The sequence below is a fragment of the Protobothrops mucrosquamatus genome, unplaced genomic scaffold, assembly GCF_001527695.2.
Source record: "Protobothrops mucrosquamatus isolate PMUCROS unplaced genomic scaffold, P.Mucros_1.0 scaffold3882, whole genome shotgun sequence".
Lineage (NCBI taxonomy): Eukaryota > Metazoa > Chordata > Lepidosauria > Squamata > Viperidae > Protobothrops > Protobothrops mucrosquamatus.
Window position 1 is genome coordinate 17,295 of NW_015389831.1, and position 64,280 is coordinate 81,574.

Sequence of the window (64,280 nt, forward strand, 5' to 3'; positions counted from 1 at the left end):
TAAGAAAGAAAACCTGATAAATAATAGCAGCAATGATTAAATCTCCTGACTGATAATATTTGTGGACAATTGGGAGAGGACTACTAAGTTTGCAGGTGCAGGGAGGAGAAATGCACATCACACTTGGAAAAAAAAGTAAAACCAATGTTCTGAATATAACCAATTCACTATAATATATAATCATTGTAGACATCAAACAATAGCTCCTATGTTACCATTCAACTGAAAAGCTGACCATTCCTTAGTATTATCTAACGTTAAGATAATGAATTTTATCTAAAGTTAAGAAAATAAAGAGTCGCAGATGAAATGCAAGTCCTTCTTCCCCCCCCCCCTACATGCACTTCTGATTTTCGAAGCAGATATTAATAGAATGCAATGTTTTAATCTGTTGTTATAGTTTTTACCATGTCTGCTGGAATTCCCTTAAGATTTGGAGAAGAAGGGACAATAACTATTCTTAGTTAGAGTAATCAGTAACATTCTTTGCAGCAGTAGTTTGAAAAATATCAGAAGGAAACATGTTTGACATATCTCAATAGACACTGCTGCACAGTGATGAATCTTGAAAGACGTGAAGTCGAAAATAGGGTGAAGAGTTCATAACAGAACATAAATTAAAATACCATTAGAGGGAAAAAAGAACGGAAATACACCTGTTGTGATGGGTTTTTACTTACAAAAAAGAAGTTAAATTGAAAAGATTATAAAAATAAAAGTCTAAAAAGGGCTGACACTTTCTGACCGAGGGGGCACAGAAAGGATGGCATTTGTAGAAGGGGGGCTACATCGGCTTGACATTGGTGGAGGAGATGAGATTTAGACCATGCACTTAAAGCAGGGCAACCCCCACTGTGCTTGGGTGGTTCTCCCCAAGAAGTTCCAGCACCGTTTTGAACCCTGCATTCTCAGGGCCCACTGTGGTTTGTTACCAAGGCCATGTTGGTGGAGCTGGCTCCCCCTGAATGGAGAAAGTGGGTGTCCCATCAGGCGTGATGCTCCCGGTTCCTCTGCTCACCGTGATGGGAAAATAGTCTCAGAATTTTCACCAGACAGCTCAGGAAGAGCAGCGCTCACTGTGAGATGGCATCTCCCAGTCCAGGTAGAGGGACGAGGCGTAGCTGCACTGCTGTGGAGGGAGGGGGCACCTCCCTGATGGCGGTTCTGGACTGGCTGGGCTTAGACCAGTGATGGCGAACATTTAGAGACCACGTGTGCTGGGGCGGTGGCATGTGCCTACAGAGAGGGCTCTGCATGCCGCCTCTGGCACACGTTCCATAGGTTTGCCACCACTGGTCTAGAGCTATTTTTATCATGCCAATCGCCTGCACCAGCAACCAGCTCGAATGCCCTGGGTGGTCTTCTTCATCCTCGCTGAGGTGGAGGGACCTTTCCATCTCCTCCTTCTAGCCTGGTTGGTGGCTGCCTCATCAGAGTGTTACCTTTCTTGCTTTTTTCTCCTAGTCATCCTTCTTCCCAACACCCATCTACCACTGAGGTTTGTGGCTGTGCACCTCCACTACCTCTTCTTCTGATGAGTAGGAAGACTCAGACCTGGATAGCTTGCAGGGTTCCGCCTGGCAGGGGGGGCTCCCCCGTTGCAGTGGATTCTTCCTTCCCTGCTCCATTGTCTGACATGGTCTTGCGAAGTCCCCCAATAAGGGCTTTCCTTCCGGGCTGACTATTACTGCAGATCCTGTCTAATGTCAGGGCCCACTTCAATACCTCATCCCAAGAAAGTAGAACTTGTGGAAGTGGTTTTTTCCAAAAGGAGCTTTTATTTGGAGAAGCTGATAGTAGGCATAATAGACGGGATCTGAGGGTTTCCCACCAGATCGATAGGTAAAAAGTATCCCTAGCATAATCCCACCCCATAGTTCATCCGGTCAATTCAAACAGGCCAACCCCAAGGTGTTAAGTTCGTTGTGGGAAAAAGGAGATAACTGTCTCCGGGCTGCAGCGATGTTTAGGTGGCCTCTTTGCATCTTCCCTTGCGAACACGGAGATAAAGCAGTTGCTGGAGGTACATTCCATTCTCCTCTTCCTTTTCTCTCCTCCTAGCTGATAACAGGGGAGAGAAAGTTCACAAGAGGAAAGAAAGCAGAAACAGCAAAGTGTTACATTGTAGCGATAGAGGAAAAACAAGGCAATAACCTCAAGTGCTTCCCCCCTCCCCTCCAGGAGAATGGTAGAACCCAGGGAGAGAAGAGAATGCAATTCGGGTTTAGAAGGAAAAGAAAAGGCCCTTTAAAATATGGGTTCTGACACGCATAACAAGCATCGGGGCATGGTGACTTCTGGTGTGGTGTTGGTTCATGATAATGCTCACCCACACGCCACTAGATGCACCCAAGAACTTTTGAAGCAGCCCTGTTGGGATGTTTCTGATCACACACCCCCATAGCCCAGATTTGGTGCCAAGCGACTACTAAGGAATTTCAATCTTGGATGACGTTATGACAAGTGCCTCAGTTTGAATGGTAATTATGTCAAAAAATAATGTAATGTGTTAGCTTTCTAACATGTATAATAAAGATTCTGTATCTGCAAGCGTCTGTCATTGAAAACCATATGGAGGTTTATTTCCAAATTTCCCTCGTATATTAGAATACATTTTATATTTCAAAAAGAGAGTTTCTCCAGACTATTTTAATGAGTTGAAGAAAGCCATTTAAATTCTTGATTGCATGCGATGATATTATTCTACCTGGATTAGCATAACTAGCTAGATAGCAAGATGGATAATAAAGTCTCCAGCAAAATTTTCCTATTTTATCTTTTTTTGGGGGGGGGGGCATTTTATTCAAAGTTTTAAATGTAATATAGAAACTAACAAAGTAATACAGAATATAAAGAAGAAGAAAAAAGGAATGAGGAATGAGGAAAAAAATAAAAGTGAAAAAATATGATAAAAATAGGAAGAAGCTCCTAATTTATTTTTTCAGCAATATAAGAATTATTACAAAATTATCTCTCACTCTAGGATTATCCATTTTTTCCCCAATCATTGAAATTACAGACTATAATTGCATTTTTCTTCTTTCATGAAAAACATATCAGAGGTTTCCAGTCAGGTATAACTGTAGATATTGTATTTTCTGTAATGAATGTATGTAACTTAACCATCTCTTGAAATTCCAACTTCTTCACCAACCAGAGGAGGTCATTAAATGATTTATTCTGAAGTCTCGAAATCATGAAATTTGTATATTCCCTTTTCTAAAGAAATCATTCTATTTATCATAAAGTTAATATACCTCTAAAATATTCTAGAAATACATCCTGTGTACTAAAGTAGTATAGCACTAGAACAAAAGAAATATTTTGGATATATAATCTTAAGTCATTTCTCTGATCCCAGTAAAGGAGAATATTCATAGTTCTGGGTTAAAATGAGGGGTCTTTAGTGCTCTCTGAACTTGAAACCACAATGATTATGTTACCTAGTTTGGGTAATGAAATGTCTGCAAGAGAACAACCAAACTCAAGAAGGACTAAGGACCCACACAGAGATGCATGCACACTTCTTTGACTTTACTAGCTTGTGTTCGTGTCAAAAGAAAAAATACCCACTCATCTTTTGGGCAATCCAAAGGACCTGAAGACCTCATTCTGAGAACTGACCTGGAGATTTAAAGTGGATGTATCATTCTGGACTAAAATAAGATCCCACCTCCTCCCCATGTGAATCTTGCTCCCTTCCTTCTCATCCTTTCAATCTGAAATCAATTTTATTGTCAATATTTATTGTTTTAATGCTTCATCTTGTTTTTATGATTACAAGCCATCTAAAGATGGGCAGTGTACAGGTTTAATAAATAAATAATAATACAGGTAGTCCTTGACTTACAGCCACAACTGAGCTCAAAATTTCTGTTGCTAAGTGAGACAGTTTGTTCCATTTTACGACTTTTCCCACCACAGTTGTTAAGTGAATCACTGCAGTTGTTGAGTGAATATGGTTTCCCCATGACTCACAAAAGGTGATCACATGACTCTGGGACACTGCAACTGTCATAAATATGAGTTAGTTGCCAGGCATCTGAATTTTGATCACATGGCCATGGGTATGCTGTAATGGTTGTAAATGTGATAATAAAACCTCTGAGAAAGTAATCCTACAGTCTATTCTGCTAAGTTCCTTCCCCAAGCTCTGGAAATCGTTCTGCACAGAGAGTACATCTTTTTGGTACAGATCGTTAGTGCCAAGAGGTACCATAGCCTCCACATCACAGTCCTTGCTGCCATTCTTGATTATTTTAGAAATAAATAGATAATCTATCTTGAATACTATAATATTTATTCAAGCTCTAGAAGGACATTATTCAGAAATGTAGAAAATAGAGTCAATTGGAAATGGGGTTTTGGAATGAGGTTGAGCCTGTTCTGATGGACTTATGCTTTCTCAACTAAAAGAAGGGCATTTTTGGAATGTTCCTTCTGCTATCTCCACTTCTCAAGATCCTGCAGCATTCAGGAAAACTAAACACCATGGTGTGTACCGTACGGTCGATATTAATAAGGTCATCGTCTAATTCCTGTGGTACACATAATGAAGGGAACGAAATGGAGTGAGTAATCGCATGATATTAAGAACCGTGGGACTTTATATGTAACTGTGAATTTACAAACACTTGGGTAAAATCAAAAGTTATGAAGACGTATTTAATTATTTATTTCATTGATCTCTTCTCCACACATATCCTAAAAATAGATAAAGAGAACACAGTTGAATAATGAGCCAAAATTTTATTCTTGTTCATTTATTTATTGAGGAGTGCTGATCCATAAAGTGGCTAAAGGTCAGAAAATGACTGAATAGCTGACTATGATGATCACAAGCATGGATACACATGGATACAGATGAATGCAACAAGGAATTGGATGTCTACAATTATTGCCTTAACCACCAAGCTAAACCTTATCACCCACCAAGCATTATCAATTCTCCTTTTATGCACTAATCTCTGTAGGGCAGAATTAGATGTGATCCAAGGCTCAGGAATAATAGTGACATCAAAATTGAAGAAATCACCAATGGTGGGACAGTAGTCTTCATGAATAAGACTACTTTCTCAGGGCGGCTGAGAAGATCTTCAACATCATCAACTTCAAACACCTCTCCACAAGTTCCAGAACCACATATCTCCTAGGCTTTTATGACTAACGGAGAACAAGGACACTGAGTGCCCTTGTTTCTGGCCTAGAACCTCCTCTGCTACAGCAAAGTGGCTCTCAGAATTTTAGAAATGTGGAAAGGGATGTTAATTTAAATTTTTCTGTACCTTAAAATGATTAAGGGGAATATTAGGAGACCTTTAAGTGGCAAAAAAGGCACTTATATTATCCCTTAGGTTTTTTATTATTATTATTATTAACGGCATCTTGAAACACCCAGAAAGTTGACAAATGTTTGGGTTCATATGTACCAGGGATGCTTTTTAGTGATATAAAATAAATCATTTTCTTTCTTTTTGGCAGGGATGTTGTGAAACCCATGGGCTTCAGGATTTAAATCCATTCATTTTTACCTTAATGCAAATATCACTAAAATATTTTTTAACAACTTCTTGATTAGCTATTCCTTAATCTTCTGATTAGGGCTCATAAAAATAATTTAACATTTCAAAGAAAAGATGCAGAGCAGTTATTTAGGTGGTTAAATGAACTTCTCAGTGCAGTTGGTTTGTATGTCACACTGATATGACAATAGAGGGAAGAATGCAGAATCTCAAGCTGGGGGGGAATCTATATGCTAAAAGTAACAAATTCAGTATTATTCAAAAGATCTAGTGTTAAAATCAGTTTCATTTTTTCATTAATTGAAAAAGATGATGCCAAAAACAGTTTATCACAAGAGACATTTGACTTGGTTAGGTTGCCCAATGAAGAGCAAAATGCAATGGAAAGACAGGAGGAGAGAAATGAGAAGGCTATAGGTGAGGTTCCTGTTATTATCTTTAATAATAGATGTGTCCTGATATTTAATGAAGATCTACAGCACCACAGCTGAGATGACAGAAAAGGAGACTGCGATCACTGCCAAAGAAATCCCCAAAGGTTCTTGATAAGTTAAGTAAACTATACTTTTTGGAAGGCAACCATCCTTATCCTTGTTTGGATATTGATCCTCTGGACATGGGAAACAGTCATCTAAGTCTGAAAAAGAGACCATTCATAGAAACATTATTGTTTTAAAGCATCTTCATTTCATTTTTAGTATGCCCTCATTTTATAATATTCTGTAGACTTACTGAGCTCCCAGTTTGATTATGGAATCTCTTTATATGGTGCTGCCCTTGAAGACTATTTCAAATCCATAAGTGATCTGCAATGCAGTAGCCCATGCACTTAACTCACCTAGTTCTACTACTCTTGCATGAGCTATGCTGGGTCCTAGTGGCTTACCATACACAATTGAAGTTGCTGGTCATCAACATTAAATCTCTGGATGTTATTATGGAAAGTTATAGGTGAGACCAGCTCTCTTCAATGGTATCTGTCTTTCTCAATAAGTCCTATAGGTGGGCATGCTCTACAGGAGTGTCAAACTGCCAGCCCAAGGGCCATATGCGTCATGCTGAAACTGCACCCACCCCATTGCCAGCAATGGAAAAAAAGTCACGATACATCACGACACGTCATGTGATGTTGTGAGTTTGACACCCCTGCTCTAGATCTTTTTTAAAAAAATATCTGGGAGTCCAGATTTATATCTGGGCTGTAGTGTCCAGACTTTTCCAATACTCTCCAACCTGAATTATGAGGTATCCCTAAACCTTTATTCTCGTAGCAGACTGGAAAAATCTTGTGGTGCCCCCAAAGTGTTGGACTAGGGTGGGGGCTGACTCAGGAGGATGATTTGTCTGGCAGCTGGTAACAAGAGTCAGTTTTTAAATTAATATTTCTATTTTTAAAGATTGTGGGAAGCCTTTTAGGCTTATTATATGAGATAGGCAACTGTATAAATCTCAGAGTCAATCCGTCGATAAATTGATTGTTTTTCAAGATTTTCAATAATATTTATTAAAAATTCAGCCCATGTGTATATTTATTATATAATGGATACATTTAATATATTCCTTTGCTTACCCAAATGGTCAGCTATCTTCCCTTCTGGACATGGTTTGCAGTCATAGCAGCAGGATAATTTTCCTTCCACATTTATCTTGCTATGGCCAAGAGGACACACCTTGTTACAGATGGAAAGTCTATTCAGAAATAAAATCAAACAAATAATTTATTTGGGGGGATTGTTCTTTTCATTAATTGTACACACAAACTCTTCATATCAAATCCAAATATTAGTCTTGCATTGTCCACTTTTCTTCCAGATGTAAACTCCCCATTATATCTTCAACTGCTTCTTATTTCATACCTATTACATTAATCAATTGTTCATTCCCTGTATTCTAAAATCAGTTTGGGGCAATGTAGCAGAAGCTAACTCTGGATCCCTTAGAGTGTGCTCTGCTTGAGGTCCCATTTTTTTGTTCATATCAAATCAAATCATATCTCAATAGAAATTGCTGCTATGTGATATATCTTTGGAAGTAAGATGTGAACTCAAAAGTAGGGAAGTAAGACTTCATAAAAATAAAATAAAATACCAATAGAGGGGGGAAAAGAATGGAAATACACCTGTTGTGCTCATTTTGCTCACCAATTTTGCGTACTACTTAATACTTGGTTCAATGCTTAATATTTTTATTTTTTTAAAGAAAGTCTTACATTAGTCTGTTTTTAATGCTTTAATAATTGATTAAATTGTATATTGCCCAGAGCTCCTCTCTGAAGGAGATGGGAAGTGTAAAATAGTGAAAACAAACAAACAAATAAATAGCAGAATGTACCTTGAATACTGTAATATTTATTCAAGCTCTGGAACAACATTATCATCTGGGAATCTGGAAAATAGAGTCAATTGGAAATGGGGCTTTGGAATGGGGGTTGAGCTTGTTCTGGTGGACCTATGCTTCCTCAATTAACTGATGGGCATTTTGGGAATATTCCTTCTGCTATCTCCACTTCTGAAGATGCTACAGTAGTCAGGTGAACATTTGTGGTACCACACAATTTGAAAAATATCAGAAGGAAACAGGTTGATCATATCCTAATAGACATTGCTGCCCTTTGGAACTAAGAGATGAAGTAGAAAATAGGGGAATAAGAGTTCATAAACACAAAAGAAAATAAACACCATTAGAGGGGAAAAGAAAGAATGCAAATACACGGAAGAATGGAAAGCTCTAGAAGGACATCTTCAGAGAAGGTAGAAAATCTGCTCAATTGGAAATGGGCGTTAGAATGGAGGTTGAGCCTGTTAGGGTGGACTTATGCTTCTTCAGCTAACAAAATATTCATTCTTCTATCTCTGGTTCTCAAGATCCTGCAGCAATCATGAGAACATTTGTGGTACCACATATGGCACACCAGCTATGACTATTCTGGTTGTAGATTGATGAGGCCATGTGTATTACGACCCTTGCTTTACCTCACTCTGAAATATACATTGACACTTAAATTTTTGTGAACCCATTTTAGTTTTCAATATTTCTGCATAAATCAATAAGTAAAGTGTGATCTGTTCTCCACGTAGAACAGTTTTAAAAATAAATAAAGAAAACCAGGTTGAACAAATGAATCAAAAAATTATTGTTGTTCATTTATTTATTGAGGAAGCTGATACATAGAGGAGCCAAGGGTCAGATGTGACTGAATGGCTGACTATAACGATGAAATACCCAGATGAATGCAACAAGGAATTGGATGTCTACAATTATTGCCTTCACCATCCAGCTAAAGCCAAAATAATCAATGCGCCCTTTGTGCATTAATATCAGTAGGGAAGAATTATATGTTATCCAAGGCTCAAGAATAATAGTGACGTCAAGTAAAGAAGTCACCAATGGTAGGACAGTAGTTATCATGAATAAGACTACTTTCTCAGGGAGGCTGAGAAGAAGATCTTGAACATCATTAAGATCAAACACCTCTCCCCAGGTTTCAAATCAACATACTTAGGTTTTCATGACTAATGAAAGACAAGAACTCTCAGTCACCTTGTTTCTGAACTAGCACCTTGCCTGCTACACCAAAGTGACTCTCAGACTTTCAGAATTGTGGAAAGGGATGTTAATTTGAATTTTTCTGTACCTTAAAAATGATTAAGGGGAATATTGGAGACCTTGAAGTGGCAAATTAGGCATTCATGTTATCCCTTAGATTAACAGCATCTTGAAACACCCAGAAAGTTGACAAATGTTTGGCTTCACATGTACCAGGGATGATTTTAGTGTAATGAGTGATACAAAGTAGGCATTTTCTTTCTTTTTGGCGGGGATATTTTCAAGCTCATAGGCTTCAGGATATAAATCATTTTTTTTTACATTAAGGCACATTATATCACTAAAATATTTTAATATCTTCTTGATTAGTTATCCCTTACTATTCTAATTAGGGCTCAGAATAATTATTTAACATTTTAAAGAAAAAATGCAGATAGGTTCTCTAGGTTGTTAAATAAATTTCTCAGCAAATTTTTTTATACATCATATGGAAATGAAAATAAAAGAATAATGCAGAATCTCAAACTGGGAAAAATATATACGCTAAAAGTGAGCAATTTGGCTTTATTCAAAGGATTTTGTGATTAAAATCAGTTTCATTTTTTCATTAGTTGCTTCTTTTGGTTCAGATCAGGTCTCAGAAGAAGGATATAGCATTTGGGGGAAAAGATGCAACCCAGTAATCCAGCCGCTGAAGCCAAAATGGAGAAGATCTCTACAGCCACCATATATTTTCCCTTGGTGCTCAGATAGGTTGGAACAAATGACACCCAAACACTGCAAAAGACCAACATGCTGAAAGTGATAAACTTTGTTTCATTAAAGCTGTCAGGTAGATTCCTAGCTAGGAAAGCCACCGTGAAGCTGGCAGTAGTCAAGAACCCCAAAAAGGAAAGGACTGTATAAAACATGGTGGTTGAGCCTTCATTACATTGCAGAACAATTTCTTCAGCCATGGAGTGCATGTCAGAATCTGGGAAGGGAGGAGAAATTGCCAGCCACACTATACAGATGTTAAATTGAGCCAGGAAGCAAGTTAAGATAATAGTAGTGGCCATCTTTTTTCCAACCCATTTCTTAACTTTGGAGCTGGGTTTGGTGGCCATGAAAGCAAGGACCACTATAATTGTTTTCCCCAATATGCAAGAAAGAGCTACAGAGAAGATGATGCCAAAGGCAGTTTGTCGCAAGAGACATTTGACTTGGTCAGGTTGTCCAATGAAGAGCAAAGTGCAAAGGAAAGAGAGAAGGAGAGCAATGAGAAGGCTATAGGTGAGATTCCTGTTATTGGCTTTAACGATAGGTGTGTCCTGATATTTAATGAAGATCCACAGCACCACAGCTGAGATGATAGAAAAGGAGACTGCAATCACTGACAAAGAAGTCCCCAAAGGTTCTTGGTATGTTAAAAAAGTTATACTTTTTGGAAGGCAACCATCCTTATCCTTGTTTGGATATTGATCCTCTGGACATGGGAAACAGTCGTCTAAGTCTGAAAAAGAGACCATTCATAGAAACATTATTGTTTTGAAGCATCTTAATTTCATTGTCAGTATGCCCTGATTTTACAGCACTCTGTAGATTTACTGTTCTCCTCATTTGATTATGGAATCCCTTTATACGGTGCTGCCTTTGAAGACCATTTCAAATCCATAACAGGTCTGCAATGCAGTGGCCCATGCACTTATCTCACTTAGTCCTACTACTTCTGCATGAGCTGTACTAGTGATCCTAGTGGCTTACCATACACATTTGAAGTTGCTGGCTATCAACATTAAATCCCTAAATGTCATTGGGCAAAGTAATAGATGGGAAAATCTTTTTTTATTACAAATTTTATTAAATGTACATTTTAAAAACAAAAATGGACATGATTCAACTTCCCTAGCTTCAACAGTCCTATTAGTATTACCTTATGTTACAGAAAGAAAAACAGAAACTTAAAATATATTCTTCAACAGGACAGAGTATAACAAACTGTGCGTATAACATCTGTAAATTTTTTGATAAACCATCTTTCAATCTTCAACATTGTATTTACATATCTTTCAATTGTGCCCTAATATAAGTACTAATAAGAAATCCTTACGATATCAACTATCTGTTTTGTATTTTACCTTTCATGATGAAACAAAATAAAATATAAAAAATCAATAAATCAATAACTTGGGTAGAATAGGTGGTGAAAACACTTAAAAACCATGGAAAAAGATACCCTTGCAAAATTCCCTTGACTTCCAAACGTAAGAAGAAAGATTTCTGAAAAAAAAAATGTTTATAATCTTTCAATATGATGTGAAGCTCAAAATTTTCAATTACCATAACATTTATTTAAAATTCAGCCCCCGTTTATTTTTATTATATCATGGATACATTTAATATATTCATTTGCTTACCCAATTGGTCAGCTATCTTTCCTTCTGGACATGGTTTACAATCATAGCAGCAGGATAATTTTCCTTCCACTTTTATCTTGCTGTGGCCAAGAGGACACTCCTTGTTACAGATGGAAAGAGGTAATGTCTATTCAGAAATAAAATCAGAATATCCACACAAATAATTTATTTTTTTTTCGGGGGGTTCTTTTCATCAATTATATACACACAAACTCGTCATATCTAATTCAAAAATTGGTATTGAATTTTCCAGTTTTCTTCCTTATGTGAACTCCCCATTGTATCTTCAACTGCTTCTCATTTCATGTATATTACATTCATCAATGGATCTTTCCCTGTATTCTAAAATCAGTTTGGGACAAGGCACCAGAAGCTGATGTGGGAAAATCTTTAATTCTGGATCCCTCAGAGTATGCTCTGCTTGAGATCCCATTTTTTGGTTTGTGTCAAATCAAATCAAATCAAATACCCTTATTATGGACTTTTGCCAGTAGAATAAAAAGAGTTCTATAAAAAGGATAAATACTTTAACACAGCAAAATTATAGGGCAAATAATATGCATAACATGTAAAATAATGTTATGCATATTATTTTTAATATGCATAACAAAATTATAAGGCAAATAATATGCATATTTTCCATGTAAAATTCTGCCTTACAAATGTAGAAACAGATATGAAATAATTTTTCTATCATATTTCATCCCTCACCGTTTAGTTTATAATTTATTTTTAGGGAAAAAAAATATGCATCCTCCTCCCTTTTAATGACTTTTATAGGTAGTGTGCAATCTCATTTGGATAGATAGATAGATAGATAGATAGATAGATAGATAGATAGATAGATAGATAGATAGATATGACAAATATGACAAATAGATATAATCTCCAGGGAAAAAATATTTGCTTTTGAATCATATATTTGAATATATTTTCATATATATTCTATGTATTTGATATGATTTTATATATTTATAGATATATGCACTGCTTTTTTTGAAAAAAAAAAAAAAAAAAAAAGAAGGTGTCATACAACACGCCTTGCCTATTCTACAAGGTTCCATCCAAAAAGGGTTCTGGAACTCCGTTCTGGATGTTCTATGACAAAAAAGCCCTGGATATATGTATGATTTCATTTTAATGTTCTAAACTACCCAAAGATTGTGGTGACATGGGTGGCAAACAAATGTAATAAATAAAATAAAATGAAGATAAATAAATAAATATTTGAAATATATTTCAAAAACAGAGTTTCTCCAGACTATTTTAATGAGTTGAAGAAAGCCATTTAAACTCTTGATTGCATGCGATGATATTATTCTACCTGGATTAGCATAACTAGCTAGATAGCAAGATGGACCGATAAAGTCTCCAACAAAATTTCCCTATTTTATCTTTTTTTTTGGGGGGGGGGGGGCATTTTATTAAAAAAAATTAAATGTAATATAGAAACTAACAAACTAACGCAGAATATAAAAAAGAAAGAAAAAAGGAATGATGGAACAAATAAAAGTGCAAATATTTGATAAAAATAGAAAGAAGCTCCCAATTTATTTTTTCAGCAATACAAGAATTATTACAAAATTATCTCTCACTCTAGGATTATCCTTTTTTTTTTCCAATCATTGAAATTACAGACTATAATTGCATTTTTCTTCTTTCATGAAAAACATATCAGAGGTTTCCAGTCAGGTATAACTGTAGATATTGTATTTTCTGTAATGAATGTATTTAACTTAACCATCTCTTGAAGTTATAACTTCTTCACCAACTAGAGGAGGTCATTAAATGATTTATTCTGAAGTCTCGAAATCATGAAATTTGTATATTCCCTTTTCTAAAAAAAACCATTCTATTTATCATACCATGGATTTCACCAGCCGAGAGCCCAGGGTCGGGGTGGGGGGGTGGCGGTTATTATTAAGGAAGGCCTGGACCCAAGAGAGACCACTGTGTCGCAGACTGCCGGTTGTGAATCCGTAGGTGTGAAGTGGGGTCATGGGAGGCAGCAGGGCGTGCTGATTGTATACCTGGCTCCCTGCTATGTATCAGCAGCCCTACCCGAGCTTCTCAGTGTGATAGCCGAGATGGTGATTGAGACCCCCAGACTGTTAGTCATGGGGGATTTCAATCTGCCATCGGTAGGTGAAGCATCTGAGGTGGCTCGGGAGGCCCCATGACGGCCATGGACATGACCCAATTAGTTGATGTCCCTACCCACACCGGAGGACACACACTGGACTTAGTTTTTGCCTCCGGCCAGTGGTTGAGTGATCGTGGTTTAGGGGAAATAGTCGCTGAGCCACTGTCATGGTCAGATCACTCTCTCCTTCGGCTGGCCTTTCTTACCGCTATGCCCCACCGCGGGGAGGCGGAACCAGAAGTGACAAAATGGTTCCGCCCCAGGCACCTGATGGACCCTGAGAGGTTCCAGACAGAGTTTGGGCCAATACCCGAGACCTTGACCCGGGGCTCAACTGAGGACCTGGTGGCCGCCTGGAATGGTGCGGCCATGGGGGCCCTGGACCGGGTCGTGCCTTTGCGGCCCCTCACCCGATGCCGGTCTACCTTGGCTCCTTGGTTCTCCGAGGACCTGAGGGTGATGAAGCGTCGGAAGAGATGCCTAGAGGGTAATTGGAGGGCCACCTGCTTCGAATCCGATCGGAAACTGGTAAAGTCCCATTTAAGGACTTACCTAGTGGCAATAAGAGTGGTGAAACGAAACTATTTCTCCGCTCTTATCGTGTCTGCAGGTAACCGATCTGCCGCCCTGTTTAGGGTGTCCCGCTCCCTCCTTCATCAGAGGGTCCGGGACGTCCCTTTGCAGGGTCGGGCAAAGGAATTTGGGTGTTACCTGCATGACAAAATTGATCGGATCCGGGCCGGGTTAGCCTCCGATTGGACTAGTTCAGGCGGGCCAATGGAGGCAGGTCTTGAGTCCACTTTGTGGGAAGAGTTTGATCCTGTGACTCCCGAGGACATGGACAGGATGCTGGGATGGCTGAACACCACCACATGTCTACTGGACCCGTGCCCCTCCTGGCTGGTACTGGCCTCCCGGGAGGTTACACGAGGCTGGCTCCAGGGAATTGTCAATGCTTCTTTGAGTGAGGGGTTCTTGTCAGCCGCCTTGAAAGAGGCGGTGGTGAGGCCCCTCCTCAAGAAGCCCACCCTGGACCCGGCTGTTTTGGCCAACTACTGTCCTGTCTCCAACCTTCTCTTTCTTGCGAAGGTTGTTGAGAGTGTGGTGGCATGACAGCTCCCTCAGCACCTGGAAGAAACTGTCTATCTAGACTCGTGCCAGTCCGGCTTCCGGCCTGGGCACAGCACGGAAATGGCATTGGTCGCATTGGTTGATGATCTCTGGAGGGCTTGGGATAGAGGGCTTTCCTCTATCCTGGTCCTGCTAGACCTCTCAGCGGCTTTTGATACCATCGACCATGGTATCTTGTTGCACCGGTTAGGGGGGTTGGGGTTGGGGGGCACCATTTTACGGTGGTTCTCCTCCTACCTCTCGGACCGGTCGCAATTTGTGTTGGCAGGGGAGCAGAGGTCGACCTCGAGGCGCCTCACTTGTGGGGTACCACAGGGGTGGGTCCTCTCACCTCTCCTGTTCAACATTTATATGAAGCCACTGGGTGAGATCATCCGTGGTTTCGGGGTGGAGTTTCATCAGTACGCAGATAACACCCAGCTGTACATCTCCATCCCGGACCACCCCAATGATGCCGCGGAAGTGATGTCCCAGTGCCTGGAGGCCGTGCGAGTCTAGATGGGGAGGAACAGGCTTCGACTCAACCCATCCAAGACCGAGTGGCTGTGGTTTCCGGCGTCACGTCATAGCCAGTTGGCTCCATCTCTGGCTATTGGGGGCAAGTCATTAGCTCCCGCGGAGAGGGCCCGCGACCTGGGCATCCTCCTGGATGCTCAGCTGTCTTTAGACGATCATGTGACGGCCGTGGCCAGGGGGGCTTTTCATCAGGCTCACCTGATACGCCAGTTGCGCCCCTTTCTGGATCGGGATGCCCTACGCACAGTCACTCAAGCCCTCGTTGTTCCCCGCCTGGACTATTGCAATGCTCTCTACATGGGGCTCCCCTTGAGGTGCACCTGGAGGCTCCAGCTAGTTCAGAATGCGGCCGCGCGGGGGATTTTGGGGGCTTCTAGATACTCCTATGTAACACCTCTCCTGCGTGAGCTGCACTGGCTGCCGGTGGCCTTCTGGGTGCGCTTCAAGGTGTTAGTAACAACTTTTAAAGCACTCCATGGCAATGGACCTAGGTATTTGCAAGACCGCCTCCTACCAAATATTTCCCTTCGACCAGTCCGCTCCCACAGAGAGGGCCTCCTTAGGGTGCCGTCGGCCAGTCAATGCCGGCTGGTGACCCCCAGGGAGAGAGCCTTCTCTGTGGCAGCTCCTGCCCTCTGGAATGACCTACCCCCCGACCTACGTACAACTACAGACCTGCGCCTCTTCCGCCGAGCCTTGAAAACCCATCTATTCCATGCGGCCGGCCTGGCATAGCTTTGATTGGGCTTTCGATCCCCAAAATATACCCCATAAAATCTCGTCCGAAAAATAAGTTATAAATAACACTAAAAATAATAACGGACAAGTGGCGGGACTCAGGGCATTCCCTCTATCCCGCCATATATTTAAATTTATTATTTATTTATTTATTTATTTATTTATTTATTTATTTATTTATTTATTTATTTATTTATAATAAATAAATAAAGTAAGTATATCTCTAAAATATTCTAAAAATATATCCTGTGTACTAAAGTAGCTTAGCATTGGAACAAAAGAAATATTTTGGATATATAATCTTAAGTCATTTCTCTGATCCCAGTAAAGGAGAATATTCATAGCTCTGGGTTAAAATGAGGGGTCTTTGGTGCTCTCTCAACTTGATACCACAATGATGATGTTACCTAGTTTGGGTAATGAAATGTCTGCAAGAGAACAACCAAACTCAAGAAGGACTAAGGACCCACACAGAGATGCATGCACACCTCTTTGACTTTACTAGCTTGTGTTCCTGTCAAAAGAAAAAATACCCACTCATCTTTTGGGCAATCCAAAGGGCCTGAAGATCTCATTCTGAGAACTGGCCTGGAGTTTCAAAGCGGCTGTATCATTCTGGACTAAGATAAGATCCCACCTCCTCCCCATGTGAATCTTGCTCCCTTCCTTCTCATCCTTTCAATCTGAAATCAATTTTATTGTCAATATTTATTGTTTTAATGCTTCATCTTGTTTTTATGATTACAAGCCATCTAAAGATGGGCTGTATACAGGTTTCATAAATAAATAATAATACAGGTAGTCCTTGACTTACAGCCACAACTGAGCCCAAAATTTCTGTTGCTAAGTGAGACAATTAAGTGAGCTTTGTTCCATTTTACGACTTTTCTCACCACAGTTGTTAAGTGAATCACTGCAGTTGTTGAGTGAATGTGGTTTCCCCATGACTCACAAAAGGTGATCACATGACTCTGGGACACTGCAACTGTCATAAATATGAGTCAGTTGCCAGGCATCTGAATTTTGATCACATGGCCATGGGTATGCTGTAATGATTGTAAATGTGAAAAATGATCATACCTCATTTTTTTTCAATGTTGTAACTGTGACCTGTTACTAAATGAACTGCTGTAAGTCAAGGACTACCTGTGATCAATAGCATATGGCTAAAGGTTTGCTTATTCTTAGTGTTGCTGTAGTTGTGGTTATTTAATAATTTACTTCAATGGATCAGTGCCTGATAATTTCAGAAACAGGAAAAAATGAGACTCACCTGGTTAAATATGAGAGGCCAAATGGCTTCTTTTTTAGAAATGGTAAGGAGCTTGTCTGGGGGAGCCATGGAATCGATCTTCCCAAGTTGGACTCTCAGAAAGGACTTGTTTGGAAATGTGACCCAATTGAAAATATCAAATCCAGTTTCTAATTCACCATTGGGGCCAAAAGAAACCTGTTCTCCAGCACTGTTGTTAAAGGAGACTTGTTGCAAAAAATGGTGAAGCTAAATGAAGAAGAGAAAGAAAAAAAGACACAGAAAGTTATCGGGAATCTTTGAAGGGAATGGGAAAATCTTGATTTGTTTCAATTTGCTCTAGGGTTAAAGAAATTGTCTACAACAATTTCAAACTGGTAAAGAAATATATTTCAGAAGTGGGGATTTCAGTGTACTGCCATATCATGTAGGCAAGATTGAGACCAGCCTGGTGGCCTAGTGGTGAAGATTCAGAGTTCAATTCTCGGCAGTGACAGATGTTTCTCAATCAGGGTGCAAAGAGAAAATATCTGCTGCAAACTCCATGTGGTGCCAGGAATGGCATCTTGGCCAGTAAATGCTCAGCTCCATTCAGTTGCCTGACTCTACCCCAAATTCAGAGATTACAGGATTGTAAAAAAAGGTGTAGGCAACCTAGAATTCTCTGAGATAGATAAATCTAAGACAAAATGGCTTTTACTTCCATCCAGAGGTAAGTCCAGGTGTTAGCTTTGAAAATAAATAAATAAACAAACAAACTTGAAATGTTCTTCACTTGATTCATTGACAACTTTGTTATTCATTGAAAGTAACACTATTTCTATTTTTTGTCATTTAAATAATAATAATAATAATAATAATAATAATAATAATAATAATAATAATAATAATAATAATAATAATAATAATAATAATAATAATAATAAAGATTGCACAGACTGACTACAAGCAGCAGCATGACAATGTAGCAACAACGATGCATTGGAAGATCTGCAAGAAATGTCATTTTCCTGTAAACAAGAACTGGTGGGATCATAAAATAGAGAAAGTCATAGAAAATGATAAAATTAAACTGTTCTGGGACTTCAGAATTCAAACAGACAAGCACCTGCAACATAACACCCCGGATTTAACAGTTGTCGATAAGAAAGACAAAAAAGTCTGGATAGTGGACGTGGCAGTGCCTGGAGACAGCAGAATAGACGGGAAAGAAATGGAGAAGATAACAAAATACAAAGACCTACAAATAGAAATAGAAAGACAGTGGCAAAAGCAAGCAAGGGTAGTATCAATAGGCGCCTTGGGTGAAATCCCAAAACAACTGGAGCACCACTTGAACACCATTGGCATTGACAAATTCGCCATTAGTCAATTGCAAAAGGCGGCCTTACTAGGAACTGCTTCCATCCTGCAACGATATCTGTAATAACATCAAACATTCACATCTGCCTATCCCAGGTCCTTGGTAAGGACTCAACAGGTAGACAAAAATGCCAAATCCAGTCTGAACATCTGGCTGACTATGCGATGATCAATAATAATAATAATAACAATTCCCTTTGAATATAAATGTCTTGGAAATTCTCATTCATCCAGGTCATGGTTGTCCCAAATTGCTTTTTCAAAGAAAACTGGACTTTTTTGGCTTTTCTGTGAAAATGTTTGGCTCCTCACCCAAGAAGCTTTTCGAGTTCTGAACTGAAATGAAACATCTTCATGGAAAAACAAAGTCCAGCTGCTTTTTGAAAATGCATATTTGGGACATTTGAATCTTAGTATCTCCAAAATTAAGCTGACGAGGAATTATAATGCTACCATTCTACATTTAAAATTGTCAAATATAATGGATTGAAGAAGATCCCGTACATGCTACTTTAGACATAAAATAAAGTTTGTATATTTATAACTGTTTCTATGTTTAAGCATTAGATTTTTATGCTGTAAAGCATTATAATTGTTAAAAACAAAACATAAGAAAGCAAAAAAAAAATCAACAACATTTCCTATTCTGATACTTGATGATTTCCCCAAATTTTGTATTAGCCAACATTACTTGCCAGGGTGACTGGAGGAAGAGCTTCCATCTCCTCTCATCCATTATTCGACCCCCTTTGAGTTTGGAAGAGCGCATGTATTTCAGAGCATGTGCCACAGCATAGATTGCATTGTAGATGCTGTAACTGTGTCCATTCATTGTTGTCTCAAAGACAGAATTAGGAAGAGTCTCCAGCTTCTCTTCTCCAGTGCAGATCCTTTCAGCATTCCCATCTGTAATATCACTGGAGAATGAGCATTCAAATGCATCTTTCCAGAAATCCCTAATAAACCCATCATCTTTTTCTACATTTGGGTTTCTCTTTTCCATAAATTGTTGAAAGTCGGTCAGCTTCTTTGAGTGAATTGCAAAGGAAAGAGCACCATGAAGGAAATCAATAGGCAACTGTCTTTGCATCCGAATGGAGGTGAATTCCATCTGGGCTGTCATGATCCAAACTTTGGCTTTTCTCTCCTTTGGAATATTATCATAGTTGCAAAGATAGATCATTATTCTCAAAGTCATCGTGCCTGTAATTTCAGCACTTAAAATGATTGCAATGGCTGTACTCTTCATAATTATTTTGTATACTTTATCTGCATTTTCTATCATTTCAGCGGCTGCATTACCATACATCATTTGTGGAAGACATTCTATAAAGTCAAAGCAGATTCCTAGCTCTGAAAACATGGAAAGTCTGTTTTGAATGAACCTCTCTCTGTCTTCCTCATATCGAGAAACTAACCCAGCCCAGGTCCATCCAAAATGCAGCAATAAGTGCAGTATTGCATTAAATTGGTGGGTCTCATCTGGGAACATTGATTTGACAAACATTGCTGTTTCAATATTCATCAGTGGAGCTGATCCATATGTGATCTATATGGAGAAAGTCAGAAGAACATTGGAATGAAAGATCTCTTACAAAATAAAAAAACAAGGCATGAGTGTTTATTTAATCTAATCTCTGGATTTGAGTGGGATACAAAAATAGAGTGCTCAAAAATTAGTTTTACATGACATATTCAATTTTACTCACCAGTCAAAAAGGGATGGCCTTATGAATTACCAGTCTTGCTCAAATATTTCATTTGAATGACAAAAGTTTTGAATGTAATAAACAGCTGGTGAACTCAAATTGATCCATTTTTTGTGTCTCACCTGGGGAAATTTGTAGCTGCACAGAGTGATTGCCATGTTGACACAGGTGATAATACGGGGTCCTCCAATGACAGCTACTGTGTTGGTCTCGTCATTACATTTGTAATTGGGTATAAATTTATCTTTGGTAGATAGAAATTCCATTGCTAAATGATAAGTTGTACTTTCCACAGGATAGTCAGTAGCGATATGGAAACCAAGGCTAATGTTAGGTAAAAGCCCATTTTCATTGATCTCCTTTATAGCAAATGCCACAGCCAAAGTGTGCTGGTAATTATGAGTGATGAACCTTCAGTGAGAGTTATAAACTGGGTCAATATATTTCTGTTTCAGAATTAGACAGCTGTTTTAATTTATACATATATATATATATATATATATATATATATATATATATATATATATATATATAAATTACTGCTTACTGTTTGTTTTGGACACATGCAATTTGTCACTATCAAATATAATAATAATAATAATAATAATAATAATAACAACAACAACAACAACAACAACAACAACAATAATAATAATAATAATAATAATAATAATAATAATAATAATAATAATAATAATAATAATAAAGTTGGAAGGGACCTGGAGGTCATCTAGTCCAACTCCCTGCTCAGGCAGGAAACCCTATACCATTTTAGACAAATGGCTGTCCAGTCTCTTCTTAAAAACTTCCAGTGTTGGAGCATTCACCGCTTCTGGGGGTAGGTTGTTCAACTGGTTAATTTTTCTGTCAGGAAGTTTCTCCTTATTTCTAGGTTGCTAAAGCACTGACCTAGTTTTGGCTACTTAACATTGAGTTAAGGCTACCAGTCTCTATTTGGACTACTATGTCCAGTTCTGGAGACTTCATTAAAAAAATATTGATAAGATTACGTAATTCCAGAAATAGGCAATAAAATGGTGCAAGGTTTGAGGGATAAAACATATCAGGAAAGATAGGAGAAACTAAATTTGTTTCAGCCTAGAGGATAGGAGAAAAGGGGGAACATGATTGAAACTTTAAATATATTAAGAGTGTGAATGAGGTTCCAGAAGGAAGTATTTTCAATATTAAGTAAAAAACAAGAAGATGGGGCATAATCTCAAACTGACAGAAGAGAGGTTCAAAACAATTATCAGAAAGTATTACTTCACAGAAAGAGTAGTGGAACCTTGGAAATAAATTTCAGAGGCAGTAGTGGAGTAACTCAGTTTTAAAGATGCTAGGAATAAATACATCAGGAAAAAAACTGCTATTAGATTTCTATTTTTCTATCTAATTTCAGTATTATCTATATGTTATCTGTATTTTCTAAGAGAAGGAAGCCAGCTCCTTTTTACACCCTTTTTACACACTCTGCCCTATAGACTTTCCTCTTTTATATCTGGATGAAATAAAAGACAAAAAAGCTCACAATTAACCAGAAAGCTTCTGGTTTTATTTTCAACAACGAAGCAATATAGAATATATATGAAAATTGTTGAAGGAAGCACGTTTGCTGAGGAAAATGAAATTCATATGCTTATGGTTAAAACTAATAATATTTCAACATCAATATTAGGGCAGATTAAATGTTTGTGCAGTCTAGAATTAAAAATGACTAAATATGGTCACTGAAACTGGTCATACCAACCAACTAACAACCAATATAGTTAAGAAAAAAAGTGAAAGAAAATACAGTTTTTCAGTGGCACTGAGGAAAAAGAGGACGTGTGGAATAAGGAGGAGGAAGAGAAGTAGTAGGATACTTACAGGTACTGATCAAGGATTTCACTAGAAGGAAGGTTTTGAAAAGTGATCTCATTTGTAAGAAACAAAACCTGATAAATAATAGCAGCAATGATTAAATCTCCAGACTGACAGTATTTATGGACAATTGGAAGAGGACTACTAAGTTTGCAGGTGTAGGGAGGAGAAATGCACATCACAGTTGGGAAAAAAAGTAAAACCAATGTTCTGAATATAACCAATTCACTATAATATGTAATCATTGTTGACATCAAACAGTATCTCCTATGTTACCAGTTAACTGAAAAGCTGACCATTCCTTAATATTATCTAAGGTTAAGATAATGAATTTTATCTAAAGTTAAGAAAATAAAGAGTGACAGATCAAATACAAGTCTTTCTTTTTGTCCCTACATGCACTTCTGTTTTTCAAAGCAGATATTAATAGAATGCAATGTTTTAATCCGTGGTCACAGTTTTTACAGTGTCTGCTGGAATTCCCTTAAGATTTGGAGAAGAAGGGACAATAACTATCCTTAGTTAGTAATCAGTACCATTCTTTACAGCAGTAGTTTGATAAATATCAGAAGTAAACATGTTTATTATATCTCAATAGACATTGCTGCACAGTAATGCATCTTTGGAAGTAAGACGTGAAGTAGAAAATAGGGGGTAAGAGGTGTGAAGTTAAATGGATTCCAGAAGATGGTAGAGGACAGGAAGACCTGGAGGAACGTTGTCAATGGGGTCGCGATGGGTCGGACACGACTTAGCAATTAACAACAACAACAAAGAGAGGAAAAAAGAATGGAAATACACCTGTTATGGTTATTTTGCTTACCAATTTTGCTTAATACTTGATATTTTGTTCAATGCTTAATACCTTGCTTTTTAAAAAGAAAACCTTAAATTATTCTGTTTTTAATGCTTAATTTAATTGATTAAATTGTATACTGCCCAATAAACCTCTTTGAGGGAAATGAGAAGTAAAGAAGATTGTAATGCAAGCAAGCAAGCAAGCAAACAAACAAACAAGCAAACTACCGGTAATAATATTTTTTTTAAAAAAAGAAATAATTAAATAAATAAATAGCAGAATCTACCTTGAACAAAGAAGAGGGAGCCAAGCTATTTTCCAAAGCGCCTGAGAGCAGGACAAGAAGCAATGGATGGAAACTAATCAAGGAGAGAAGCAACCTAGAACTTAAGGAGAAACTTCCTGACAGTTAGAATCATTAACCAATGGAACAACCTGCCTCCAGAAGTGGTGAATGCTCCAACACTGGATGTTTTTAAGAAGACGCTGGACAGCCATTTGTCTGAAATGGTATAGGGTTTCCTACCTGAGCAGGGGGTTGGACTAGGTCACTTCCAACTTTATTATTATTATTATTATTATTATTATTATTATTATTATTATTATTATTATTATTATTATTATTATTATTATTATTGTTATTGTTATTGTTATTGTTATTGTTATTATTATTATTATTATTATTATTGTTATTGTTGTTATTGTTGTTATTGTTGTTATTGTTGTTATTGTTATTATTGTTATTATTGTTATTATTATTATTATTCAAGCTCTAGAAGGTCATCATCCGGGAATGAAGAAAATAGAGTCAATTGGAAATGGGGATGTGGAATGGGGGTTGAGCCTGTTCTGGTGGAGTTATGCTTCCTCAACTAACAGATGGGCATTTTCAAAATGTTCCTTCTGCTATCTCTACTTTTCAAGATCCTGCAGCAATCAGGAGAACATTTGTGATACCGCACACTTTAAAAAATATCAGAAGGTAATATATTTATCATATCTCAATAGACATAGCTGCACTGTTCTGAACTTTTGGAACTGAGACATGAAGTAGAAAATAGGGGAGTAAGAATTCATATGCACAAAAGAAAATAAAACACTACTAGAGGAAAAAAGAAAGAATGGAAATACATGGAAGAATGGAAAGCCCTAGAAGGTCATCATCCGGGAATAAAGAAAATAGAGTCAATTGGAAATGGGCCTTTGGAATGGAGGTTGAGTCTGTTCTGGTGGATTTATGCTTCCTCAACTAACAGAATCTTCCTTCTGCTATCTCCGGTTTCTCAAGATCAGGAGCAATCAGCAATCAGGAGAACCAATTCACTATAATATGTGGTCATAGTAGACATCAATCAGTAGCTCCTATGTTACCATTCAACTGAAAAGCTGATCATTCCTTAATATTATCTAAGTTAAAATAATGAATTTTATCTAAAGTTAAGAAAATAAACAGTGACAGATCAAATACAAGTCCTTCTTTTCCTCCCTACATGCACTGCTGTTTTTTGAAGCAGATATTGATAAAATGCAATGTTTTAATCGGTGGACATAGTTTTTACAGTGTCTGCTGGAATTCTCTTAAGATTTCAGGAAGAAGGGACCATAACTATCCTTAATTAGTAATCAGTGCCATTCTTTGTAGCAGTACTTTGAAAAATATCAGAAAGAAACAAGTTTATCATATCTCAATAGACATTGCTGCACTGTTACGAACACTTGGAAGTAAGACATGAAGTAGAAAATGGGGGTAAGAGTTCATAAATAGAAAATAAAATAAACACCACTAGAGGGGGGGGAAAGAATGGAAATTCACCTGTTGCAGTAATTTTGCTTAATATTTAATACTTTGTTCAATCTTAATACTTTGCTTTTTTCAAAGAAAATCTTACATTATTCTGTTTTAAATGCTTAATTTAATTGATTAAAATATACTGCCCAGTGCAACTTTCTGAGGGAGATGGTAAGTGAAGAAGAGTGAAATAATACATAAATACATAAATAAATAGCATAATCTATCTTGAATACTATAATATTTATTCAAGCTCTAGAAGGACATTATCCAGGAATGTAGAAAATAGAGTCAATTTGAAATGAGGGTTTGGAATGAGGGTTGAGCTTGTTCTCTTGGACCTATGCTTTCTCAACTAAAAGATGGACATTTTTGGAATGTTCCTTCTGCTATCTCCACTTCTCAAGATCCTGCAGGACTCAGGAAAACATTTGTGGTACCACACATGGCATGCCAGCTATGATTATTCCAGTAGCAGATTAAGGAGGCCATGTGTATTACTTCCCTTGCTTTACCTCACTCATTAGCATACTATAATTCTTGGCACACTGAAATATACATTGACACTTAAATGTTTGTGAATCCATTTTAGTTTTAAATATTTCTGCATAAATTAATAAATAAAGTATGATCTCTTCTCCACACAAATCCTAAAAATAGATAAAGAGAACACAGTTGAATAATGAACCAAAAATTTATTCTTGTTCATTTATTTATTGAGGAGTGCTGATCCATCAAGTGGCTGAGGGTCACACATGACTGAATGGCTGACTATGATGATCACAAGCATGGATACACATGGATACAGAGGAACGCAACAAGGAATTGGTGTCTACAATTATTGCCTTAACCACCAAGCTAAACATCAACCACCAAGCATTATCAATTTTCCCCTTATGCACTAATCTCTTTAGGGGAGAATTAGATATCATCTAAGATTCAGGAATAATAGTGACATCAAAATTAAAGAAATCACCAATAGTGGGACAGTAGTCTTCATGAATAAGAATACTTTCTCAGGGAGGCTGAGAAGATCTCCAACATCATCAACTTCAAACACCTCTCCACAAGTTCCAGAACCACATATCTCCTAGGCTTTTATGACTAACAGAGAACAAGGACACTGAGTCCCCTTATTTCTGGCCTAGAACCTCCCCTGCTACAGCAAAGTGGCTCTCAGAATTTTAGAAATGTGGAAAGGGATGTTAATTTAAATTTTTCTGTACCTTAAAAATGATTAAGGGGAATATTAGGAGACCTTTAAGTGGCAAAAAAGGCACTCATATTATCATTTAGTGTTGTTGTTGTTGTTGTTATTGTTGTTGTTGTTGTTGTTGTTATTATTATTATTATTATTATTATTATTATTATTATTATTAACAGCATCTTGAAACACCCAGAAAGTTGACAAATGTTTGGCTTCATATGTACCAGGGATGCTTTTTAGTGATATAAATTAAAGCATTTTCTTTCTTTTTAGCAGGGATGTTGTGAAGCCCATGAGCTTCAGGATTTAAATGCATTCATTTTTACCTTAATGCAAATATCACTAAGATATTTTTAACATCTTGTTGATTAGCTATTCCAGTGATGGCAAACCTTTTAGAGACCGAGTGCCCAAACTGCAACCCAAAACCCACTTATGCATCATCGAGTGCCGGATGGGTGTGGCCCATTGGGTGGGTGTGGCCCATTGGGTGGGCGTGGCTGCGGTGGTAACAGCAGACTGAGTGGGACTAAAAAGTTCAATCAATTCCAACTTTGCAAGATCTTTTTTTCCCCCGCAAGAAGTTGAAATTGACTGATTGATTGAACCTTTTTTTTTGTACATGGTGGCAGAGGCCTAAAGTGAAAAGGTTTTATAAAACCCAGCTGAAGGCCTAGGACTGGGGCTACGGCGCGCGTGCCCACAGAGAGGGCTCTGAGTGCCAACTCTGGCACCCGTGCAATAGGTTCGCCACCACTGAGCTATTCCTTATTCTTCTGATTAGGGCTCAGAATAATACTTTAACATTTCAAAGAAAAGATGCAGAGCAGTTATTTAGGTGGTTAAATGAACTTCTCAGTGCAGTTGGTGTGTATGTCACATTGATATGACAATAGAGGGAAGAATGCAGAATCTCAAGCTGGGGGGGGAATCAGTTTCATTTTTTCATTAGTTGAAAAAGATGATGCCAAAAGCAGTTTATCACAAGGGACATTTGACTTGGTCAGGATGCCCAATGAAGAGCAAAATGCAATGGAAAGAGAGGAGGAGAGAAATGAGAAGGCTACAGGTGATGTTCCTGTTATTCGCTTTAACGATAGATGTGTCCTGATATTTAATGAAGATCCAAAACACAACAGCTGAGATGACAGAAAAGGAGACTGCGATCACTGCCAAAGAAATCCCCAAAGGTTCTTGATAAGTTAAGTAAACTATACTTTTTGGAAGGCAACCATCCTTATCCTTGTTTTGATATTGATTCTCTGGACATGGGAAACAGTCATCTAAGTCTGAAAAAGAGACCATTCATAGAAACATTATTGTTTTAAAGCATCTTCGTTTCATTTTCAGTATGCCCTGATTTTATAATATTCTGTAGACTTACTGAGCTCCCAGTTTGATTATGGAATCTCTTTATATGGTGCTGCCCTTGAAGACTATTTCAAATCCATAAGTGATCTGCAATGCAGTAGCCCATGCACTTAACTCACCTAGTTCTACTACTCTTGCATGAGCTATGCTGGGTCCTAGGGGCTTACCATACACAATTGAAGTTGCTGGTCATCAATATTAAATCCCTGGATGTTATTGTGGAAAGTTATAGGGGAGACCAGCTCTCTTCAATGGTATCTGTCTTTCTCAATATGTCCTATAGGTGGGCATGCTCTACAGGAGTATCAAACTGCCAGCCCACGGGCCGGATGCGTTATGCTGAAACTGCACCCACCCCATTGCAGGCAATGGAAAAAAAGTCAGTCACCTTGTTTCTGAACTAGCACCTTGCCTGCTACACCAAAGTGGCTCTCAGACTTTCAGAATTGTGGAAAGGGATGTTAATTTGAATTTTTCTGTACCTTAAAAATGATTAAGGGGAATATTGGAGACCTTGAAGTGGCAAATTAGGCATTCATGTTATCCCTTAGATTAACAGCATCTTGAAACACCCAGAAAGTTAACAAATGTTTGGCTTCACATGTAGCAGGGATGCTTTTAATGAGTGATACAAAGTAGGAATTTTCTTTCTTTTTGGCGGGGATAGTTTGAAGCTCATAGGCTTCAGGATATAAATCATTTTTTTTACATTAAGGCAAATTATATCACTAAAATATTTTAATATCTTCTTGATTAGTTATCCCTTACTATTCTAATTAGGGCTCAGAATAATTATTTAACATTTTAAAGAAAAAATGCAGATAGGTTCTCTAGGTTGTTAAATAAATTTCTCAGTGAATTTTTTTGTACATCATATTGAAATGAAAATAAAGGAATAATGCAGAATCTTAAACTATCTCAAAAAATCTATATGCTAAAACTGAGCAATTTGGCTTTATTCAAAGGATTTTGTGATTAAAATCAGTTTCATTTTTTCATTAGTTGCTTCTTTTGGTTCAGATCAGGTCTCAGAATAATAATATAGCATTTTGGGGAAAAGATGCAACCCAGTAATCCAGCCGCTGAAGCCAAAATGGAGAAGATCTCTACAGCCACCATATATTTCCCCTTGGTGCTCAGATAAGTTGGAACAAATGACACCCAAACACTGCAAAAAACCAACATGCTGAAAGTGATAAACTTTGTTTCATTAAAGCTGTCAGGTAGATTCCTAGCTAGGAAAGCCACCGTGAAGCTGGCAGTAGTCAAGAACCCCAAAAAGGAAAGGACTGTATAAAACATGGTGGTTGAACCTTCATTACATTGCAGAACAATTTCTTCAGCCATGGAGTGCATGTCAGAACCTGGGAAGGGAGGAGAAATTGCCAGCCACACTATACAAATGTTGAATTGAGCCAGGAAGCAAGTTAAGATAATAGTAGTGGCCATCTTTTTTCCAACCCATTTCCTAACTTTGGAGCTGGGTTTCGTGGCCATGAAAGCAAGGACCACTATAATTGTTTTTCCCAATATGCAAGAAAGAGCTACAGAGAAGATAATGCCAAAGGCAGTTTGTCGCAAGAGACATTTGACTTTGTCAGGTTGTCCAATGAAGAGCAAAGTGCAAAGGAAAGAGAGGAGGAGAGCAATGAGAAGACTATAGGTGAGGTTCCTGTTATTGGCTTTAACGATAGGTGTGTCCTGATATTTAATGAAGATCCACAGCACCACAGCTGAGATGATAGAAAAGGAGACCGCAATCACTGACAAAGAAGTCCCCAAAGGTTCTTGGTATGTTAAGAAAGTTATACTTTTTGGAAGGCAACCATCCTTATCCTTTTTTGGATATTGATCCTCTGGACATGGGAAACAGTCATCTAAGTCTGAAAAAGAGACCATTCATAGAAATATTATTGTTTTGAAGCATCTTAATTTCATTTTCAGTATGCCCTGATTTTACAGCACTCTGTAGATTTACTGTTCTCCTCATTTGATTATGGAATTCCTTTATACGGTGCTTCCCTTGAAGACCATTTCAAATCCATAACAGGTCTGCAATGCAGTGGCCCATGCACTTAACTCACCTAGTTCTACTACTCCTGCATGAGCTGTACTGAATCCTAGTGACTTACCATACACATTTGAAGTTGCTGGTTATCAACATTAAATTCCTAAATGTCATTGGGCAAAATAATAGATGAGACCAGAACACTTCAATGTTATCTATCTTTCCCAATAAGTCCGATAGGTAGGCATTTTCTATATATTTTTTTTGTTAAATGTTTTCATCTGGGAATTCAGAATTGTATCTGGTCTGTAGTATCCATCCCTTTCTTATACACTTCCACCTGAATTATGAGGTATCCCTAAATGTCATTGTTGTAGCAGGCTGGGAAAATCTTGTTCTTCCCCAGAAGTGCTGGAGCAGGATGGAGATTGACTCAGGAGGTTGATTTGTCTGGCGGCTGGTAACAAGGGTGAATTTTTAAATTATTATTTCTGTTTTTAAAGATTGTGGGAAGCCTCTTAGGCTTATTATATGAGATAGGCAACCTTATAAATTCTAGAATCAATCTATCAATCCATCAATCAATCAATCAATCACTTTTCTGTATTTTTTTTCAGTGACCAAGCCAGAGTGGATTGTATATGATAAATGTTAAATTTACTTGATATTTGGACCACCTTTTCCTCTTTTTTTAGGTCACCATTTTTTCATTTTTGTTGTTAGTGCTCGATGTCTCTATACATTTTGTCCTGCCTTTTTTCTGTTTTGTATTTTACCTTTCATGATGAAACAAAATAAAATATAAAAAATCAAAAAATCTATAACTTGGGTACAATAGGAGGTGAAAACATTTAAAAGCCATGGAAAACGTTACCCGTGCAAAATCACCTTGACTTCAAAAAAGTAAAAAGAAAGATTTCTGGAAAAAACTGGTTATAATCTTTCAATATGATGTGAAGCTCAAAATTTTTAATTACCATAACATTTATTTAAAATTCAACCCCTGTTTACATTTATTATATCATGGATACATTTAATATATATTCCTTTGCTTACCCAATTGGTCAGCTATCTTTCCTTCTGGACATGGCTTACAGTCATAGCAGCAGGATAATTTTCCTTCCACTTTTACCTTGCTGTGGCCAAGAGGACACTCCTTGTTACAGATGGAAAGAGGTAATGTCTATTCAGAAATAAAATCAGAATATCCACACAGATCATTTATTTTTTTTTTGGGGGGGGGGGTGTTGTTCTTTTCATCAATTATATACACACAAATTCTTCATATCTAATTCAAAAATTGGTATTGAATTTTCCAGTTTTCTTCCTGATGTGAACTCCCCATTGTATCTTTAACTGCTTCTCATTTCATGCATGTTACATTCATCAATGGATCTTTCTCTGTATTCTAAAATCAGTTTGGGGCAAGGTACCAGAAGCTGATGTGGGGAAATCTTTAATTCTGGATCCTTCAGAGTATGCTCTGCTTGAGGTCCCATTTTTTGGTTTGTCTCAAATCGAATCAAATACCCTTATTATGGACTTTTGCCAGTAGAATAAAAAGAGTTCTATAAGAAGGATAAATACTTTAACACAGCAAAATTATAGGACAAATGCAAATGTGATGTTACAATCCCATGAAAATAATATGCATAACGTGTAAAATTCTGCCTTACAAATGTAGAAACAGATAAGAAATAATTTTTCTATCATATTCCATCCCTCACTGTTTTGTTTACAATTTATTTTTAGGGAAAAAATATGCATCCTCCTTCCTTTTAATGACTTTTATAGGTAGTGTGCAATCTCATTTGGAATGCTGCTGCATTATGTTTGAATAGTTAGATGATTAGATAGATAGATAGATAGATAGATAGATAGATAGATAGATAGATAGATAGATAGATAGATAGATAGATAGATAGATAGATAGATATAATCCCCAGAGAAAAAATATTTGCTTTTGAATCATATATTTGAATATATTTTCATATATATTCTATATATTTGATATGATTTTGTATATTTATAGATATATGTATGATTTCATTTTAATGTTCTAAACTACCCAAAGATTGTGGTGACATGGGTGGCAAACAAATATAATAAATAAAATAAAATAAAATGAAGATAAATAAATAAATATTGACATATATTTCAAAAACAGAGTTTCTCCAGACTATTTTAATGAGTTGAAGAAAGCCATTTAAATTCTTGATTGCATGTGATGATATTATTCTACCTGGATTATACATAACTAGCTAGATAGCAAGATGGACAGATAAAGTCTCCAGCAAAATTTCCCTATTTTATCTTTTTTGGGGGGGGCATTTTATTCAAAGTTTTAAATGTAATATAGAAACTAACAAACTAATACAGAATATAAAGGAAAAAGGAATGAAGAAAAAAAGAAATCATCTTGTTTTTATGATTACAAGCCATCTAAAGATGGGCAGTATACAGGTTTAATAAATAAATAATAATACAGATAGTCCTTGACTTACAGCTACAACTGAGCCCAAAATTTCTGTTCCTAAGTGAGACAGTTGTTAAGTGAGCTTTGTTCCATGACTTTTCTCACCACAGTTGTTAAGTGGTTTCTCCATGACTCACAAAAGGTGATCACATGACTCTGGGACACTGCAACTGTCATAAATACGAGTCAGTTGCCAGGCATCTGAATTTTGATCACATGACCATGGGGATGCTGCAACGGTTGTAAGTGTGAAAAATGATCATACCTCATTTTTTTTCAATGTTGTAACTGTAACCTGTTACTAAATGAACTGTTGTAAGTCAAGGACTACCTGTGATCAATAGCATATGGGTTGCTAAAGATTTGCTTACTCTTAATGTTGCTGTAGTTGTGGTTATTTAATCATTTACTTCAATGGATCAGTGGCTAATAATTTCAGAAACTGGGAAAAATGAGACAAACCTGGTTAAATATGAGAGGCCAAATGGCTTCTTTTTCAGAAATGGTGAGGAGCTTGTCTGGGGGAGCCGTGGGATCGATCTTCCCAAGTTGGACTTTCAGAAAGGACTTGTTTGGAAACGTGACCCAATTGAAAATATCAAATCCAGTTTCTAATTCCCCATTGGGGCCAAAAGAAACCTGTTCTCCAGCACTGTTGTTAAAGGAGACTTGTTGCAAAAAATGGTGCAGCTAAATGAAGAAGAGAAAAAAAAAGGCACAGAAAGTTATCGGGAATCTTTGAAGGGAATGGGAAAATCTTGATTTGTTTTAATTTGTTCTAGGGTTAACGAAAAGTAAGCTGTTCAAATCTGCTTCAGTCTACAGCAATTTCAAACTGATAAAGAAGTATATTTCAGAAGTGGGGATTTCAGTGTACTGCCATATCATGTAGGCAAGATTGAGAGCAGCCTGGTGGCCTAGTGGTGAAGATTCAGAGTTCAGTCCTCGGCAGTGACAGATGTTTCTCAATCAGGGTGCAAAGAGAAAATATCTGCTGCAAACTCCCATGTGGTGCCAGGAATGGCATCTTGGCCAGTAAATGCTCAGCTCCATTCAGTTGCCTGACTCTACCCCAGATTCAGAGATTACAGGATTGTAAAAAAAGGTGTAGGCAACATAGAATTCTCTGAGATAGATAAATCTAAGACAAAATGGGTTAGGCTTTTACTTCCATCCAGAGGTAAGTCCAGGTTGAAAATAAATAAACAAACTTGAAATGTTCTTCACTTGATTCATTGACAACTTTGTTATTCACTGAAAGTAACCCTATTTCTATTTTTGTCATTTCTATAATAATAATAACAACAACAATAGTAATAATAATAGTATTAGTAATAGTAATAATAATAATGATAATAACAACAATAATAATAATAATAATGATGATGATGATGATGATAATAATAATAATAATAATAATAATAATAATAATAATAATAATAATAATAATAATAATAATAATAATAATAATAATAATAATAATAATAATAATTCCGTTTGAATATAAATGTCTTTGGAAATTCTCATTCATCCAGGTCATGGTTGTCCCAAAGGTGGTTTTTCGAAGACAATTGGACTTTCTCGTTTTTCTGTGAAGATGTTTGGCTCCTCACCCAAGAAGCTTTTCCAGTTCTGAACTGAAATGAAATATCTTCATGGAAAAACAAAGTCCAGCTGCCTTTTGAAAATGCATATTTGGGACCTTTGAATCTTAATAACTGCAAAATTAAGCTGACAAGGAATTTGTTTTGTTAGATTTTATTAAATACAAAAAGAAAAAGGAAATTAAAAAACATTGAACGTAGTGTATCATCCTTGACATATATCTTTGTCTGATCATTCCATACTATACATACAGTATAAGAATAAATATTATATATTTATATGCAGCTATACATTTCTGATAGTCTTCCTCTACTTATATCCCTTCTATCGACTTCCTTTTTTTTCCCCTCCATTTGTAAAAAATTATTCCAAATTAGGTAGTATTCTGTTTCCTCCTGGTTTTTTAATTCTTTAGTCATCTTATCCAATTCTGCGCAATACAAATTTTTTCTTATTACCACATCTCCGCTAGGCACTTCAGTTGCTTTCCAATTTTGAGCAAACAAAATTCTTGCCGCCCTTATCACATGTATAATTAAATATATATCATCTTTGTTTATATTTTTTCTAATATTCCTAGTAGTAGCCTCTCTGGTTTATATTGGATTTTTTGACCCGTCATTTCTGTTATCCATTTCCAAACCCGAAGCCAATAAACCTGTACTTCTTTACAAGCCCACCAAACGTGGAAAAAAGTACCCTTTTCCCTTTTGAGTAACCACTATACATTTTTGTGAGTCTAACCGGTGGCAGATGCCATCTGTAAAGCATCTTATAAAGATTTTCTTTATAAGTAGTCGCCAATGTGATTTTATTGTTACGTTCCCAAATTTGCTGCCATTGGTCCAAATTTATAGCATGTCCCAAATCTATTGCCCAGGTAACCATTGTTTCTTGGACTTGTTCCTCATATAATTTATATTCTAACATATTTATATATATTTTTTAATTTGTTTTTTCTCCGAACCTAGTAATATTTTGTCAAGCCACGTATCTTGTCTATTAATTCCCCACTGTTTCTTTTCTTTCACATATCTCACTTGCATCTGAAGGTAGGACCACCATTACAAGACTATTCCCTGTTGTCTCAGCTCTTGTCTTTGCTTTAGATGGCCTTCCTCTGACAGGATATCTTTATATGTAATAGCCTTATCTTGCCTATATAAGTTGGGGTATGTAACTGCTTCTAATGGTGAGAGCCAACCTGGAGCTTATATATAGTGTTGTCATTTAACTATATTCCAACTTTTTATAAGTCCTTGCCAAACTTTATGTCTCAGGAAGTATTGATGGTTCCTACTTTTATCTGTCCATAGATGGGCATGCCAACCCTGCTGGAGGTCATGCCCCTCTAAATATAAACATCTTTTGTTTTCCAAAGTAATCCAATCCCTAATCCACATGAGGGCCGCTGCTTGATAATACAGCTCCCAATCCAGAAAACCTAATCCCCCTCTCTCTTTGGCATCCTGTAGAGATTTTTGTTTTATTCTCGCCTTCTTTCCTTGGCACACGAAAACCAAGGTTAATTTATTCAACTCTTTAAAAAAAATTATCTAATTGGATTGGAATATTTTGGAACAGAAATATCATTTTGGGTAAAATATTCATTTTAACTGCTGAGATTCTTCCAAGAAGCGAAAGATATAAGTTTCTCCAGCGATCTAAATCAACTTTTATGTGCTTTACTAATTTTCCATAATTGTCCTCTTTCATTGATGAACAACGTGCTGAAATAACAATTCCCAGATATTTTATTTTAGGAACTACTTGTATACCTAATTTTTCCCCAAGATTTTCTTTTTGTATATTGGTCATATTTTTTGCTATGATCTTTGTTTTATTTCTGTTTATTTTCAAGCCTGCCGAATCTCCATACTCCTCCAGTATTTCAAATAGCTTCTGACCTGATTGCACAGGATCTTCCAATATGAATACTAAATCATCAGCATATGCTTGGAGTTTATATATTTTCTTCTTGATCTCGAGCCCTTTGATTTGTTCCTTTTGCCTTACGACTCTAGCTAAAATCTCCAATGTATATATAAACAGCAACGGCGAGAGAGGACATCCTTGTCTTGTACCTTTCTGGATACTAAATTAGTTAGTGGCCTCACCATTCATTATAATCTGAGCATTCTGTTCGAAATATATTGCAGTTATTACATGTAGAAAGTTTTTACTGACATCCATTAGTTTCAATTGTTGAATCAGAAATTAAGCTGACGAGGAATTATAATGCTACCATTCTACATTTAAAATTGACAAATATAATGGATTGAAGAAGATCCTGTACATGCAATTTTAGACATAAAATTAAATTTGTATATTTATAACTGTTTCTATGTTTAAGCATTAGATTTTTATGCTATAAAGCATTATAATTGTTAAAAACAAAACATAACAAGCAAACAAAACAACAACAACATTTCCTATTCTGATACTTGATGATTTCCCCAAATTTTGTATTAGCCAACATTACTTGCCAGGGTGATTGGAGGAAGAGCTTCCATCTCCTCTCATCCATTATTCGACCCCCTTTGAGTTTGGAAGAGCGCATGTATTTCAGAGCATGTGTCACAGCATAGATTGCATTGTAGATGCTGTAACTATGTCCATTCATTGTTGTCTCAAAGACAGAATTAGGAAGAATCTCCAGCTTCTCTTCTCCAGTGCAGATCCTTTCAGCATTCCCATCTGTAATATCACTGGAGAATGAGCATTCAAATGCATCTTTCCAGAAATCCCTAATAAACCCGTCATCTTTTTCTACATTTGGGTTTCTCTTTTCCATAAATTGTTGAAAGTCAGTCAGCTTTTTTGAGTGAATTGCAAAGGAAAGAGCACCATGAAGGAAATCAATAGGCAACTGTCTTTGCATCCGAATGGAGGTGAATTCCATCTGGGCTGTCATGATCCAAACTTTGGCCTTTCTCTCCTTTGGAATATTATCATAGTTGAAAAGATAGATCATTATTCTCAAAGGCAACATGCCTATAATTTCAACACTTAAGATGACTGCAATGGCTGTACTCTTCATAATTATTTTGTATAGATTTTCTACATTTTCTATCATTTCAGCAGCTTCATTACCATACTTCATTTGTGGAAGACATTCTATAAAGTCAAAGCAGATTCCTAGCTCTGAAAACATGGAAAGTCTCTTTTGGATGAACCTGTCTCTATCTTCCTCATATCGAGAAACTAACCCAGCCCAGGTCCATCCAAACTGCAGCAATAAGTGCAGTATTGCATTAAATTGGTGGTTCTCATCTGGGAACATCCATTTGACAAACATTGCTGTTTCAATATTCATCAGTGGAGCTGATCCATATGTGATCTATATGGAGAAAGTCAGAATAACATTGGAATGAAAGATATCTTACAAAAAAAACACAAAAAAAAACAAGGCATGAGTGTTTATTTAACCCAATCTCTGGATTTGAGTGGGATTCAAAAATAGAGTGCTCAAAAATTAATTTTACATGACATATCCAATTTTACTCATCAGTCAAAAAGGGATGGCCTTATGAATTATTCATGGTCTTGCTCAAATATTTCATTTAAATGAGAAAACTTTTAAATGTAATAAATAGCTGGTGAACTCATATTGATCCATTTTTGTGTCTCACCTGGGGAAATTTGTAGTTGCACAGAGTGATTGCCATATTGACACAGGTGATAATACGGGGTCCTCCAATGACAGCTACTGTGTTGGTCTCGTCATTACATTTGTAATTGGGTATAAATTTATCTTTGGTAGATAGAAATTCCATTGCTAAATGATAAGTTGTACTTTCCACAGGATAGTCAGTAGTGATATGGAAACCAAGGCTAATGTTAGGTAAAAGCCCATTTTCATTGATCTCTTTTATAGCAAATGCCAGAGCCAAAGTGTGCTGGTAATTATGAGTGATGAACCTTCAGGGAAAGTTATAAACTGGGTCAATGTATTTCTGTTTCAGAATTAGACAGCTGTTTTAATATATATATATATATTTATTTAAAATTCTAAAAATTTTAAAAACTGGAGGTTGACTCCTGGGTAAATTCATGTCTGGAGAATCACAAACCGTGAGACCACCAGGAGATAAAACTATAACAAGTTTATTTACAATTAAAAACACCTAGCTTTCGCCGGCCTCCTGCTGGCTTCGTCAGGGTGGCTAACCATCAGTGGGTGGCTGTTTTTATGGGAGTGGTGCCTTTTGCACCTGGCTCCTCGATCTCGTGACCGGGCCCAGGTAGTCCTCCTGTTTTGCATTCTTGATTGTTCTTTTGCAAGTTGTTGCGTTCCTGGTTCTCTCTTTCCCACCTCCTCTCTTTCCCTGTTCTACTTGTTCATCGGGAGGGGGCGGCACCCCTTCGTTTGGGACCTCATCCTGCTGTTCATTAACCTTTTTTCTTTTCCTGGCCACTTGCAATCCCACCTTACTTCCCTCCTCCTTCTTCTCCATAGCGCTGTCTGACTTCTCTCTCACCCGTGTTCCCACTACTCTCACTACTCCTTCATTTTCATCCTCCAGCCATCTCCTTTCTTCCTTCTCTCCCCCTTTCGCACCACCATTCAACCCTACCTCCCTAGATGTGTGTGTAACCATTACTCCTCTCCTCGCATTTCCCCGGGCCCGGGCCCCATTCGTTCTTATTACCTCGCCGTTAGCGATATCCATTCTCTCATGCTCACACCCCTCCTTTTCCTTTTTATGAATCCCCTCCTGTCGTCCTCTTGATGCGGGGGTGCCCTCTCTATCGTGTCCACGCTCCTGCCACTCACTCTCCCCACCCTCCATCCCCATGACAACCCCTCCACTGTCCCCCCTTCCTTTGCATTCTCCCCTCTCCTCCTCCTATATTACTGCTTACTGTTTGTTTTGGACACATGCAATTTGGTCACTAGCAAATAATAATAATAATAATAATAATAATAATAATAATAATAATAATAATAATAATAATAATAATAATAATAATAATAATAATAATAATAATAATAAAGTTGGAAGGTCATCTAGTCGAACCCCCTGCTCAGGCAGGAAACCCTATACCATTTTAGACAAATGGCTGTCCAGTCTTTTCTTAAAAACTTCCAGTGTTGGAGCATTCACCACTTCTGGGGGCAGGTTGTTCCACTGGTTAATTGTTCTAACTGTCAGGAAGTTTCTCCTTATTTCTAGGTTGCTGAAGCACTGACCTAGTTTTGGCTACTTAACATTGAGTTAAGGCTAGCAGTCTCTATTTGGACTACTATGTCCAGTTCTGGAGACTTCATTAAAAAAATATTGATAAGATTACGTGAGTCCAGAAATAGGCAATAAAATGGTGCAAGGTTTGAGGAATAAAACATATCAGGAAAGATAGGAGAAACTAAATTTGTTTCAGCCTAGAGGATAGGAGAAAAGAGGTAACATGATTGAAACTTTAAATATATTAAGAGTGTGAATGAGGTTCCAGAAGGAAGAATTTTCAATATTAAGTAAAAAATAAGAAGATGGGGGCATAATCTCAAACTGACAGAAGAGAAGTTCAAAACAATTGTCAGAAAGTATTACTTCACAGAAAGAGTAGTGGAACCTTGGAAACAAATTTCAGAGGCAGTAGTGGAGTAACTCAGTTTTAAAGATGCTAGAAATAAATACATGAGAAAAAAAAACTGCTATTAGATTTCTATTTTTCTATCTAATTTCAGTATTATCTATATGTTATTTTCTAAGAGAAGGAAGCCATCTCCTTTTTACACCCTAGACATATAATAACCTATAATGCCCTATAGTGTTTTCTCTTTTATATATGGATGAAATAAAAGACAAAAGAGCTCAAAATTAACCAGAAAGCTTCTGTTGTTACTTTCAACAAGGGATTTTGTTGAAGGAAAGAAGTTTGCTGAGGAGAATGAAATTCATATACTTATGGTTAAAACTAATAATATTCATCTCCATTTCAACATCAATATTAGGGCAGATTAAATGTTTGTGCAGTCTAGAATTAAAAATGACTAAATACGGTAACTGAAACTGGTCATACCAACCAACTAACAACCAATATAGTTAAGAAAAAAAGTGAAAGAAAATACAGTTTTTCAGTGGCACTGAGGAAAAAGAGGACGTGTGGAATAAGGAGGAGGAAGAGAAGTAGTAGGATACTTACAGGTACTGATCAAGGATTTCACTAGAAGGAAGGCTTTGAAAAGTGATCTCATTTCTAACAAACAAAACCTGATAAATAATAGCAGCAATGATTAAATCTCCAGACTGATAGTACTTATGGACAATTGGAAGAGGATTACTAAGTTTGCAGGTGCAAGGAGGAGAAATGCACATCAAAGTTGGAAAAAAAAGTAAAACCAAAGTTCTAAATATAACCAATTCACTATAATATGTGGTCATAGTAGACATCAAACAGTAGCTCCTATGTTACCATTCAACTGAAAAGCTGATCATTCCTTAATATTATCTAAGGTTAAGGTAATGAATTTTATCTAAAGTTAAGAAAATAAAGAGTTACAGATGAAATAGAAGTCCTTCTTTTCCTCCCTACATGCACTTCTGTTTTTCAAACCAGATATTAATAGAATGAAATGTTTTAATCCGTGGTCATAGTTTTTATAGTGTCTGCTGGAATTCCCTTAAGATTTGGAGAAAAAGGGACAATAACTATCCTTAGTTAGTAATCAGTACCATTCTTTGCAGCAGTAGTTTGATAAATATCAGAAGTAAACATGTTTATCATATCTCAGTAGACATTGCTGCACAGTGATGCATCTTTAGAAGTAAGACTTGAAGTAGAAAATAGAGGAGTAAGACTTCAGTTACAACAAAAGAAAATAAAGCACAACTACAGGGAAAAAAAGAATGGAAATACACCTGTTGTGATCATTTTGCTCACCAATTTCGCTTGATACTTTATACTTTGTTCAGTGCATCATAGTTTGCTTTTTTTTAAAGAAAATCTTAAATTATTCTTTGTTTAATGCTTAATTTAATTGATTAACGTGTATACTTCCCAGAGCTCCTCTCTGAAGGAGATGGGAAGTGAAGAAGAGTGAAATAAATAAATAAATAAATAAATAAATAAATAAATAAATAAATAAATAAATAAATAAATAAATAGCAGAATCTACCTTGCAAGTTATAATATTTATTCACGCTCTCGAAGGACATCATCCTTAAGGAATGTAGAAATGGGGGTTGATCCTGTTCTGGTGAACTTATGCTTCCTCAACTAACAGATGGGCATCTTCAGAAAGTTCCTTCTGCTATCTCTGTCTTAAGATCCTGCATAAATCAGGAGAACATTTGTGGTACCACCCATAGCACACCAGCTATGACTATTTCAATAGCAGATTGATTGAGGCCATGTGTATTACTTCCCTTACTTTACCTCACTCATCAGCATACTATAATTCTTGGCACTCTGAATTCTTGACACATTGACACTTAAATGTTTGTGAACCCATTTTTGTTTTCAATATTTCTGCATAAATCAGTAAGTAAAGTGAGATCTGTTCTCCACACAGAATAGATTTAAAAATAGATAAAGAAAACCCAGTTGAACATATGAGTCAAAAAATTATTGTTGTTCATTTATTTATTGAGGAGTGTTCATACATAGAGGGTCAGACTGAATGGCAGACTATGACAATAACAATGCAGGGATTCATCCAGATGAATGCAACAAGGAATTGGATGTCACCAATTATTGCTTTCATCATCCAGCTAAAGCCAAAATAATCAATGCTCACTAATCTCAGTAGGGAAGAATTAGATGTCATCCAAGGCTGAAGAATAATAGTGACATCAAAATTAAAGATGTCACCAATGGTGGCACAGTAGTCATCAAGAATAAGACTACTTTCTCAGGGAAGCTTAGGAGAAGATCTCCAACATCATAAACTTCAAACATCTATCTCTAGGTTCCAGAACCACCTATCTCCTAGGCTTTTATGACTAAAGGAGAAAAGGTACACTTAGTCCCCTTATTTCTGAACTAACACCTTGTCTCCTATACCAAAGTGGCTCTCAGACTTGCAGAATTGTAGAAAGGGATGTTAAACTGAATTTTTCTGTACTTTAAAAATGATTAAGGGGAATATTGGGAGACCTTGAAGTGGCAAATTAGGAACTGATGTTATCCCTTACAAGTGAAAATAAAGGAATAATTCAGAATCTCAAACTGGGGGAAATCTATATGCTAAAAGTGAGCAATTTTTCTTTGTTCAAAGGATTTTGTGATTAAAATCAGTTTCATTTTTTCATTAGTCGCTTCTTTTGGTTCAGATCAGGTCTCAGAATAATGATATAGCATTTTGGGGAAAAGATGCAACTCAGTAATCCAGCCGCTGAAGCCAAAATGGAGAAGATCTCTACAGCCACCATATATTTTCCCTTGGTGCTCAGATAGGTTGGAACAAATGACACCCAAACACTGCAAAAGACCAACATTCTGAAAGTGATAAACTTTGCTTCATTAAAGCTGTCAGGTAGATTCCTAGCTAGGAAAGCCACCGTGAAGCTGACAGCCGTCAAGAACCCCAGAAAGGAAAGGACTGTATAAAACATGGTGGTTGAACCTTCATTACATTGCAGAACAATTGTGCTTTTTTTCTAAAAAAAAAAAAAAAAGGTGCCAGAACTCACACACATCATACAACCCACATTGCCTACCCTACAAGGTTCCATCCAAAAATGGTGCCGGAACTCCATTCCGGGCGTTCTATGAGAAAAAAAAGCCCTGATCATATCTCAATAGACATTGCTGCACAGTAATGCATCTTTGGAAGTAAGACGTGAAATAGAAAATAGGGGGTAAGAGGTGTGAAGTTAAATGGATTCCAGAAGATGGTAGAGGACAGGAAGACCTGGAGGAACGTTGTCAATGAGGTCGCGATGGGTCGGACATGACTTCGCAATTAGCAACAACAACAAAGAGGGGGAAAAAGAATGGAAATACACCTGTTGTGGTTATTTTGCTCACCAATTTTGTTCAATACTTGATATTTTGTTCAATGCTTAATACCTTGCTTTTTAAAAAGAAAATCTTAAATTATTCTGTTTTTAATGCTTAATTTAATTGATTAAATTGTATACTGGCCAATAAACCTCTTTGAGGGAAATGGGAAGTAAAGAAGATTGTAATGCAAGCAAGCAAACAAACAAACAAACAAGCAAACTAATATATTTTTTTTAAAGAAATAATTAAATAAATAAATAGCAGAATCTACCTTGAACAAAGAAGAGGGAGTCAAGCTATTTTCCAAAGTGCCTGAAGGCAGGACAAGAAGCAACGGATGGAAACTGATCAAGGAGAGAAGCAACCTAGAACTAAGGAGAAACTTCCTGACAGTTAGAACAATTAACCAGTGGAACAACCTGCCTCCAGAAGCGGTGAATGTTCCAATACTGAAAGTTTTTAAGAAGAGACTGGACAGCCATTTGTCTGAAATGGTATAGGGTTTCCTACCTGAGCAAAGGGTTGGGCTAGATGACCACCTAGGTACCTTCCAACTTTATTATTAATTATTAATTATTAATTAATAATAATTATTATTAATATAAGGTCCTTTCCAACTTTATCATCATTATCATTATGTATAGAGTCCATTGGAAATGGGGATGTGGAATGGGGATGTGGAATTAATTTAATTCTTTAGTTAGAACAATTAACCAATGGAACAACCTGCCTCCAGAAGCAGTGAATGCTTCAACACTGGAAGTATTTAAGAAAAGACTAGACAACCATTTGTCCGAAATGGTGTAGGGTTTCGTGCCTGAGCACGGGGTTGGACTCGATGACCTCCAAGGTCCCTTCCAACTTTATTATTATTATTATTATTATTATTATTATTATTATTATTATTATTATTATTATTATTATTATTAGAGTGAAATACATATATAAATACATAAAAAATAGCATAATCTATCTTGAATACTATAATATTTATCCAAGCTCTAGAAGGACATTATCCAGGAATGTAGAAAATAGAGTCAATTGGAAATGGGGGTTTGGAATAGGGGTTGAGCCTGTTCTGGTGGACCTATGCTTTCTCAACTAAAAGATGGGCATTTTTGGAATGTTCATTCTGCTATCTCCGCTTCTCAAGATCCTGCAGGACTCAGGACAACATTTGTAGTACCAAATGTAGAATCTCAAGCTGGGGAAAAATCTATATGTTAAAAGTAACCAGTTCAGTATTATTCAAAGGATCTGGTGTTAAAATCAGTTTCATTTTTTCATTAGTTGAAAAAGATGATGCCAAAAACAATTTGTCACAAGAGACCTTTGACTTGGTCAGGTTGCCCAATGAAGAGCAAAATGCAATGGAAAGAGAGGAGAAGAGAAATGAGAAGGCTATAGGTGAGGTTCCTGTTATTATCTTTAATGATAGGTGTGTCCTGATATTTAATGAAGATCCACAGCACTACAGTTAAGATGACAGAAAAGGAGACTGCGATCACTGCCAAAGAAATCCCCAAAGGTTCTTGATAAGTTAAGTAAACTATACTTTTTGGAAGGCAACCATCCTTATCCTTGTTGGGATATTGATCCTCTGGACATGGGAAACAATCATCTAAGTCTGAAAAAGTGACCATTCATAGAAACATTATTGTTTTAAAGCATCTTCGTTTCATTTTCAGTATGCTCTGATTTTATAATATTCTGTAGATTTACTGAGTTCCCAGTTTGATTATAGAATTCCTTTATATGGTGCTGCCCTTGAAGACCATTTCAAATCCATGAGTGATCTGCAATGCAGTAGCCCATGCACTTAAATCACCTAGTTCTACTACTCTTGCATGAGCTATGCTGAATCCTAGTGGCTTACCATACACAATTGAAGTTGCTGGTCATCAACATTAAATCCCTCTATGTTATTATGGAAAGTTATAGGTGAGACCAGCTCTCTTCAATGGTATCTGTCTTTCTCAATAAGTCCTTTAGGTGGGCATGCTCTACAGGAGTGTCAAACTGCCAGCCCACCAGCCGGATGCGTCATGCTGAAACTGCACCCACCCCATTGCAGGCAATGGAAAAAAAGTCACGATACATCGCAACACGTCATGTGATATTGCGAGTTTGACACCCCTGCTGTAGATATTTTTTTGTTAAATGTTGTCCTCTGAGAGTCCAGAGTTATATCTGGGCTGTAGTGTCCAGACTTTTCCAATACTCTCCTACCTGAATTATGAGGTATCTCTAAACCTTTATTCTCGTAGCAGACTGGAAAAATCTTGTGGTGCCCCCAAAGTGTTGGACTAGGGTGGGGATTGACTCAAGAGAATGATTTGTCAGGCAGCCGGTAACAAGAGTGAGTTTTTAAATTAATATTTCTGTTTTTAAAGGTTGTGGGAAGCCTCTTAGGCTTATTATATGACAGTGATGGCAAAATATTTAGAGACCGAGTGCCCAAACTGCAACCCAAAACCCACTTATGCATCGTCAGGTGTCGGGTAGGTGTGGCCCATTGGCTGGGTGTGGCCCATTGGCTGGGCATGGCTGTGGTGGTAACGGCACACTGGGTGGGACTAAAAGGTTCAATCAATCAATTCCAACTTTGCAAGATCTTTTTTTTTCCCACGAGAAGTTGAAATTGACTGATTGATCGAACCTTTTTTTTTTTTTTGCACATAGTGGAAGAGGCCTAAAGCGAAAAGGTTTTATAAAACCCAGCTGAAGGCCTAGGACTGGGGTGACGGCGCACATGCCCACAGAGAGGGCTCTGAGTGCCGCCTCTGTCACCCGTGCCATAGGTTCGCCACTACTGTTATATGAGATAGGCAACTGTATAAATCTCAGAGTCAATCAGTCGATAAATTGATTGTTTTTTCTTTTCTTATATGCCAAGCAAGAATGGATTCTATATGTTAAATGTTAAATTTATTTGGTATTTAGACCACCTTTTTCTCTCTTTTTTGTACACCATTTTCTTCCCTTTTTATTGTTGTTAATGCTGGATGTATGTTTTTGATTTGTCCTGCTTTGTTTGTTTTTCTGTTTTGTATTTTACCTTTCATGAAAAACAAAATAAATATTTAAAAAAATCAATAAATCAATAATTTGAGTAGAATAAAAAGTAAAAACAGCTAAAAAACATGAGAAAAAAACCCAATGGAAAATAACCTTTACTTCTAAAAAATAAGGACAAAGCTTTTTGAAACAAACTGTTTATAAGTTTTCAAGGAAATATAAGAAGAGATCATACAAATCTGAGGAATCTACTGATACTGCAAGTTAGATGAACTAATTGGTTCAGTATGAAAACAACAATACAAATGTTTCATTGATTCACATTAATATGATTTGAAGTTCAAGATTTTCAATAATATTTATTAAAAATTCAGCCTGTGTATATTTATTATATAATGGATACATTTAATATATTCCTTTAATTACCCAATTGGTCAGCTATCTTCCCTTCTGGACATGGTTTGCAGTCTTAGCAGCAGGATAATTTTCCTTCCACTTTTATCTTGCTATGGCCAAGAGGACATACCTTATATATATGCATGTGTTTAAAGAGACTAAGAATGTATTTTTTGGAATAATAGATTGATTTTGAGGGAAATCATGTACTGGAATTGAAAAAACATTGAGTTTTTAGATTGGAACTTTGAAGTGCTTAAATTGATTAGGTGATTTTTGTGTATAATAATATGATTTGATAAGGTATGATAATTAATTGGATGGAATTTCAAGTTTGTCTAATGAATTGAAATGAATTAATATTTAACCTTTTTTTAACTAAGTTAGTTATTATTGGAAGAAGAAATAAATGAGATTGGTGAAAAAAAGAGGGATGAGAGAGACTAAGAGCTTGAATATATCTGGAAGAGATACTTGAAGTGATAATCTGTTGATGTAAAACAATATTTGATTATGGTAATTGTAAATTGATAAAGTTTTAAAACAGGTTTAGTAGTAATAGAAATTTAAGCTAGAAATGGAATATATTAAATCTATTATGTTATTTGAGGGAAATAGAGAGATGACAGTGAATGTATTAAGTTGAGCTGTTTATGTATGTTTTTTACTTTGGAATGTTTGTTTACCNTGGAGGTTGAGCCTGTTCTGGTGGACTTATAGTTCCTCAACTAACAGAATCTTCCTTCTGCTATCTCTGGTTCTCAAGATCCTGCATCAATCAGGAGAACATTTGTGGTACCACACATGGTAGAACAGTTATAACTATTCCAGCGGCAGATTGATGAGGCCATGTGTATTACTACCCTTGTTTTATTTCACTCATAATCATACTATAATTCTTGGCACCCTGAAATATACGTTGACACTTAAATGTTTGTAAACCCATTGTAGTTTTCAATATTTCTGCATAAATCAATGCGCAAAGTGTGATCTGTTCTCCACACAAAACAGATCTAAAAATAGATAAACAGAACCCAGTTGAACAAATGAGTAAAAAAAAATATTCTTGTTCATTTATTTATTGAGGACTGCTGATATATAGAAGGGCCAAGGATCAGATGTGACTGAATGGCTGACTATGACAATGACAATGCAAGGATACACCCAGATGAATGCAAAAAGGAATTGGATGTTCACAATTATTACTTTCACCATCCAGCTAAATCCAAAATAATCAATGCTCCCTTTATGCACTAATCTCATTAGGAAAGATTCAGATGTCATCCAAGGTTCAGGAATAATAGTGACATCAAAATTAAAGAAGTCACCGTTGGTGTGACAGTAGTTTTCATGAATAAGACTACTTTCTCAGGGAGGCTGAGAAGAAGATCTACAACATCATCAACCTCAAACACCTCGCCCCAGGTTCCAGAACAACATGTCTGTTTTTATGACTAAAGGAGAACAAGAACATTTAGTCCCATTATTTCTGGCCTAGGACATTGCCTGCTACAGCAAAGTGGTTCTCAGACTTTAAGAATTATGGAAAGGGATTTTAATTTGAATTTTCCTGTCCCTTAAAAATGATTAAGGGGAATATTGGGAGACCTTGAAATGGCAAGTAAGGCATTCATATTATCCCTTAGAATATTTTTATTAACAGCATCTTGAAACACTCAGAAAGTTGACAAATGTTTGGCTTCAGATGTGCCAGGGATCTTTTCCGTGTTATGGGTGATATAACAAAGGCATTTTCTTTCTTTTTGGAAGGGATGTTGTGAAGCCCATGGCTTCAGGATTTACATCCATTCATTTTTACATTAATGCACATTATATAACTAAAATATTTTTAACATTTTCTTGATTAGCTATCTCTTACTATTCTGTTTAGGGCTCAGAATAATTATTTAAAATTTCAAAGAAAAGATGTAGAGCAATTCTATAGCTTGTTAAATGAACTTTTCAATACATTGTTTTTTACATCATATTGATGTAACGATAGAGGGAATCTTAAGCTGGGGAAAAATCTATATGCTAAAAGTGAGCAATTTGGCTTTATTCAAAGGATTTTGTGATTAAAATCAGTTTCATTTTTTCATTAGTTGCTTCTTTTGGTTCAGATCAGGTCTCAGAATAATGATATAGCATTTGGGGGAAAAGATGCAACCCAGTAATCCAGCCGCTGAAGCCAAAATAGAGAAGATCTCTACAGCCACCATATATTTTCCCTTGGTGCTCAGATAAGTTGGAACAAATGACACCCAAACACTGCAAAAGACCAACATGCTGAAAGTGATAAACTTTGCTTCATTAAAGCTGTCAGGTAGATTCCTAGCTAGGAAAGCCATCGTGAAGCTGGCAGTAGTCAAGAACCCCAAAAAGGAAAGGAGTGTATAAAACATGGTGGTTGAACCTTCATTACATTGCAGAACAATTTCTTCAGCCATGGAATGCATGTCAGAATCTGGGAAGGGAGGAGAAATTGCCAGCCATAATATACAGATGTTAAATTGAGCGAGAAAGCAAGATAGAACAATAGCAGTGGCCATCTTTTTCCCCACCCATTTCCTAATTTTGGAGCTGGGCTTGGTGGCCATGAAAGCAAGGACCACTATAATTGTTTTCCCCAATATGCAAGAAAGAGCTACAGAGAAAATGATGCCAAAGGCAGTTTGTCGCAAGAGACATTTGACTTGGTCAGGTTGTCCAATGAAGAGCAATGTACAAAGGAAAGAGAGGAGGAGAGTAATGAGAAGGCTATAGGTGAGATTCCTGTTATTGGCTTTAACGATAGGTGTGTCCTGATATTTAATGAAGATTGATAGCACCACAAGTGAGATGACAGAAAATGAGACTGCAATCACGGCCAAAGAAATCCCCAAAGGTTCTTGATAAGTTAAATAAACTATAGTTTTTGGAAGGCAACCATCCTTATCCTTGTTTGGATATTGATCCTTTGGACATGGGAAACAGTCATCTAAGTCTGAAAAAGAAACCATTCATAAAAACATTATTTTGAAGCNTTTGGGGAAAAGATGCAACTCAGTAATCCAGCCGCTGAAGCCAAAATGGAGAAGATCTCTACAGCCACCATATATTTTCCCTTGGTGCTCAGATAGGTTGGAACAAATGACACCCAAACACTGCAAAAGACCAACATGCTGAAAGTGATAAACTTTGCTTCATTAAAGCTGTCAGGTAGATTCCTAGCTAGGAAAGCCACCGTGAAGCTGACAGTAGTCAAGAACCCCAGAAAGGAAAGGACTGTATAAAACATGGTGGTTGAACCTTCATTACATTGCAGAACAATTTCTTCAGCCATGGAATACATGTCAGAATCTGGGAAGGGAGGAGAAATTGCCAGCCACACTATACAGATGTTAAATTGAACCAGGAAGCAAGTTAAGATAATAGTAGTGGCCATCTTTTTTCCAACCCATTTCCTAACTTTGGAGCTGGGTTTCGTGGCCATGAAAGCAAGGACCACTATAATTGTTTTTCCCAATATGCAAGAAAGAGCTACAGAAAAGATGATGCCAAAGGCAGTTTGTCGCAAGAGACATTTGACTTTGTCAGGTTGTCCAATGAAGAGCAAAGTGCAAAGGAAAGAGAGGAGGAGAGCAATGAGAAGACTATAGGTGAGGTTCCTGTTATTGGCTTTAACGATAGGTGTGTCCTGATATTTAATGAAGATCCATAGCACCACAGCTGAGATTATAGAAAAGGAGACCGCAATCACTGACAAAGAAGTCCCCAAAGGTTCTTGGTATGTTAAGAAAGTTATACTTTTTGGAAGGCAACCATCCTTATCCTTGTTTGGATATTGATCCTCTGGACATGGGAAACAGTCGTCTACGTCTGAAAAAGATAGAAACCATTCATAGAAACATTATTGTTTTGAAGCATCTTAATTTCATTGTCAGTATGCCCTGATTTTACAGCACTCTGTAGATTTACTGTTCTCCTCATTTGATTATGGAATCCTTTTATATGGTGCTGCCTTTGAAGACCATTTCAAATCCATAACAGGTCTGCAATGGAGTGGCCCATGCACTTAACTCACTTAGTCCTACTACTCCTGCATGAGCTGTACTGAATCCTAGTGACTTACCATACACATTTGAAGTTGCTGGTTATCAACATTAAATCCCTAAATGTCATTGGGCAAAATAATGGATGAGACCAGAACTCTTCAATGTTATCTATTTTTCCCAATAAGTCCGATAGGTAGGCATGTTCTAGATTTTTTTGTTTGTTAAATATTTTCATCTGGGAGTTCAGAATTGTATCTGGTCTGAAGTATCCATCCTTTTCTTATACACTTCCACCTGAATTATAAGGTATCCCTAAATGTTATTGTTGTAGCAGGCTGGGAAAATCTTGTTCTTCCCCAAAAGTGCTGGAGTAGGATGGAGATTGACTTAGGAGGTTGATTTGTCTGGCAGCTGGTAACAAGGGTGAATTTTTAAATTTTTATTTCTCTTTTTAAAGATTGTGGGAAGGCTCTTAGGCTTATTATATGAGATAGGCAACCTTATAAATTCTAGAATCAATCCATCAATCAATCACTTTTCTATACTTTTTTTCAGTGACCAAGCCAGAGTGGATGGCATATCTTAAATGTTAAATTTACTTAATATTTGGACCACCTTTTTCTCTTTTTTTAGGTGACCAATTTTTTTCATTTTTGTTGTTAGTGCTCGATGTCTCTTTACATTTTGTCCTGCTTTTTTTCTGTTTTGTATTTTACCTTTTATGATGAAACAAAATAAAATATTAAAAAATCAATAAATCAATAACTTGGGTAGAATAGGAGGTGAAAACACTTAAAAACCCTGGAAAAAGTTACCCATGCAAAATCCCCTTGACTTCCCAAGATAAGAAGAAAGATTTCTGGAAAAAAAACTGTTTATAATCTTTCAATATGATGTGAAACTCAAAATTTTCAATTACCATAACATTTATTTAAAATTCAACCCCCGTTTACATTTATTATATCATGGATACATTTAATATATATTCCTTTGCTTACCCAATTGGTCAGCTATCTTTCCTTCTGGACATGGCTTACAGTCATAGCAGCAGGATAATTTTCCTTCCACTTTTATCTTGCTATGGCCAAGAGGACACTCCTTGTTACAGATGGAAAGAGGTAATGTCTATTCAGAAATAAAATCAGAATATCCACACAGATCATTTATTTTTTGGGGGGGTTGTTCTTTTCATCAATTATATACACACAAACTCTTCATATCTAATTCAAAAATTGGTATTGAATTTTCCAGTTTTCTTCCTGATGTGAACTCCCCATTGTATCTTCAACTGCTTCTCATTTCATGTTACATTCATCAATGGATCTTTCTCTGTATTCTAAAATCAGTTTGGGGCAAGGTACCAGAAGCTGATGTGTGGAAATCTTTAATTCTGGATCCCTCAGAGTATGCTCTCCTTGAGATCCCATTTTTTGGTTTGTGTCAAATCAAATCAAATACTCTTATTATGGACTTTTGCCAGTAGAATAAAAAGAGTTCTATAAGAAGTATAAATACTTTAACACAGCAAAATTATAGGGCAAATGCAAATGTGATGTTACAATCCCATAAAAAATGATATGCATAACATGTAAAATTCTTTCTTACAAATGTAGAAAAAGATAAGAAATAATTTTTCTATCATATTCCATCCCTCACCGTTTAGTTTATAATTTATTTTTAGGGAAAAAATATGCATCCTCCTCCCTTTTAATGACTTTTATAGGTAGTGTGCAATCTCATTTGGAATGCTGCTGCATTATGTTTGAATAGTTAGATGATTAGATAGATAGACAGACAGACAGACAGACAGACAGACAGACAGACAGACAGACAGACAGACAGACAGACAGACAGACAGACAGACAGACAGACAGACAGATAGATAGATAGATAGATAGATAGATAGATAGATAGATAGATAGATATAATCCCCAGGGAAAAATATTTGCTTTTGAATCATATATTTGAATATATTTTCAAATATATTCTATATATTTGATATGATTTTGTATATTTATAGATATATATTTGATTGCATTTTAATGTTCTAAACTACCCAAAGATTGTGGTGACATGGGTGACAAACAAATGTAATAAATAAAATAAAATGAAGATAAATAAATAAATATTTGAAATATATTTCAAAAACAGAGTATCTCCAGACTATTTTAATGAGTTGAAGAAAGCCATTTAAAATCTTGATTGCATGTGATGATATTATTCTACCTGGATTAGCATAACTAGCTGGATAGCAAGATGGACAGATAAAGTTTCCAGCAAAATTTCCCTATTTTATCTTTTTTTTGGGGGGGGGGCATTGTATTAAAAGTTTTAAATGTAATATAGAAACTAACAAACTAATACAGAATATAAAGAAAAAAGAAAAAAGGAATGAGGAAAAAAATAAAAGTGCAAAAATTTGATAAAAATAGGAAGAAGCTCCTAATTTATTTTTTCAGCAATACAAGTATTATTACAAAATTATCTCTCACTCTAGGATTATCCATTTTTTTCCAATCATTGAAACTACAGACTATAATTGCATTTTTCTTCTTTCATGAAATTATATCAGAGGTTTCCAGTCAGCTATAACTGTAGATATTGTATTTTCTGTAATGAATGTATTTAACTTAACCATCTCTTGAAGTTCCAACTTCTTCACCAACCAGAGGAGATCATTAAATGATTTATTCTGAAGTCTCGAAATCATGAAATTTGTATATCCCCTTTTCTAAAGAAATCATTCTATTTATCATAAAGTTAGTATACCTCTAATACATCCTGAGTATTAAAGTAGCTTAGCATTGGAACAAAAGAAATATTTTGGATATATAATCTTAAAGCATCTCTCTGATCGTAGTAAAGGAGAATACTCATAACTCTGGGTTAAAATGAGGAGTCTTTGGTGCTCTCTGAAACCACTGTGGGAAGTCAAAGCCCCAGAGAAGGAAATATTAAAAAGGAAAAAATATTTTTCACCATAAGGATTTTTAAAAGCATTTTTTGAAAAGCAGAAACCAAACCTTGCCTCATCTCTTTGCCCAAAGCAGTAGCTAGGCCTATACAAATGCAGATGTGGAACCATCAGGAAGTTTGGAGCCAGGGATCTCAAGACAAAGGAAGCTCTTAAGAGTCATTAGCCCCATCACCAGGGAAACAGGAGATGACTTTTGGGACATAATGGGACTAACGATTACCATCAAGTATACCAGAGAGGCACACCTGGGCTCAGGTCAGAATACGTGACACAGGAAATAGCCTCAAAGTTCACAACACAGGAACAGGAAAACTTCCAAACCAAAAGCTACAGAGGGTATAAAAAAGCTACTGGCCATGTGCTCTCTCTCCTTTCTTCTCTGCTCTTTCTTGAAGAGCCATCTTTCTGCTTCTGCAATAAACTATAACCATCTTCCCAAAGCAGTCACCATGTTGCTTATTTAATAATAATAATAATGATAATATTCCCGGCTTGGATGAACCAGGATGAAGACTTACTTCTAACACCACAATGATGATGTTACCTAGTTTGGGTAATGAAATGTCTCTAAGAGAACAACCAAACTCAAGAAGCATTAAGGACTCACACAGAGATGCATGCACACTCTTTGACTTTAGTAGCTTGTGTTCCTGTCAAAAGAAAAAAATACCCACTCACTCCTTTGGGCAATCCAAAGGGCCTGAAGACCTCATTCTGAGAGCCTGGAGCTTCAAAGCAGATGTATCATTCTGGACTAAGATAAGATCCCACCTCCTCCCCATGTGAATCTTGCTCCCTTCCTTCTCATCCTTTCAATCTGAAATCAATTTTATTCTCAATATTTATTGTTTTAATGCTTCATCTTGTTTTTATCATTACAAGCCATCTAAAGATGGGCAGAATACAGGTTTAATAAATAAATAATAATATAGGTAGTCCTTGACGTACAGCCACAACTGAGCCCAAAATTTCTGTTGCTAAGTGAGACAGTTGTTAAGTGAGCTTTGTTCCATTTTATGACTTTTCTCACCACAGTTGTTAAGTGAATCACTGCAGTTGTTGAGTGAATATGTTTCCCCATGATTCACAAAAGGTGATCACATGACTCTGGGATAATGCAACTGTCATAAATATGAGTCAGTTGCCAGGCATCTGAATTTCGATCACATGGTCATGGGGATGCTGCAACGGTTGTAAATGTGAAAAATGGCCATACCTCATTTTTTTTCAATGTCGTAACTGAGACTTGTTACTAAATGAACTGTTGTAAGTCAAGGACTACCTGTGATCAATAGCATATGGATTGCTAAAGGTTTGCTTATTCTTAATGTTGCTGTAGTTGTGGTTATTTAAACATTTACTTCAATGGATCAGTGGCTAATAATTTCAGGAACTGGGAAAAATGAGACAAACCTGGTTAAATATAAGAGGCCAAATGGCTTCTTTTTTAGAAATGGTGAGGAGCTTGTCTGGGGGAGCCGTGGGGTCGACCTTTCCAAGTTGGACTTTCAGAAAGGACTTGTTTGGAAACGTAACCCAGTTGAAAATATCAAATCCAGTTTCTAATTCCCCATTGGGGCCAAAAGAAACCTGTTCTCCAGCACTGTTGTTAAAGGAGACTTGTTGCAAAAAATGGTGAAGCTAAATGAAGAAGAAGAAGAAAAAGACACAGAAAATTATTTCAAATATTTGAAGGAGATGGGAAAATCTCTATTTGTTTCTTTCAGTTTGGTCTAGGCTTAATGAAAAGTAAGCTGTTCAGATCTGCTTCAGTCTACACCAATTTCAAACTGATAAAGAAAGATATTTTTATTAAATGCATTTTCTACTCTCTGGTGAAAAACTGCCAGATGAGAATCCCAACACAAAATCAACAAAGGGAGAGATCTGAGGGATCACTTTGCTTTCATTAACCATTTCAGAAATTGTGAATTCAGTGTTCTGTCATATAGTGTAGGCAAGATAGAGAACAGCCTGGTGGCCTAGTGTAAAGACTCTTCCTCCCATTCGGAAGGTTAAGAGTTCAATCCTAGGAAGCGACAGATGTTTCTCAATCAAGGTGCAAAGAGAAAATATCTGTTGCAAACTTTGTGCAGTGTAAGGAAAGGCATCATGGCTAGTAAACATTCAGTTGCCCCGACTTTAACCCAAATTCAGGGATTACATGATCTTAAAAAGGAACTTAATGTAGGCAAGATAGAATTCTCTGAGACGGAAAATTCTAGGAGAAAATAGCTTTTCATTCCTGTTACTTTTGTAAAAAAAATAAAGTAAAACAAATTAAATTTGAATTTTTCTTCGTGTAATACATTGACAACTTTGCTGTGCAATTGAATATTTCAATTTTCACAGATTTCTTATCATTTTTATAATTATTTTTATTCCCTTTGAATTTTAATGTCTATGGAGATTATAATTCATCCATGTTGTGGTTGTTCCAAAAATGCTTTTTCAAAAGATTACTGGACTTTCTTTTTTTTTCCCTTGATATTTTGCTTCTCATCCAAGAAGCTTCCTCAGTGTCAATGCTCCGACAAACTGAACTGAAGCCATTTTCATTTTGTCTTCATTGCCATATATTTAGTTAGAAGAAGGAGGATGTGTGTGTAGTTTTAAGTTAGCCAAAACATTTCACATGTATGGGAACCAAGTAATTGCTGATAACATTTTGTCAGGCTGAAGTAGCTGGGAGGAGTGCCCGCATTTTCAAACAATTGGTAAATGTGATTTATGATAGCAATTTGGGGTGGGAAATGAAACTTGCAACTTTGTAAACAAGGGGAGGGGAATTTAGTCTTGGGTTCACCCTTGTATGTACTGTTATGTTGTAGCCAAATAAAATTATTCTTTAAGGAAGAAATGCTTGCCTTGAAGTTCTTTTAAATGGTCTCATCTATCAGAACCATGACACTCAGTTCTGAACTGAAGCAATACACCTTCAAGGAGAAACAAAGGAAGTCCAGATGACTTTTGAAAAAGCACTTTGGGGAATCTTTGAATTTTAGTAACTCCAAAATCCATCTGATGAGGAATAATAATGCTATTCAAGGAAGCTTTTGAGTTTTTAAATTTAAAATTGTCAAATATAATGGATTGAATAAGATCCCGTACATACCATTTTACACATAAAATGAAGTTTTTATGTCACACATTTCTAACTGTGTCTAGATCTAAGCCTTATATTTTCATATATTAATTTTATTTTCTTTCATATGAAAATATCAAGTATTTCCTTATAGCTTTCAAATCTATCTTTAAAGCATTCTAACAGTTAAAACAACACAACAAAGCAAAACACAAAACTGGTCTCTTATGCTGGTACCTGATGATTTCCCCAAATTTTCTATTAATCATAATTACCTGCCAGGGTGATTGGAGGAAGAGTCTCCATCTCTTCTCATCCATTTTTTGGCCCCCTTTATGTTTGGCAGAGTGCAAGGCCTTCAGAGCATGTGCCACAGCATAGACTGCATTGTAGATGCTATAACTATGTACATTTATGGTGGCCTCAAAGACAGAATTAGGAAGATTTTCCAGCTTCTCTTCTCCAGTGCAGATCCTTTCAGCATTCCCATCTGTAATATCACTGGAGAATGAGCATTCAAATGCATCTTTCCAGAAATCCCTAATAAATCCATCATCTTTTTCTAGATTTGGGTTTCTCTTTTCCATAAATTGTTGGAATCCAGTCAGCTCCTTTGAGTGAATTGCAAATGAAAGGGCACCATGGAGAAAATCAATGGGCAACTGTCTTTGCATCCGAATGGAGGTGAATTCCATCTGGGCTGTCATGATCCAAACTTTGGCCTTTCTCTCCTTTGGAATATCATCATAATTGAAAAGACAGATCATTACTCTCAAAGCTATTATGCCTGTAATTTCAGCACTTAAGATGACTGCAATGACTGTACTCTCCATTATTACTTTGAATATTTTACCTACATTATCTATCCACTCAGCACCTTCACTACCAAACACCATTTGGGGAAGACATTCTATAAAGTCAAAGCAGATTCCTCTCTCTGAAAACATGGAAAGACTCTTTTGAATGAACTTGTCTCTATCTTCATCATAGAGAGAAACTAATCCAACCCAGGTCCATCCAAAATGCAACAATAAATGCAGTATTCCTTTAAATTGGTGATACTCATCTGGGAACATCGATTTGACAAATATTGCTGTTTCAGTATTCATCAATGGAGCTGATCCATATGTGATCTAAATGGAGAAAGTCAGAAGAACAAAGGAATAAAGGGTATCTTCCAAAATAAAGAAAATAAAAATAAAAAACAAATCATATCTGTTGATTAAATCCAATCTCTGGGTTTGAATGGTATACAAAAATAGGATGTTTAAAATTAGTTTTACGTGACATCTGCAGTTTTGCTCATCAGGTAAAAAGGGACAGCCTTATGACTTACTCATAGTTTTGCTCAAATATTTCTTTTCAATAAGCAAATTTTTGAATAGAATAAATAGCTGGTGAACATCTCATATTGATCCAAATTTGTATCTCTCACCTGGGGAAATTTGTAGTTGCACAGAATGATTGCCATGTTTATACAGATGTTAATACGGGCTCCTCCAATGACTGCTACTGTGTTGGTCTCGTCTTTACATTTGTAATTGGGTATAAATTTATCTTTGGTAGATAAAAATTCCATTGCCAAATGATAAGTTGTAATTTCCTCATGGCTGTCAGTAGCAATGAGAAAACCAAGGCTAACATTAGGTAACAGCCCATTTTCATTGATCTCCTTTACGGCAAATGCCAGAGCCAAAGTGTGCTGGTAATTATGAGTGATGAACCTTCAGGGAAAGTTATAAGTCGTGTCAATTGGTTTCTGTTTCAGAATTGGACAGCTATTTTAATTTATACATATGTATTCATAAAGATAAAAATTAGTGCTGATTGTTTGTTCTGGACAACTGGCGTTTGGTCACTATCAAATAATAGCCCTAGATTGTATCAACCAGGAAGCACTACTTAGTTGTTGCTACTTAACATTGAGTTAAGGCTAGCATTTAGTCAGACCTCATTTGAAATACTGTGTACAGTTTTGGTGACCTAACTTAAAAAAATAGATTGATAAGATTGAGCCACTCCAGAAAAGGGCAAAAAAAAAAAAATGATGCAAGGTTTGAGGGACAAAATACATCAGGAAATATTATAGGAACTGAATATATTCAGCCTAGAAGACAGAAGGAAATGAAGGACATGACTGAATTCCTTAACTATATTTCAAGTGTGAATAAGGGTCTAGAAGGCAGTATTCTCAATATTAATTAAAACATAATCTCAAACTGACAGAAGAGAAGTTCAAAGCTATTGTTAGAAAGTATTAACTTTACAGAAAGAATGGTACTACCTCATAACCACCTTTCGAAGGAGACTGTGTATCAATCACCAGTAACTCAGTTTAAACATGGAGGGCATAAACATGTTCATCATCAGAAAAAAAATCTGCTATAATGATAATAATAATAATAATAATAATAATAATAATAATAATAATAATAATAATAATAATAATAATAATAATAATAATGATGATGATGATGATGATGATGATGATGATGATGATGATGATGATGATGATGATGATGATAAAGTTGAAAGGGACCTTGGAGGTCATCGAGTCCAACCCCCTGCTCAGGCAGGAAACCCTATACCATTTTAGACAAATAGCTGTCCAGTCTCTTCTTAAAAACTTCCATTGTTGGCGCATTCACCGCTTCTGGAGGCAAGCCGTTCCACTTGTTAATTGTTCTAACTGTCAGGAAGTTTCTCCTTAGTTCTAGTTTGCTTCTCTCTTTGGTTAGTTTCCACCCGTTGCTTCTTGTCCTGCCTTCAGGTGCTTTGGAAAATAGCTTGACTCCCTCTTCTTTGTGGCAGCCCCTGAGATATTAACTAGTTTTCTATGCTTCTATCGGATTTCAGTATTATCTATACCTTATCTGTATTTTCTAATTGAAGGAAGCCAACTCCCTTTTACATTCTAGATGTGTAATAACCTAAATTATACACTAAGGTTTTCCTGTTTAATAAATGGATGAAATAATTATTAAAAAAAACCTCCTAAAGATTAACCAGAGAGCTTCTGCAATATTTAGATTATTAGAAAGAAGGAGAACATTTGTAAATCTGCAATATTTAGATTAGTCCAAAGAAGGATAATATTTGTAACTCTGGGTTGAAATGAGGCATCCTTGGTGCTCTCTGAGCTTGCTAGTTTTCTTCAGATGTTTCATTGCCCTAACGAGTTAGCATTATCAGCACTGATGATGTTACCTAGTTAGCCTAATGAATCGTCTGCAAGAAAACAATCAAGCTCAGAGAGCACTAAGGACCCCTCAAATTAGTCCAACTTCTTACTTTCAACAAGGGACTTGGTTGAAGGAAAGAAGTTTCTTGAGGAGAATGAAATTCATATACATTATGGTTAAAGCTAATAATATTCATCCCAGTTTCAAGATCAGAATTAGAAAAGGTTAAGCATTTGTGCAGTTTAGAATTAAAAATGACTAAATATGGTCAATGGAACTGGTCAAACTAATTGACAAGCAAACAATATATTTAAGTATAAAAGTGAAAGAAAATACAGCTTTTTAGTGGCAATGAGGGGGAAGAGGAGGTGTGGTGTGAAGATGAGGAGAAGTAGTAGGATACTTACTGGTACTGATCAAGGACATCAAAAGAAGGAAGGCTTTGAAAAGTGAACTCATTTATAAGAAAGATAACCTGATAAATAATAGCAGCAATGATTAAATCTCCTGACTGATAATATTTGTGGACAATTGGGAGAGGACTACTAAGTTTGCAGGTGTAGGGAGGAGAAATGCACATCACAGTTGGGAAAAAAAGTAAAACCAATGTTTTGAATATAACTAATTCACTATAATATGTAATCATTGTAGACATCAAACAGTAGCTCCTATGTTACCATCCAACTGAAAAGCTGATCATTCCTTAATATTATCTAAGGTTAAGATAATGAATTGTATCTAAAGCTAAGAAAATAAAGAGTCACAGATGGAATACAAGTCCTTCTTTTTCTTCCTACATGCACTTCTGATTTTCAAAGCAGATATTAATAGAATGCAATGTTTTAACCCATGGTCAAAGTTTTTACAGTGTCTGCTGGAATTCCCTTAAGATTTGGAGAAGAAGGGACAATAACTATCCTTAGTTAGTAATCAGTACCATTCTTTGCAGCAGTAGTTAGAAAAATATCAGAATGAAACATGTTTATCATATCTCAGTAGACATTGCTGCACTGTGATGAACCTTTGTAAGTAAGATATGAAGTAGAAATCAGGGGAGTAAGACTTCAATTACACAAAAGAAAATAAAGCACCACTACAGGGGAAAAAAAGAATGGAAATACACCTGTTGTGGTCATTTTGCTCACCAATTTCACTTAATACTTGATACTTTGTTCAGTGCATCATACTTTGCTTTTTTTAAAAGAAAATCTTAAATTATTCATTTTTAATGCTTAATTTAATTGATTAAATTGTATACTTCCCAGAGCACCTCTCTGAAGGAGATGGGAAGTGAAGAAGAGTGAAATAAATAAATAAATAAATAAATAAATAAATAAATAAATAAATAAATAAATAAATAAATAAATAGCAGAATCTACCTTGCACGTTATAATACAGTGGTGGCGAACCTATGGCACGGGTGCCAGAGGCTGCACTCAGAGCCCTCTCTGTGGGCATGCGCGCTTTCGTCCCAGTCCTAGGCCTTCAACTGGGTTTTATAAAACCTTTTCACTTTAGGCCTCTGCCGCCGTGTCCCAAAAATTAAAAAAAAGATTCAATCAGTCAATTTTGGGGAAAAAAAAGATCTTGCAAAGTTGGAATTGATTGATTGAACTTTTCAGTGCCACCCAGTCTGCCATTACCACCGCAGCCATGCCCACCGAATTGGCCACACCCAGCCAATGGGCCACACCCAGCCAATGGGCCACACCCAACCGGCACTCGACGATGCATAAGTGAGTTTTGGGTTGCAGTTTGGGCACTTGGTCTCTAAAAGGTTCGCCATCACAGTTATAATATTTATTCACGCTCTCGAAGAACATCATCATCAAGGAATGTAGAAATGGGGGTTTATCTGTTCTGTTGAACTTATGCTTCCTCAACTAACAGATGGGCATCTTCAGAAAGTTCCTTCTGCTATCTCTGTCTCTAAAGATCCTGCATAAATTGGGAGAATATTTGTGGTACCACCCATAACACACCTGCTATGACTATTTCAATAGCAGATTGATGAGGCCATGTGTATTACTTCCCTTACTTTACCTCACTCATCAGCGTACTATAATTCTTGGCACTCTGAATTCTTGGCACATTGACACTTAAATGTTTGTGAACCCATTTTTGTTTTCAATATTTCTGCATAAATCAGTAAGTAAAGTAAGATCTGTTCTCCACACAGAACAGATTTAAAAATAGATAAAGAAAACCCAGTTGAACATATGAGTCAAAAATTTATTGTTGTTCATTTATTTATTGAGGGTCAGACTGAATGGCAGACTATGACAATAGCAATGCAGGGATTCATCCAGATGAATGCAACAAGGAATGGGATGTCAACAATTATTGCTTTCACCATCCAGCTAAAGCCAAAATAATCAATGCTCACTAATCTCAGTAGGGAAGAATTAGATGTCATCCAAGGCTCAGGAATAATAGTGACATCAAAATTAAAGAAGTCACAATGGTGACACAGTAGTCATCAAGAATAAGACTACTTTCTCAGGGAAGCTGAGGAGAAGATCTCCAACATCATAAATTTCAAACACCTATCTCTAGGTTCCAGAACCACATATCTCCTAGGCTTTTATGACTAAAGGAGAAAAAGTACACTTAGTCCCCTTATTTCTGAACTAGCACCTTGCCTGCTACACCAAAGTGGCTGAAGCCAAGATGGAGAAGATCTCTACATCCACCATATATTTCCCTTTGGTGCTCAGATACGTTGGAACAAATGGCACCCAAACAGTGCAAAAGACCAACATGCTGAAGGTGATAAACTTTGCTTCATTAAAGCTTTCAGGTAGATTCCTATCTAGGAAAGCCACTGTGAAGCTGACAGCAGTCAAGAACCCCAAAACGCCAGGACTGTATAAAACATGGTGGTTGAATCTTCATTACATTGCAGAACTCTTTCTTCAACCATGGAGTGCATGTCAGAATCTGGGAAGGGAGGGGAAATTGCCAGCCACACTATACAAATGTTGAATTAGGTCAGGAAGCATGTTAAGATAATAGTAGTGGCCATCTTTTTTCCAACCCATTTCCTAACTTTGGAGCTGGGTTTGGTGGCCATGAAAGCACGGACCACTATAATTGTTTTCCCCAATATGCAAGAAAGAGCTACAGAGAAGATGATGCCAAAGGCAGTTTGTCGCAAGAGACATTTGACTTTGTCAGGTTGTCCAATGAAGAGCAAAGTGCAAAGGAAAGAGAGGAGGAGAGCAATGAGAAGACTATAGGTGAGGTTCCTGTTATTGGCTTTAACGATAGGTGTGTTCTGATATTTAATTAAGATCCACAGCACCACAGCTGAGATTATAGAAAAGGAGACCGCAATCACTGACAAAGAAGTCCCCAAAGGTTCTTTGTATGTTAAGAAAGTTATACTTTTTGGAAGGCAACCATCCTTATCCTTGTTTGGATATTGATCCTTTGGACATGGGAAACAGTCGTCTAAGTCTGAAAAAGAGACCATTCATAGAAACGTTATTGTTTTGAAACATCTTAATTTCATTGTCAGTATGCCCTGATTTTACAGCACTCTGTAGATTTACTGTTCTCTTCATTTGATTATGGAATCCCTTTATATGGTTCTGCCTTTGAAGACCATTTCAAATCCATAACAGGTCTGCAATGCAGTGGCCCATGCATTTAACTCACCTAGTTCTACTACTCCTGTATGAGCTATACTGTATCCTAGTGGCTTACCATACACATTTGAAGTTGCTTGTTATCAGCATTAAATCCCTGGATGTCATAGGGCAAAGTAATAGATGAGACCACAATTCTTCAATGTTATCTATTTTTCCCAATAGGTCCAATAGGTATGCATGTTCAAGATTTTTTTTTTTTGTTAAATGTTATCATCTGGGAGTTCAGAGTTTTATCTGGTCTGTAGCATCCATCCTTTTCTTATACACTTCCACCTGAATTATGAGGTATCCCTAAATTTTATTGTTGTAGCAAGCTGAGAAAATCTTGTTCTTCCCCAAAAGTGCTGGAGTAGGATGGAGATTGACTCAGGAGGTCAATCTGGCAGCTGGTAACAAGGGTGGATTTTTAAATTAATATTTCTGTTTTTAAAGATTGTGGGAAGCCTCTTAGGCTTATTATATGAGATAGGCAACCTTAAAAATTCTAGAATCAATCCATCAATCCATCAATCACTTTTCTGTATTTTTTTTCAGTGACCAAGCCAGAGTGGATTGTATATGTTAAATGTTAAATTTACTTGATATTTGGACCACTTTTTTGATGAAAACATATGGATATAACCAGATAAATGCAACAAGGAATTGGATGTCTATAATTATTGCCTTCACCATGCAGCGAAAGCCAAAATAACCAATGTTCCCTTTACGCATTAATATCAGTAGGGAAGAATTATATGTCATCCAAGGCTCAAGAATAATAGTGACATCAAAATTAAAGATGTCACCAATGGTAGGACAGTAGTCATCATGAATAAGAGTACTAGTGGACAATCACTTAAATATGAGCCAGCAGTGTGCTGCAGCTGCCAAAAAATCCAACACAGTGCTGGGCTGCATTAACAGAGGCATAGAATCAAGAAAACGTGAAGTATTAATACCACTTTACAATGCCTTGGTAAGGCCACACTTGGAATACTGCATCATATTTTGGTCACCACGATGTAAAAAAAATGCTGAGACTCTAGAAAGAGTACAGAGAAGAGCAACAAAGATGATTAGGGGACTGGAGGCTAAAACATATAAGGAACGGTTGCTGGAATTGGATATGTCTAGTTTAACGAAGAGAAGAACGAGGGGGGACATGATAGCAGTGTTCCAATATCTCAGGGGCTGCCACAAAGAAGAGGGAGTCAAGCTATTCTCCAAGGCGCCTGAAGGTAGGACAAGAGGCAACGGATGGAAACTGATCAAGGAGAGAAGCAACTTAGAACTAAGGAGAAACTTCCTGACAGGTAGAACAATTAACCAATGGAACAACCTGCCTCCAAAAGCATTGAATGCTCCAACACTGGAAGTTTTAAAGAAGAGACTGGATAGCCATTTGTCTGAAATGGTGTAGGGTTCCTGCCTGAGCAGGGGGTTGGACTCGATGATCTCCAAGGTCCCTTCCAACTTTATTATTATTATTATTATTATTATTATTATTATTATTATTATTATTATTATTATTATTATTATTATTATTATTATTATTATTATTATTATTATTATTA

The 64,280-nt window shown here is 36.6% G+C and overlaps 2 protein-coding genes across 2 annotated transcripts; both read right to left on the reverse strand.

Annotated features, from left to right (window-relative positions):
- Positions 1–9,664: 9,664 nt before the first annotated feature.
- LOC114923470 (vomeronasal type-2 receptor 26-like) lies at positions 9,665–20,098 on the reverse strand. Its single transcript, XM_029286495.1, has 4 exons — positions 19,298–20,098; positions 17,266–17,493; positions 11,465–11,591; positions 9,665–10,560 (listed from the first exon to the last, which is right to left on the reverse strand). Exons 1-4 carry the CDS (start codon positions 20,096–20,098, stop codon positions 9,665–9,667), a joined length of 2,052 nt encoding a protein of 683 aa, XP_029142328.1.
- A 27,785-nt stretch (positions 20,099–47,883) lies between these two features.
- LOC114923471 (vomeronasal type-2 receptor 26-like) lies at positions 47,884–57,043 on the reverse strand. The gene is made up of 4 exons (XM_029286496.1): positions 56,168–57,043; positions 54,221–54,448; positions 50,829–50,955; positions 47,884–48,779 (listed from the first exon to the last, which is right to left on the reverse strand). Exons 1-4 carry the CDS (start codon positions 56,999–57,001, stop codon positions 47,884–47,886), a joined length of 2,085 nt encoding a protein of 694 aa, XP_029142329.1. The 5' UTR covers positions 57,002–57,043.
- Positions 57,044–64,280: the final 7,237 nt, after the last annotated feature.

Excerpts from the sequence above, each read along its gene's own strand:
- LOC114923470 (XM_029286495.1), bottom strand. The coding sequence starts at position 20,098 with ATGTTCCCAGATGAGACCCACCAATTTAATGCAATACTGCACTTATTG. Across the intron at positions 17,494-19,297 it reads TCCTCCAGTCACCCTGGCAA|CTTCACCATTTTTTGCAACA; the intron begins GTAATGTTGGCT and ends TTCTTCATTTAG. Across the intron at positions 11,592-17,265 it reads GGCCTCTCATATTTAACCAG|ACATTACCTCTTTCCATCTG; the intron begins GTGAGTCTCATT and ends ATTTCTGAATAG.
- LOC114923471 (XM_029286496.1), bottom strand. The coding sequence starts at position 57,001 with ATGAATACTGAAACAGCAATATTTGTCAAATCGATGTTCCCAGATGAG. Across the intron at positions 54,449-56,167 it reads TCCTCCAATCACCCTGGCAG|CTTCACCATTTTTTGCAACA; the intron begins GTAATTATGATT and ends TTCTTCATTTAG. Across the intron at positions 48,780-50,828 it reads AAAGATAGCTGACCAATTGG|ACTTAGATGACTGTTTCCCA; the intron begins GTAAGCAAAGGA and ends TTTCTTTTTCAG.